Genomic DNA, 72,089 nt, shown 5'->3' with positions numbered 1-72,089 from the left:
TCGCTCCATTCTCAGAGTTACACTTCAGCAAACTGTAATTTGAGAGTCTAGAAACTGTTTTAATAAAGTTAATATTTTAACTCTTTGAAGTGGCTTAGTTCAAGCAGTTCATTGCTTCTGAGCGGGTAGTGATTAAAGCTAAATTTCTATCCTCACATCTAGATAATAGGATTTTTATTTATTCAGAAAAAGAAATGCTTTGGAGATAACATATGCTGGCTAGCTACTGAACAATAAAGGAAAGTGAGGACCTGTGGGGAAAATAAAGTATTAGCTAAAACTTGTTTGAGATAGGGTAAAGGAGAAGAAAGGTCTGCCAAGAGTTGTATGCAATTTAAAGATATACAATGAAGTGAAATTCAACAGAATTCTGTGCATTTAAATCCCAGTAAAATTCACCACCTTTGGAGGAAGATTACAGATTCTACACAGGCAATTAATATGAATCATAACATCAAATTGCGATTTCTGTATGTGGAAATCACCCATGATGCAAAGAACCAGTGCCAGGACATCTGCACCATTTAAGCATTACATTGGGGCTGTGGGGGCGAGAGAACAGAGCATCTTTGCAGCAGTGCCAGCATATTGTCTGCATATGTGAAAGGGTCTCATGTCACCCTTGCATAGGTCAGCTAAGAGGACTGTACTATTTTGGAAGGAACCATGTAATCCATGTTTTACATGGTTCCAGTGTTGCCAATAGCCCCTGCAAGTGGCAAGGTGGGGTTGAAGCTACTAATCTTGCCAATAAGGAACCACACTTATTCCACTTTGGATATGAACTGCTACAGGAAAGAGCATTTTGTACAAAACATCTGTTTCCACTTTAAGTTTATAGTTCAAAGATTGCTTTCATTGCTTAATATAAATATTAAAATATCCTTTAAATGGCTTCAGATTACCCAAATAATCTAGAGACTGACAGCTCTCACTCAGGGTTGGTTGGTAGGGGAGCACCACCTAGTAGTTAGGACTTTGGCCAGTGACATGCAGTGGGGTTGTTAGTAGGGGAGCCCAGGCCCTCACTCCAGCAGGCTCTACCCAGGGTTCTTTGAGGGCTATCAGTGCTCCGACAGCCAGAGATGCTTAAGGCTGCCCTCCCTAGGCCATTTCCTACTCCTGACCTGCAATCATTCTAAGGTCACTGTGATGGGCTGGACCCCCTCAGATGTCACCTGGTGTGCTGGGATGCCACTGAGTGAGACTGTTCTGCCAGCCTGGGTCCCTTTTCAGCTGGTCTTTCTGGGGGAGGCTCCCCAGCATTTTCCAGACATGCACACAGGCAGGGCCACACCCAGCTACACAGAGACAGATCCACTCTGAGAAGGCTCAGATTAAGGGGCTTGCCACAGCACCCAGATGCCCTCCCTTGGAGTATAAACCCAAGATTATAGGGATTTTGCCTCATCCCTTAATGTGGAGGAGGGTCTGCACAACTTCTCACTCCCCACCCCCAGTTAGAAGTCACATAAACTGGGTAATATTGTAAACCAGAAATAAACTACACCTGTTATAGTTAATAAATTTAAGTAGTTAAGGGGGTAGTAGGCAGAACAAGGCAGATTACTAAGAAAATAAAACAGAGCACACAAACTAAGCTTAATACGTTAAAGAAACTGATTACATGCAAGTTCTCACCCTAAATGTTGTTCAAATAATCTTCTTTACAGACCAGACACGCTTCCAAGCTGGGTCCAGTTCTTTCCCCCCCCAGTTCAGTCTTAATTGTTTCCAGCATTCATCTTGGGTGATGATTTGCATAAGGCGGGAGTCCTTTGTTTCCTGGTTTGACCCCCACCCCCAGCTTCTCGGGTACAGAATTCGAAATGGGTTCCAATGTCCAGTGACATGGTCACATGCTTCTTTAGGGCCCCTGTAGCCATTCACAGGCTAACCCATATGTTCACAGGAAGACTAAGGTCTTTTGCAGTCCATTGTCTCTTGCTGATGGGCCATCAGCACTGTCAGGCTTGTCCATTGTTGTACCTGAAGTGTTAGCAGGGGGCATTGCCCAAATTAACATAGGTGAAATATAGTTACATAATCAATATTCCTAATTTCAGATCAGAAAAGATACATGCATACAAATAGGATAACCATATTCAGTAAAATTATAAAATTCCTAATGATATGCTTTATGCAAGGTAAGACTTGTAAGGTATTAGTTATATCATATTCCTACCACAAGCATACTTTCATAAAGCATATGGAGTATAAGGTCACACCTACCCCCAGAGATTACTGCCAGAGGGTTGGTCATTGACCAGTGCAAAGGCAGAATGCCTAAAATCCCTTTTTGGCTTTGGTTGTACAACCTCCCAGTGTTACCAAGCCCTATAATGTGCTCCATAGGTGCTTTTGCAAAGGTCTGGTTTTCTGTTCCCAGGATGCATGAAAGCATCTTGGGGTGTAACACTGTGGATATAATGCGGATATTAATATCTTTCAAAGTGTAGATGGCTTGGCATTTAGCCACCAATGCCATGAGGTGGTGTTCCTCAGTTTCCCCTTCCACACAGCAGTTTAGATTGATTATGCTTTCTCTGCTGTGCCAAGCTCTAAGCCCGTTTACAGGTACTAGCTGAGAAGCAGTCTTGTTATAGGACTGCCTCATTACCACTCCCAATCTGTACTAAAGATTCCTCCAAAAATCATGCCTGTTACCTATTTTTAAAGTATTTACCACCAGCAGGGCCGGCTCTAGGGTTTTTGCCGCCCCAAGCGGCGGGGGAAAGCCGCTTTCTTCTTCAGTGGCACTTTGAGGGACCCGCCGCCGAATTGCCGCTGAAGAGCCAGACATGCCGCCCCTTCCCCTTGCCCCCCATCCCCCTCTCCCCCAAGCACCTGCTTGCTGCACTAGTGCCTGGAGCCAGCCCTGACCACTAGTATCAAATTCTTTGCCTTAACCAACAGTGCGTAGTAAGAGACATAAAATTATCAGCATATTTATGACAGGGAGGCACTTCCAAGTATGATTATCATACCATGCCTTCTGACTAAAGAGAACAGTTTGTTCAGCATTTACTATATTTCTCATCCCTTCAGTAAAGATTCTTACTTTAGGCACTTCTTTAGGGTTTTTGGCAAGGAAAGGGTGTAAAGAGACCTTGCATGTTACTGGCCCATCCCCTGCAGAGGGGCAATTCCTCTCCAGGGTTAAGCCCAATAGAAGAATCCCCTCCCCCACCATTCATTTGAATTGTCCATCCCCACCACTCAGTGTCTGGTGCTTAGCTGTGGGAAGGGGTTTAACCTGCCCAGGAAGTGGCTGTCACTGCCCTCTCGTCACGTGGCTCATCATCATATTCACTGACACCACACTGCTTGGAAGAAACCCTCCCCAGCCTTAAAGAGACAGTTAGTTTTCACAAGTACAGCAGGAAAAACATTTTGCCATAGTGTGACCTGGATTGGGGTACTCTCAGTCACCCCTCTTTCCATTCCCCAGAGGTTAGCTGTATGGCTGCTGCCCTCAGGAAGGTCAGTTACACAGTCCCCTCTTAAAACCTGAGCCACAGGTGAGGTGCCTGGGAGTGCAGATGCAGATACAGCAAATTTCTTCTGGGCAAACCCTTCCCTGTAATAAGTGGGGAGACACTCCTGTACTCCCCCACATTCTTAACCTCTTTCTCTGGGCCCCCTCCCAGGGCACGCATGTGTCCCCTGTTCATCTTTAGGCTCCCAGCCATGACAGATCCTTCACTGGCAAGAACTGTACCCTTCTCCCTCTTTGAATTGGGCTGGCCTCCAGTTAGAGCCCATGGAATCCATTTCTAAGGCCTGGTCTACACTACGACTTTAATTCGGATTTATCAGCTTTAATTCGAATTAACCCTGCAACCGTCCACACAACGACGCTATTTATGTCGATGTAAAGGGCCCTTTAAATCGATTTCTGTACTCCACCCCGACGAGCAGAGTAGTGCCAAAATCGATATTAGCAATTCGAATTAGGGTTAGTGTGGCCGCAATTCGATGGTATTGGCCTCCGGGAGCTATCCCACAGTGCATCATTGTGACCGCTCTGGACAGCAATCTAAACTCGGATGCACTGGCCAGGTAGACAGGAAAAGCCCCACGAACATTTGAATTCCATTTCCTGTTTGCCCAGCGTGGAGAGCACAGGTGACCACAGATAGCTCATCAGCACAGGTAACCATGCAGGCTGATAATCGAAAAAGAGCACCAGCATGGACCGTGAGGGAGGTACTGGATCTGATCGCTGTATGGGGAGAGGATTCAGTGCTTGCAGAACTTCGTTCTAAAAGACGAAATGCAAAAACTTTTGAAAAAATCTCCAAGGGCATGATGGAGAGAGGCCACAATAGGGACTCTGAGCAGTGCCGCGTGAAAGTCAAGGAGCTCAGACAAGCCTATCAAAAAACAAAGGAGGCAAACGGTCGCTCCGGGTCAGAGCCGCGGACATGCCGCTTCTACGCCGAGCTGCATGCAATTCTAGGGGGGGCTGCCACCACTACCCCACCTGTGTTCGTGGATTCTGGGTCGGGGATAGTCTCATCAGCGACGCCTGAGGATTCTGCCGATGGGGGAGAGGAGGAGGATGAGGATGAGGATGAGGATGAGCTTGCAGAGAGCACACAGCACTCCGTTCTCCCCAACAGCCAGGATCTTTTTATCACCCTGACTGAAGTACCCTCCCAAGCCTCCCAAGCCCATGGAAGGGACCTCAGGTGAGTTTACCTTTTAAAATATAAAACTTGTTTTAAAAGCAAATGGTTTTTAATGATTACTTTGCCTGACTTTGCATTCGCGGTCAGTTCAGCTACTGGAAAAGTCTGTAGCTACTGGAAAAGTCTGTTAATGTGTATGGGGATGGAGCGGAAATCCTCCAGGGACATCTCCATGAAGCTCTCCTGGAGGTACTCCGAAAGCCTTGCCAGAAGGTTTCTGGGCAGTGCATCTTTATTCCCTCCTCCATGGTAGGACACTTGACCACGCCATGCTTGCAGCAAGTAATCTGGTATCATTGCCTGACAAAGCCTGGCAGCGTATGGTCCCGGTGTTTGCTGGCATTCAAGCAACATCCATTCTTTATCTTGTTGTGTAATCCTCAGGAGAGTGATATCACTCCTGGTAACCTGGTTGAAATACGGGAACTTAATTAAGGGGACAGAGGTGGCCGTTCCTACTGGGATGTTTGCCTGTGGCGGAAAATAAATCCTTCCCTGCAGTTAGCCAAGCGCAGATGGGAAATTGGCCCTGAGTTTTTCACGTTTGGCTAGCAGGGATCTTCCCTGTTACCAGCCACGCGGTGGGGGGAGGGGTACCGTGATCATCCCAGAGAATTCATGGCGGGAGGGGGGCGGCGGCGGGGGGGGGGGTTAGTTTGGTGCCTGCAGGGATCTTCCCTGATACCAGCCACGTGGTGGGGGGGAGGGGTACAGCGATCATCCCAGAGAATTCATGGCGAGGGGGGGGGTGGTTAGTTTGTTTTCTGGTGCTGCTGAATGTTAACAGAAAAACCGCAGCACTCTACTTGCCTGAAGGGGCCCAGACAACCCCCCCCACTGCGCCCCCCCCCAACTGGCTGAGATTGGCCAGGCTTCTTCAGCACTCTACAAGCTATGCTTGGTATGTGGGAAAGGAGGGCGCAGAAGCTTACCATGGCCGCATGCAAGCCGAATTCTGTTGCCCAGACCTGTGATCTCTAGCAGCAAAGCCACAGGCACTCAGCATTAAGAGGCAAAATGCGACCTTGCACAGAAATCACATGTGCTATGTAATGTGAACAGTGTTGGTCACCGTGAAAGAGTATAAGCATTGTTCTGCAAAATGTAGCTTTTAAAACAATTCTCTCTTTTTTCCCCTCCCTACAGCAGCTGCAAATTCCTCAAGCCTCCCTCCTCCATCCTGAAGGTTATCACAGATAAGGCGTCGTAAGAAGAGAACGCGAGAGGAGATGTTTTCTGAAATTATGGAATCCAGCCGCAGTGACAGAGCTCATGTGAATGAGTGGAAGGAAACAGTTTCAAAGTATAGGAAAGAAGTCAGTGAACGTGAGGAGAGGAGGGACCAACGTGAGGAGAGGAGGGACCAACGTGAGGAGAGGAGGGACCAACGTGAGGAGAGGAGAGACGCTCGAGATGAGAGGTGGCGGCAGGAAGACCAGGGGATGAAGGATGCAACGCTGGGGCTGCTCCGGCGTCTGGTGGAGGTTCAGGAACGGCTGCTGGAAAACAGACTGCCGCTTCAGCCCCTGTTCCACCCTCCCCCCTCCCCATGTTCCGTATCCTCCTCACCCAGACGTGTAAGAACGCGGGGGGGGGGGGGGGGAGGCTCCGTACACCTTCCCATTCCACCCCAGTAGACAGCCCAAGCAAAAGGCTGTCATTTTTTTAACCTTTTCTTTGTGGCTTTTTCCTTCCCAGCAATCCTCCTCCCAAATACCACCCGGGTTCCCTCCCTCTTTTTCTAATCTATTAATAAAGAATAAATGATTTTTAAATGATAGTGACTTTATTTGGTTTGAAAGAAAGCTGGGGGAAGGGGCAGGGTTGGTTCCTTACAGAAAATCAGTCAGTAAAGGGGGAGGGTTTTCATGAAGGAGAAACAAACAGATATTTCACACGGTAGCCTGGCCAGCCATGAAACTGGTTTTCAAAGCTTCTCTGATGCACAGCGCTTCATAGTGTGATCTTCTAATCGCCCTGGTGTCTGGCTGCGCGTAATCAGCAGCCAGGCGATTTGCCTCAGCCTCCCACCCCGCCATAAAGGTCTCCCCCTTACTTTCACAGAGATTGTGGAGCACACAGCAAGCAGAAATAACAATGGGGAGATTTCTTTGGCTGAGGTCAGAGTGAGTCAATAATGAACGCCAGCGACCTTTTAAACGGCCAAATGCACATTCTACCACCATTCTGCACTTGCTTAGCCTGTAGTTAAACAGCTCCTGACTCCTGTCCAGGCTGCCTGTGTATGGCTTCATGAGCCATGGCATTAAGGGGTAGGCTGGGTCCCCAAGAATAAATATGGGCATTTCAACATCCCCAACGGTTATTTTCTGGTCCGGAAAGTAAGTCCCTTGCTGCAGCCCTTTAAACAGAGTAGTGTTCCTGAAGACACGAGCGTCATGAACCCTTCCCGCCCAGCCCGCGTTGATGTTGGTGAAACGTCCCTTGTGATCCACAAGTGCTTGCAGCACCATTGAAAAGTACCCCTTGCGGTTTATGTACTCGGTGGCTTGGTGCTCCGGTGCCAAGATAGGGATATGGGTTCCGTCTATTGCCCCACCACAGTTAGGGTATCCCATTGCAGCAAAACCATCCACTATAGCCTGCACATTTCCCAGAGTCACAAACTTTCGTAGCAGCACCTGAGTGATTGCTTTGGCTACTTGCATCACAGCAGCCCCCACAGTAGATTTGCCCACTCCAAATTGATTCCCGACTGACCGGTAGCTGTCTGGCGTTGCAAGCTTCCACAGGGCTATCGCCACGCGCTTCTCAACTGTGAGGGCTGCTCTCATCTTGGTATTCTGGCGTTTCAGGGCAGGGGACAGCAAGTCACAAAGTTCCATGAAAGTGCCCTTACGCATGCGAAAGTTCCGCAGCCACTGGGAATCGTCCCAGACCTGCAACACTATGCGGTCCCACCAGTCTGTGCTTGTTTCCCTTGCCCAGAATCGGCGTTCCATGGATAGAATCTGCCCCATTAACAACATGATCTCCAAAGCACCGGGGCCTGTGGTTTCACTGAATTCTGTATCCGTGTCTGTGTCCATGTCCTCATCATGCTTGTCGCTGCGCTGCCGCCGCCGCTGCCTCCTCGCCTCGTTTCTCTGGTCCTGGCTGAGCATAAACTCCACGAGAACGCGCGAGGTGTTTACAATATTCATGACTGCTGTCTTGAGCTCAGCGGGCTCCATGCTTGCCGTGGTATGGAGTCTGCAGTGTTCACCCACCCAGGAAAAAAGGCGCGAAAATGGTTGTCTGCCGTCCGTTGCTTTCATGCAGGGAGGGAGGGAGGAGGTGAGGCTGTACCCAGAACCACCTGCGACGATGTTTTTTGTCCCATCAGGCACTGGGGTCTTAACCCACAATCCCAATGGGCGCGGGAGACTGCGGGAACTATGGGATAGCTATGGAATTGCTACCCACAGTGCAACGGTGCAGAAATCGACGCTAGCCCCGGTACTTGGACGCACACCACCGAAGTAATGTGCTTAGTGTGGCCGCATCCATTTCGACTTTATACAACCTGTTTTTCAAATCCGAATTATCTAAATTCGGATTAATCCCGTAGTGTAGACATACCCTAAGGCTTCCTCCAGGCCATATGTCCTTATGCATCCCACAGCAGGATTTGTCCCTTGCTTAACTGCAACTTCCTGGCAACCAGCAATCTGGTCTATCCCCAAATGAGCTACTCCCCTGGCTTTTAATTACTCCTCCAATTGATGCATTTGCTACAGGTGTGGTGGGGTGGGGCTGGCTGAGCCCAGAGAAGTTCCTTAACCCTTTCTTGCTCGGTGTGGGGTTTGTACACCCCATCACAGAGACTTATTTTATGTGGAAAAGAAATTGATAGCATTACTTTTGGTACAGAAGGTACTAGAGGCTGGAAAAAAACCACACAAATTATATAAAAGAGTGCTAATTATAAATTGACTTTGCTGAAATTGGGAAGGAACCATACCTGTAACTTGGTGAAGTATGATTGTTTTAAAAATATTTATTTATTTGTGTATTTATTTATTAACATTCAAAAGATGTTTGAGCATTGGCAGTGGGTTTTTTTTAATGAAAGAGAATAAATAGGAATAACACTACAAGTGTAAGGAGAATTTAAAACTGTGCACGAAGATGTATCAGAGGAGGAATTAATTGTAACATAATTATTTTAATTTCTTTCTAAGTTTACTACACCCATTCACTTAATCAACATTATTTGGGAGAGTTGTGCAGCTGTGTTTACTTTTTCATTACAATTGGATCACACTCCCAGTTTCACCATCAGTGAAAGCCTATTTTGTTTTTTATTAGGCACTGAGTTACTCTGTTACATTAACTTGATGTGCTTCTTGCTCTCAGAAGATGGCATCACCTTCTCCAGGCATGTGTGCTGTGCTGTGGTTTCAAAAAGGACACTGTAATCATCCTGGCAATATTTCCCTTCCAATCAATGTCTCTCATTTTATCATTTTCAAGTGCTGAGAGGCCTATTTTTCATAATTTTACCAGCTATTTATGTTCAATTTTTGTATTACATGCCCTGCAGTGTGGAATAATGCTTCACAGCTTTCACATGCAGATATAACCACACTCAATATACAACCATTGATGCCAGTGAATTTTTGGAGAGGATTAAAAGAAAATCTGGAGTAGGTGGTAAGCAACTCTAAGCTTTAGAGTACTGGAATGGAGACAGGATTGTTGTAATAACATTACAGAGAGGGAATCACAAGCTGGATGCATTTGCCTGGCAGGTAAAATGACCAGCAAATAACTTAACAATGAATAAGGCTCCACATTTATACAAATTACAGCAGCTAAACATGGGAAAGAGACTAGATGCTCTCGTATGTTTCTCCCTAAGTGAGACTGATCCCTACAATATATTTTCTAGTACTTTGTCCAGTCTGAAATATTGTTAAAAATACCAAAGAAAGGAGCTTCCATGAGATACTTTTGGAATAGTCTTCCACAACTTTTCTCTTCTCCTACTCCACCCCTTCCATGAGGCCCCGCCCCTGCCCCGCCTCTTCCTGCCCCTATTCCAACCCCTTCCCCAAATTCCTGCCTCTGTCCCACCTCTTCTCTGCCTCCGCCCCTGAGCGCATGGCTCTCCGCTCATCCCCCCTCCCTCCTGGAAAGCGCTAAGCACCACCAAACAGCTGTTTGGCGGTGGGAAGTGCCTGGAGGTAGGCAGAGGAGCAGGGACATGGTGCGCTGTGGGGAAGGGGGGGGCGGCGGGTGAGGGGAGCTTGGCGGCCGCAGAAAATAACTCCGGAGGGAGGGGGGGCGCGGGGAGCTTGGCGGGCTGCAGGAAATAACCCCACGGGCCGCGTGTTTGAGACCCCTGGTTTAAAGAGAGAATTAGGATAGAATATAGATTAATTTTATACCATTCTTGCTTAATATGTCCCAAATAACTTTACAAAGCAATGAGTTACAGCAGATGCAGATAGTATAGAAACCATGCAGTGTAGGCACATGTAACAGATATTTTCTCATGCAGTCTTGGGAATAGAACTGTCATTACTGAGAGGGAATGTTGGAAAGGACACCATGGCTATATTTTAATAATAAAATATGCCATGAGAAGGATCTTAAATTTAAACCTGGCTAGCCCCAAAATATGCAGAAAGGAATCTTAATTTAACTAGCCAAAGGATGCCCTTCTAAAAGTGGATCATTCTAATGCTACAGTGCAGTGATAGCAGTGGATTCATGTTTAAGTCATGGGTGAGGTACCTGATTCTTTGCTACCTTGTCTTGTCATTGTATCCTGTGCAATGAGGTGGTCAAATACTACTCTGGGAATTCTGATCTGTTGCATTCAATACACATTCCGATCTCACTTTGCTTTTGTGCTAGTGACCACACAAAGTGCACAGTAGTGGAGAATCAGGCCTATGATTATATAAGCCATAGCCAATCATGCACAGAATGCACCTTATACTCCTGGGGGAATTCTTCACCAAAAAATTAAAATTTCTGTGCACAATATTTTCAAATTCTACAAAATTCTGCATATTTTATGTTTTGAAATAACACAATATAATCAGACCAGTTTCAATTATGTTTGGTAATTTCTTTCAAAATACCTGTCAGCAAGTATGTCTGTAACAATACAGACAACAAAAAAGATTCAGGAAATGTTTTTTGACAAATAGATTCCTTACTAGGCATATTAATACAGAACTAAGGCTTGGTCTACACTACCCCCCCTAATTCGAACTAAGGTACGCAACTTCAGCTACGTGAATAACGTAGCTGAAGTTCGAAGTACCTTATTTCGAATTAGTTCAAACTTACCTTGGTCCACACTCGGCAGGCAGGCTCCCCCATCGACTCCGCGGTACTCCTCTCGGCGAGCTGGAGTACCGCAGTCGACGGCAAGCACTTCCGGGTTCGACTTATCGCGTCCAGACTAGACGCGATAAGTCGAACCCAGAAGTTCGATTTCCAGCCGTCGAACTTGCCGGTAAGTGTAGCCAAGGCCTCAGAGTAATAATTCATTTAAACTGCAATACAGAACTGTATTTTCCATGCCCCTCAGAAGCAGTGCAAAGGCTTTGGGGAGTCAGGGGTAAAGGAGGAGCTGCAGAAAAGGGAAGTAATTGCTGGGAAGAAGCCTGGATGTGAACTTGGAGGGTTGTTGGATATGGATGGGAAAAGTATGGAACATGGTTGGGAGGGGGGGGTAAGGAGGGGTTTTTAGGGAGCTTCCCTCATGCAGACCCTGGCTGATCCCTAGCCTCTCCCATTCAGTCAGGCACATCTGTCCCAGTACCCGTGTGTCCTTCCACCCTCTGTCTATGTGTCCCTCCACCCCCACTCAGACACCCACTCCCCTCACCTCCATGTGTCCCTGCATCCCCTCCCCTGTTCCCATGTATCTCTGTGCCCCCACTCAGCCACCTCCCTGTCCCTATGTAGCCTTGCACCCCCTACCCCATCCCCATGTGGCAATGCACTTCCCTCCCTCTGTGGCCCTGAGCCTCCATTCCCGCTGCCCCAGTCTGTCCTCCCCCACTAGCCTTTATGAGACCCCATCTGACCCCACAGCAGCCCCACGCTTTCTGTCCCCCAATAGCCTCTGTCTCCTGACCTGGCCCAACAGGCGCTGTGAAGAAGGCAGGCTCTTTCACTCCTAGCTGGCCGGGAGCTGCTGCTTTGTTCTGTCACCACAGTACCCTCTGCTGGACAAAAGGCAGAACTGCAACAACTTCCCAGCAGAAGCTTTTTTCTGCCCAAAAATTTAAAAATGTGCATGGATCATTAATTATGCATGTGCGCAGTGGCACAGAATTCCCCCAGGAGTAACCTTACTAAGAGTTTTAATCAAAGTGGAGAGATGCAGAAAAATGTAGATCCCTTTGATTTAAAAAATATGCTATTTGATTTGGTCACTTGTGACATTCTGGATTTTTTGTTTGTTTGTTTGTTTGTTTGTTTGTTTGTTTGTTTGTTTAATAGTGCTATACAATTCAATGTAGCCCATATTCAATGGATTAAAAATTGGTTAACTTACAGTTCTAAAAAAAATTGCAAATAGCCTCAGACTTTAAGGCCAGAATGCATCATCGTGATAATCTAATCTGACCTCCTGATTTTTTGTGCCAGATCACTAATGAATATGTAAAATAAGATTGGTCCCAAGACCATTCTCTGAGGAACTCCACTAGTAACTCCTCTCCAGCCTGACAGTTTACCTTTCAGTATGACCCACTGTAGTCTCCCCTTTAACCAGATCCTTAACCACCTTACAATTCTCATATTAATTCCCATCTTCTCCAATTTAATTAATTTTCCATGTGGGACTGTATCAAATGCTTTACTGAAATCCAGGTTGGTTAGATCTACTGCATTTCCTTTGTCTAGAAAATCAGTTCTCTTCTCAAAGAAAAATCAGGTTGGTCTGGCACGATCTACCTTTTGTAAAACCATATTGTATTTTATCACAACTACCATTTACCTCTATGTATTTAGCTACCTTTTTCTTTCAAAATTTGTTCCAAGGCCTTGCATAAAACAGAGGTAAAATTAACAGGCCTGTAGTTTTCCATATCACTTTTTCCCCTTTATTAAAAATTGATATTATATTAGCAATACTCCAGTCACAGGGTATTACCTCTGAGTTTATGCATTCATTAGAAATCCTTGCTGCTGGACTTGCAATTCCATGTGTTTGTTCCTTTAATATTCTAGGATCTGGGCCCATCAGTTTGGTCACCTTAAATTGTCTGAATTTGACTTCCACCTCAGATGTAGTAATTTCTGTTTCCATATCCTCATTCCCATTAGCTACCTTGCCACTACACCTAAGCTTCTCATTACCCTTATTAAAAAGTCAGGCAAAGAATTTGTTTAGGTGATGAGCATGTCTAGATGATCTCTAATCTCCACCCATCCTCAGTGCTTAACTGCTGCTTCTTTCCTTGTTTCTTTTTATTTATATGGCTAAAAAATCTTTTAGTATTGTTTTAATTTCCTTTGCAAGGTCTACCTTAGCTTGGCTTTTGGCAGTTCTCATTTTTTCCCTACTCTTTCTGACCTTGACAAGGTAGCTTTCCTTGATGATCCATCCCATCTTCCATTCTTTGTAGGCTTTCTGTTTTCTCTTAACAACCTATTTGAGAAGGTTGTTCATCCAGTTTGGTCTGAAATCCTTCCCTATGATTTTTTCCCCTTGCTTGGTATGCAGGCTTCAGATTGCTTCTGCAGCTTTTACTTCACACCAGTCTACTTCCCAAATTAATTCCCTTAATTTTTTTAAGTTTGCTCTTTTGAAATCAAGGACCCTAATTGCAGACCTATTTTTGTTTATCCTTCCACTTAGTTTAAACTGAATTAGCTCATGCTCACTCAAACCAAGGTTGTCCTCTACAACCAGCTCTTCTATGAGTCCTTGCTACTCATCAATACTAAATCCAAAATGGCATCACCACTTGTTGGTTTGGTGACTATTTGGTGAAACAACTGTCAGTGTTGCACATCCAGGAAAATCTGGGCCTTACCATTATTAGTAGCACTTGTCCTTCAATCTATATCTGGGAAATTAAAGTCTCCCATAATCAGACAATTCCTAGCAGTATTTATTTCCAAAATATTAAAGAGGTTTCTATCCAGATTGGATCCTGGGGATCTGTAACATAGCCCAAGCACTATCCCAGTGGAGCTTCTGTTAGCTTTCTTCCCCAAATTGAATTTGACCCAAGCAGATTCCATTTTATCCATTCCATCACTTCTAATTTCTTTGCACTCTATCTCATCATTAATATACAAATGCTACTCCACCACCCTCATCTTTATTTCTGCCTTTCCTGAACAGCACATACCTTTCAATAACTGTATGCCAGTCACAACTACTATTCCACCATGTTTCTGTTATCTCCATAATATCTGGTTTCACTTCTGCATCTAGTTTCTCCATTTGTTATTCAGACATCTTAGTAGCTTCAGCGTGGCTTTACCCAGATTCCTAGTCCAATTAGGTACAGTCATTCTGCTGCCAGTATTGGCTACCTGAGTGTTAGGGGCTATATCAGTGTTTTTCCTCTTGATGTCTATTCCCCTTTTCTCTGTTTTCCTCTCTCCGTTGCTGTATCCTCTTATTTTATATTCCTCCTGCTCAGTATTAGAATCAGGTGTGGAGATTATATGAGCATCCCCTAGGGTGACCAGATGGGGGACAGTCCTGATTTTGGGGTCTTTTTCTTATATAGGCTCCTATTACCCTCCACCCCGTCCTGATTTTTCACACTTGCTGTCTGGTCACCCTAGCATCTCCCAACCATCTTGCCCGAATTCCTAGTTTAAAGCTCTAGTAGTCAGTTGTCCCAACCCCCATACCAGAAGTCTGTTTCCTTCCCGACTCAGGTGAAGAAGTCCATTCTATGAAAACAGTCCTCTGTCTGTGAATGCCTCACAGTGGTTGAACATCCCCAAACCCTCCTTATAGCACAATTGCCAGAGCCATTTGTTGATCATCATAATCTTGCCTCACTTTTGCTCTCCTACTCTAGGAACAGGTAAAATCCCACTGAAGATCACCAGAGCCTCCATTTCTTTAAGCATCTTCCCCAGCCTGGCATAGTCTCCTTTGATGTGTTCCAGTGAGAATTTAACAATATAATTTGTTCTCACATGAAGGACAATCGGTGGATTCTTTCCTGCTCGCATTAGGATCCTCTACATCCTCAGGACAACAACTCATATCTTAGTTCCTGGAAGACAGCACATCCTTCTGTCCTATGGATCAGATTTGGTTTCAGGCCAGTCTATCATTCTTAGTATGGTGGATTCTCTATCACTCAAAATCTTTAAATCTGTACTGGATGACTTTATAAAAGATATGCTACAAAAATAATAGGCTTCATGCAGAAATTATTGGGTGAGATTATTCAGTATGTGTTATACTGCAGTGCAGACTAGATGAGCATAATGTGGCCTTAATCCATGAATCTATTACAGCTATTGTCTTATTGTGTAAATGCAGGGAACTGCAAGATGTGGGAATATTATAGGTAAGAAGCAAATTAAGGCTTTGAGAGGGGGAGCAGCATTATATGAGGAAGGAAATAAAGGTACCTACTATCTGAAAATTTGCTGCTGGAGACTCTAAATCTCTAAATTGCCTATACTAGAGAAGTGCACCAGCTTAACTAAAATTATTTTTAAATTGATCTAGTTAAACTGGTGCAAAACCCCTAATTAAAAAAAAAGATTTAACTCTAGCTGTTGTAACTTTTTAACTTATAAGTGTCAGTGAAATTTTGACAGGTCTAGAATGTAATTTCTGGCCAAAACCAGAAAGAGAGAGAGATCCCAGAATAGACTGCTGGTGAGGTTGCTCGCCTGGGAAGTGCATCTCCTACATCCCTGGTAGAATCTGAAGCAGGCAGAGCAGGGAACATGAACATGAATCTCCCACATCCCAGGTGAGCATCCTCACCACCAGGCGATTGGCTATATCAGGGTAGGGCTCTCATTTCCCACCCATTTCTAGCACTTACCAGCTGAACCTGCTAGACCTGAGAAACGGTGTACATTCCCTCCTCCAGTGCAACCCTCCCTGCACCAGAGTGGCACCAAGACAGTGCCTTCCTAACCTTTCCCAGAAACATTCTGAATCAGTCACAGTACAAACAGCCAAATTAGGCACACAGGCACTTGGGCTCTTGCGTCCCCTCCAGCACATCTGTGCTACCAAGGTAGCTATAATTTGGTCCTAAAAGTTTATCATTTGATCCCTTCACCGTGGAGATTTTTCGTCCCCAATGCTCTGGATTTATGAAGAGGGTGATCTGTCATCTGCAGGTAATTAAGTCACCCACTTATTGTGAGGAAGGGGCAGATGGCATATTGCCTATCAGTTGCTGCTTCACTGATTTTACACTGAAGATTTTGCTTTTAATTCTGAGGATGTTGGCCAGGCTGGACTACGTCCGTAAATAAAGAAAGATCCTCTAGGGGATGTTGTGCCACAAGAGGGGGTGATACCCTCTCTCTGGGAAAATGGGGGAAGTAATTGAGTCCAACATTCTATCCCTGCTCTGCCAAAAATCTTCTGTTCCCCTAGTCTATGTGTGTGAGTCTTGACCAACTTCCCCCAGTTCTTGCTCCTCTCTTCAGGTAACATGGGGCAAATGGCTCATTGCAGAAACAGATAGAAGCTGAGGTGAACACTTCCTTGAACAAAACCCACAGTGAGTCCTCAACTCGGGGATTGGGGTTGCGGGTAATGGTTATGGATCGTTATCTGATTTAGGACTTAGAAACTGACACAGAGGTGGAGGCTGCTGTCCTTATTTTACAAAAAGGACAAGGGTACCAGCTGGTGAAGTCAACTTGAGGGTGAATCCCTGGGCCAGTTTCTCTTGGTGATATTCTCCCAACTCTGCCAGTTCAGGCTCTGATGTTGTGTGTATCCATCCAAACAGTATCTTCACTGCAGCTGCAGTTCTATGGGGCAGTCATAGTCCCGATGTGTGAGGAGAGGTTCTTCTTCTCAAAGACATCAGCACAGTTGCAATAATTGCGGGGGAGGGGAGTTCCATAGTTTTCCTCCAATGGGTGTTCAGTGCAGGTGACTACACTTACTTGAGCCTTCTTGGGTCTGGGTACAACATTCACTGGCCCCCGGCCATCCTGTTGGCAGAATTCTGACAGGAAAGTGATCTTCTGATCTCACCATGAATGAGGGGAGGTCATGAAGGGCCAGCCAGGAGATGCCAAGAATTAGGGGGAAATGCAGGGAATGGATCACACCAAATTGTATTATTTCCATGTTCCTGAATAACATCCTTTAGAAGAACAGCCTGCTCTACAACTGGATCTGAAGACAGCAGGGAACCATCAATAGTTTCAATCATGTCTGGCATGGCCTCGCATAGCAGGGGGATCTGTAAGGCTCAAGCTGTAGCTGCATCTGTGAAATTGTCCACTGCTCCTGAATTAATGAGGGCCTGCTAGGGGGAGGGATAGCTTAGTGGTTTGAGCATTGGCCTACTCAAACCCAGGGGACCACTTAGGGATCTGGGGCAAAATCAGTACTTGGTCCTGCTAGTGAAGACAGGGGGCTGGACTTGATGACCTTTCAGGGTCCCTTCCAGTTCTATGAGATAGGTATATCTCCATGTATTATATTAATCCATCAAGGGTTTCTCTGGGATGCACAGATAGGCACCTGAGAATGAGAAGCCCTCAGATGGGACTCAGGGTGTGTCTCAGTGAAGACTAGCATTTGAGGAAGTTCTCTTCTCTCAAGGACCAGGCAGTTCCCCCCACCATGCCTGGACTGGCTTCTTTCCTCAAGCTTCTCGATGTTTGTACTGAACAGGCTGAAATGGCAAGGCCAAGTTTACCACAGTAGAAGCACAGGTGGTACTGATGACACCATTCCTTTTCTTCAGGGATGAGTCCTTGACAATCCAGATCTGTTTGCATGGGTTATGAGGATGATACACAATCTGAGGTCACAGTACACAGGTGGGGGGAGGGGCCGCAGGAAACCTCTTTTCTCCTCCTTTTGTTCTCACACCTGATTATCTTTGTGGATGGTAAGGTCCACAAGGGTGGTTAGGCCCATAGGTATCCCTCTGTGGACCAGTTCTTCTTTGATTTCTTCCTGAAAGCCCCACAAGAACTAGTAAAAATGCACTTCTTCGTTCCACTTGGTATCCACTATGAGGCAATGGAAGTGCGCTGCATAGGATATGACTGTGCATTGCTCCTGCCAGACTTCCCTCAGGGCAGCTTTGGCCATTTGAGCTTGGTGTGAGACATCGGTTAGAGAAATGCCTCCCAGTTTGACAATGGTCTTCCAGCAGTGGGAAGGCACAGTCTAATGCATATCCTGTCAGCAGACAGATTACTAAGGCCCCTTGGCTGGGTCAGAGACATAGCTTTCGGGATGCATCAGAAACAGAGGGCAGCTTTAATTCATGAAACCCCGGAATCATCAGCAGTTCCCATTGGACTGTTTGGAAAAGAGGATCACAGGCCCCTGTTCAGGCGTTCCATTCTACGTTCGCAGCACAATGTTCTCAGCACTAAGCTGTCTCACTTGCTCCTGAAGCCACTGGTTTTCCCTGATCAGCTGCACAACTTGGGCCTGCAATGCTTGATTATGCACCTGGCGGCAGGAGGCCCATATAGGTGAGTCCAAAGCTTCTGGTGGCCACAAGTATGCTTCTGGGTCCACCTTCCTGCTCGGTCCTGCAGGTGTATTGTTGTCCAAACAAGCTGTCATGGCTGGGTCATAGTGGGGAGCAGACTTAGAAGTTGGAGCCACAGCCCAACGGCATGAGATAGGAGTTAAGAGTCGGCTGGGTTGGGATACTGGGAGGTCAGAAGCAGGAGCTCCTGACCTCCAGAACCCCAAGTCAGATGCCAGGAGTCAAGGCAAATCAGAATAGCAAAAGATCGATCCAGGGAAGCAGGAAGAGCACAGTCCAGAGAGTCCAGTTGTTCAGATGGCTTTCTATTCCTGATGCTGGCTTAAGTAGGTCTAGCAGGCCAATTGGCCACTCAGACTCTGCCAATCCAACCTCAGGGGCAGAGCCTCACACTGGGGCTCTGCGATGTGTGTCTCAGACAAACTATTACTAGTAGGATGCCAGGTAGAGGATTGGAGAGTGGCTTCTCCCATGCACCTTGCAGGCCTGGGTTGGAGATCCATGGGTCATGATAAAGAGTGACCCGAAGGTGATGAAAATGTCCTGGCATCAAGTTACTAGTCTCGTGCTGCACCTTTTTAGGAGGGCTCTAGCTGCAGCAAAGGCAGCAGTGACATTAGCTTGATTTTGTTCTAGAGCTACTATAGAGTAGCACTGCCCGTACAAAAGCACTGACTACATGATGTCATCATCAACATAGTGGTATAGATGAGAAATAGGGGAACATAACTGAGTATTATTAAGTCCTGACTCAACTACAGAGTGATATAGACCATTGTAAAGAGGGTGAATGGAGTACTGAGAGGGGGTAGTGGCTGAGAAGGAGGTCCAGGACAGGAGACCTTCTGGAGGAGAGATATGGTCAGGTATAGTAGAACTTGCAGGACTTGATGAATATCCTAGCTTATGATGGTGATGTTTGGAATTCCTACAGGACCATTGGTTGCCACTGTTGTGCTCGCCACTCCTCCTGAGGCAGTGTTACAAGAATCAACCCCAAAGCACAGCAGCAGTTGAGACAGTTACCTAAGAGAGAACAGTGCTTCCTCAGAATTCACAATTCTCCCCTTGCTCCCTACCTCGACCCCAAATTACCATCCCTGGAAACATTCATATTAACAAACTAAGTATACTTTCTCTGTTCCTAGATCTAGGTAGTTATATTAAAATGTTAGACCATGCATGATAATGTGCAGACAAATACCTATGAACACTTATTCCCTTCACACTGTGGTGAAGATGAGGGGAAACTAATTTAGTGATTTCATTAATAGCAGTTCAATATGTAACTTGTAGTGTGCTAGTCATGTCCCTTAAAAAAAAATGGAGAGCAATTGGAGTCATGAAAAAAGAAGGGGAAACTGTCAAGATGTTTGACACTGAGTTATGATAAGGGCTAAGGAAATGGGGCAACAATTTTTACCAGGGCCCGAATCTCTGTTCCCCCCACCACCTCCACACTCTGCTCAAACATATGTATTGTTTGTGTAAATAAAGTGAAATGGGAGGGGACAGAGCTCCAGTGAACATGGTGTACCAGGCCCTAAATTTCTCTTGATAGGCCTGGTTATGAGCTACATTTGTATGGAACTTTGTTCCCATCTTCTTTTAAAAGTCTCTGTTGTATTATTAATATCACTGTTAATGCTATTTAACTATTGGTAAAGGAACCTTTTCATTTAAAAAAAAAGATACAAAAAAACAGAATCCTTTTGTAGATTACAAGGTAATCAGTGCTGCTCCATGTGCTGCTTCCTTCCTTCCTTCCCCTGCCCCCCCCCAAAAAGGTCCTATAAAGTGAAGCTGCCAATGGGAAGGCTAGGAAAAAGATGCACTGTCCCAAATGTGCTTTGGCAGCACTGTGAGGTCTTCAGACATTGGGAGATGGCTAATAAGGCTATATTGAAACTGCTAGATCTGGGACCTTGTGGCCAGCTGTAGCCTCTTAGTAATGGTGCCTCTTCTGGAGACATATCTTTTTCTCTTCTCCATGCATGCTAACAGCTGCTGTTACTGCTTCTACGGGACTTCATTATGTACAGACTCACTCAGCCTCAGTTGACCAAAAAAGTTTTGTGAAGATGATAGAGTAAATCTGAAGCTAGGAATTGTAGAATATTGATAAGGGAAGTAAAGGGACACAATGAGAAATCTGTTGCCAGCAGAGTTAAGGACAATAAGAAGGAAATATTTTAAGTATATTAGGAACATAAAGAATTCTAACAATGGTAAAATTATCAATAATAATGCACAAAAGGCAGTTCAATAAATATTTCTGTTCTGTATTTAGGAAAAAAAAACAGATCATGTGGTCATATCAGATGGTGATGATGATAACACTCTTTTCATGCCATTAGTATCTGAGGAAACTATTAAACAGCATCTACTAGATTTGAAGTTTAGCAGGTCCAGATAACTTCCCTCTTAAACTTTTAAAATAATTAACTTAGGAGCTCACTGGAACATTAATGTTGATTTTTCAATTAGTCTTAGAACACTGGGAAAGTTCTAAAAAAGTGGACGAAAGCTAATGTTGTGTCAATATTTTAAAAGGGTAAATCGGATGACCCTGGTTTTATAGACCTGTCAGTCTGACATCTATCCAAGCAAGTTAATGGACCAGCTGATACAGGACTTGATTAATAAAGAATTAAAGGAGAGTAATATAATTCAAGCCAGTCGAGATGGGTTTATGGATAGATCCTATCTCACTTCATATATATTTTAATGAGATTACATGGCACACATTAAATGGATTAAAAACTGGCTTACTCATTGGTCTGAAAATGTAATAGTAAATGAGGCATCATCATCGAGCAGGGATTAGTTCTTTGCCCAACACTATTTGACATTTTTTATCAATGACCTGGAAGAAAAGACAGAATCATCACTGATAAAGTTTGCATGTGACACCAAAACTGGGGGGGTAAATAATGAAGAGAACAGACCACAGATACACAGTGATCTGAATCACCTGATAAGCTGGGCTCAGTTGAACAATATGCATTTTTAATATAGCTAAATGTATACATTTAGGGACAAAGAATGTAACCATACTTATGGGATGGGGCGCTTTAGAGTCTGTTGTGTAATTGAAGACTTACAGTGACTCTGAAAAAGATTGGGGAGTTGTAGTGGATAATCAGCGTAACGTGAGTTCCAGTGTGACACTGTTGCCAGAACTGGACACCAGTTGTGGCTAAAGCAGTCCTTGGCTGCATAAACAAAAGAATCTCAAGTAGGAATAGAGAGGTTATCTTACCTCTGTATTTGGCACTGGTGCTGCTGCTGCTGGAATACTGTGTCCAGTTCTGGTGCCCACAGTTCAAGAAGGATGTTGATAAATTGGAGAGTGCTCAGAGAAGAGCCAGAAGAATGATTAAAGGATTAGAAAAGCCGCCTTATAGTGATAGACCTAAAGAGCTCAAGCTATTTAGTTTAATGGGGGTGACTTGATTACAGTCTTTAAGGATCTATATGGAAAATAAATATGCAATAATGGGCATCTCAATCTACCAGACAAAGATATAACATGATCCAGTGCCTGGAAGTTGAAACTAGACAAACTCAGATTGAAAATAAAATGTAAATGTTTAATAGGTTGATGAACCATAGGAACAATTTACCAGGGGTCATGATGGATTCTTCATCTCCAGGATTATTTTAAATCAAGATTGGATTTTTTTTCAAAAACTTATGTTCTATAATTATTTTGGGGAAGTTCTATGGCCTGTGTTATACAGGAGGTCAAGACTAGATGATCACAATGGTCCCTTCTGGCCTTGAAATCTATTATTTTTTTCTAGGATGCTTGCAACTGGAAACTAAATGTGAGGCTTAATTATAATGTCAGATGGATTGGAATCCAATATTTCCCAGGATGTGTAGTCACTGGGAGGAATTAAATAAGGAAGTCATCTAAACTTACATTAATGAGTTAGGCTTCAAACACTTAGCAGACTTTAGGGGCCTGATCCTGCAATAGTGACATATGTGATTGAAGTCATTCACAAGAGTAGTCCTATTCAATAGATAAGTCACATGCATTGGTGTTCACAGGATCAAGCCTTACAGCTCTATTAATAACGTAGACACACTAGAAAGGATTTTCAGAGGGCGGTTGCTTGTAAAAGATCATATTCCACAGCATAATGAATAAATATGAAATAATTTCAAACAGTGGAATATGGAATAGTTTCCCTGGGTTGATAAATCAGAGAGTAAACAAGATAATAGCCTTGAGGAGCACAAGTCTCTCTGATCTTTCTCAGCCTGTGCTGTTTGTGTTCTTGTAAAACAGTCAATGGGAGACAGATGGAGTCTTAAAAATAAATAACAAGTCTGCTCCTAGGTATAGTGGTAAATTTGCAGATTGTATAATAAATATTGATATTTTAAAATGGAATAATGAACAAATACTACACATTCTTGTTAGTTCATCAAAAACAGCTCAACTACCTCTCTCCCAGAGAAACAGAATGAGTATGATTTCTGCAGGCCTTCCTGAATACATGCCATGGAGAGCATCAATACTAGCAAACTTAAACTATGTGTACAGTCTCAATCAATCCATCATGCAAATGCATAGGAGAAGCTGTCTGAACATTTCCAGGAGAGGTCAAAGAGGAACAACTTCTACACTCAGTTTGGACAAAGATCTCACTTACAAGGAAAAATTCTCACAATGCCATTTATCCACAGTAGAGCTATTGGTCTGAAAAGGAGTGTACCCCCAGTGTTCCATTTTACTTGTGATTATTTTGTGTAATTCTATTTGAACATTTATACCCTGACTTAAAAACAAACAAACATGTAATGGGAAAATGGGAATAGCATTTTTAAATACTTCATGCAGTTTCTTCTGTTCTTTGCTCACATAATAGCTGGGTTCTAAGAATTAAGATTGTTTGTGCAACCCTAGTTTGGCTCTTTTTGAGTATATACATTATTTTACAGTCTTTAAATTACATACCATTTTTTCCACAGGACCCCTTCCTCATTAAGTGCACAGGATGGACCTGGTCTGGGGATGAATTAGGGTTGTTTAGCAAAGGAGGATATGGTATAGAGGAATCCAGGCTCGTTTGTTGCAAAAGCTGGAAGGAGTGTAAAAAATGAGACAGATGATTGCAGAAAGAGAAAGGATAGTCTCATGGTTAAGACAGTTGAATAAGTCCTGAAGAACTGTCCTCACATCTGCCACAGAATTCCTGTGTGGTACTAGGCAAGTCATTTAATATCAAACTTTTCACAGATGGTCACTAACTGGATGTTCCTCATTTTATGGCTGCCACTTGATCCTTGAGGTCTACTTTGCAGATGTGTTGAACATTCACAACTTCAGTTGAAGCCAATGGGAGCTGTGCTTTGACTATATCAAGTGCTATATAATGCTAAGCACTCTGAAAAATCTGGTCTTAGACCTCTGGAATTGGGAACCCAAAACTAGTGGATATATTTTCACCTTAATTTCTCTGTGCCTCATTTCCTCTCTTGTGCAATGGGAATAATACCAACTCCTCACCTCACATGGTCATTTAATGTTTGTAAAGCACTCAAATACTATAATGATGAGTACTAAGGAAAGCCCATGAGGAAATTAATTATTCTGTCTTCAGAACAGAGTTTGAATAGTGGGCAGTAAATAAGGCCGGGACCACACATTGACCAATGAGAAGAAAACAAAATATTGAATAACTTGCCACTAATTGAGCACTGTCCATCCTATGTGCTGAATGAGGTAGAGGTCCTGTGGGAAAAATAGTATGTGATCAGGCAATTAAAGACTGTATCATAATGGATATGCACACAGGGGAGGGGATAAATCAGAGTTGCATGGTCAGCCTTATTTCTGACACTTCCTAACTTCTGAGTGTTTGATTTTGCAAGTTTATTAATAAGGCTGGCTGGCTGGAAAACAAGATTTTTGTTTTGTGAAAAACTTAGATGTTTCAACACTTCTTTTCACTCCCTATTGAAACAAAAACTAGACCTTCCAGCATTTTTCATGGGTCTGGGAGGCAGGGAGAATCAAGGAATTGAACAAGTGTCTCCCATCTCTCAGGTGAATGGCATAACCATTAAGCTATTATCTCTGTTTTTTTTTTCTCTTTCTCTTTGTCAGAATGGTTTTGACAAGAAATTCCATCCTGTACTTGATAAATAGTATTAACAATTTTCCAGCAAAAAAAACAAACAAACAAAACACCACTTTGAAAAGCCCTTGACCAGTTCTACTTAAAGTTCTTTTAACTTAGTTTTCTGTATGTAATTTCCTAGGTTCTTTTTTTAAAAGGCAACTGAAAAAAAACAAATTTCATCATCTGGCATCATACTGATGCCCACATGGTTCATCAGTAGGATGGGAATCTTTAGAACCACTGCACAGGCCTCCACCACTTTAGCTACTGGAGCATTTGATAGAGGATGACAAATTGGTACTGCTATGTGGACCAGCACTAGAGGTGGGATAAAACACATTTTTGTCAGGCTAGACTGTGCCTTGGTGTAATACACTTGCACAGGGGATTAAGGGCCAGTAGGGCAGTAGGGCCTGCCCCAATCTTGTCGGTTAGCAGCTCTAGGTACTGGGGAAGAGACTAATCTACACTCTAGATGCTCCCCACTACAATCAAGGGGGAGGGAAGAGTAGAGTCATGCAGAGTCATGGCTCTGCCCCCTTAGGAACAAGCCAACAGTGGCAGCTTGACAAATACAGGGGAATATGTTGTGTCTTTTTTAGCTCCGTACCAACTTATTCGCCACAGTACAACAAGGGTGCACCAGAGAAATCGAGCTCCAGCACGTCACCCAGGTCTTCCTTGAAACCAGTGTGTATATGTTCCATCCCATACCCAGCGCTGTTCCTAAAGGTAAAACCTAGCTCGTAAATGTGGTCTTTCCACTCCTCAGCTTTCTCTTGCTTGTGTCCTTCATAGTGTCTGTCTTTCCAGTGTATTTTATGTGTAGGTTTAGTCTTAATAATGCATAAGCAAGCGTCACAAGACCTTGTGCATTTTGCTAGACTTCACTACTACAGGAACATGCTCTCAGCATCATTCACTTAAATCCTCGCCTAACATTCTGTTTACAATAGAATGCTTGTGATATTGCCTGTCAGTTCTTATTACCTTTTGATCAACAGCTTCTCAGGAATGGCACTGCCAGAAGCAGTTGACTTTGACAATGGAAATGTGTGTAATGGAGTTCACTTATGTGTAAGTTAGTCATTTCGCAGCAGGCATAATAAATTATGTTAACTTTTATAGACAATTACAGCTGGGTGACCTCTAGGGCTCTATGGTTTAAATTAGATTGAAACAAATATAAACAACTTTTAGGGCCAGTGGTAACTTTTGAAATGTGGTGTCATGCAAATCTCAAAAGAGATCAGATATGAAATCCTGAAACAGCAAATAGCCTAACAATCTGAAAATATAGCACGTGCTCTTCATCTGTGCATCCACAGAGACTAACTCATATTTGCCTCTCAAACCAAAAAATATAAATTCTTACTCTGTTTTGAATACATTTGACCTAACAAGGGCTGAATGTTGTTTGGTGAATCAGGCCAGGAGACACTTTCATCATGTGAATCTTCCACTTCTCTCTGAAGAATGCTGCCCATTCCCAAGAAGGTCTTTTTATCCTTTTGTTCCTCCTTACATAAGTAATTTTTATTTAGAGCTTTCTGTAAGAGTAAAAAATATGGCTAATCGTCAACAGACTAGTGCGTAGAACAAAGCCACCTGGGCAGGATTTTAGGGACCGTCTACAGAGGGAAATTCATTATGTCTAAGCACTATGTTATATGGTAATTTGATCTTGCTTGTTTAAATGACACATAATGTTACAAATATGCTCCAGAACCATGTTAGACCCACGGAGTTTACACAGGCCCTTAACCTACTATATCAAATAGGCCAAGTGTGTAAAGGTACCCATGGGCGAGGTTGCCTGTGTGCTTTCATTCTAAAAGGCCTTTTTCTAGATGCTTATACTTCTGTTAAACTTTTACCTTCTGAAATATTCTGAAATTTTGGCCTAGAAGCCATTTTTTTTTTCAATTTTTGCTCAAAAAGATTTTGAACACAGAAACAATGTAGAAACACATATTTTACCAGCCAGTATTTAAAAAACAAAAAGAGAAACAAAAAATACTATTCTTAGGGACTCTAGTTCTTCAGCTGAAGGTGGTAAAAGCTTTAAATCTAGTACTGAAATAGCCCCTAGGCTATAAGTGGTCAGTGAGAATCCATTTTGATTTTCCTGGGTTATAAGGGTTAAAAATACTTTATACAATAACAAGTCTTTCTGACAAATGATGTCTCAAACTCCCCATGAGCACTGTACATGCATCTGTCTACAAACAGACTGAAAATGATCATTCTCAATCTTCTTTTTTTTTTCTATTCATATATGTGTTAGAATAAGTTTAGGTTTAGACCCTGCTCCTCCATTGTGATCTACTAGCACAGATCCCTGTATCAGTGAATGGCTTATGGAAAATGTGGGACTACGTGGAAACAGAGATGCATGATAGTGGAATCTCAAATCAGCATTGGGGCACTGATGTATAGCTGTATGTGGCATATGCTCTGTGAAGGGTCTATGATATTTTTAGCGATAATACGTAAAGATGTAGGTGCTGTGCAATAGCCCTTGCCTGAGTACAGTGTAAACATTTATTTTGGCAAGGACTACAGAGAAGCACTTGCTCCATTGAGTGCACATACTGTGCATTAGAGTGTTCTACAGCTGTCTTCAGAACTGCAGTGCAGTCACTTCCTCCAAACCAGTTTGTTTAATTCCCCTGAATAAAATCAGGAAACAACCTAATATTTGCAAGAGAAAATAGTGTGTGTGGGAGGGTGGGGTTACAACTGAGGGGACGGGGAACCCCGTTTGACTGAAACCTTATAAATCATAAATTGGAAATACTTGACTTTAGAGAGTGTAAATGCACCAAGGACAATATGAATGTTTATGCTTCTTAATCTTAGTTTGTTTATCTTGCTGTTCATGCTCAGGTAAAACCACAATGTGCTTCACAGTCTGTGTTTGACACAATCTGGGGCAAGCCAATCATCATTGGGAGCCAAAGAGTGTTCAGCACCGCACTTTATTTTACAATGTAACGCGTGCAAAAGGAACACCTCCATGATGCACCCTCATGATTTTTATATTTTTGCCAAACATTCTCAGCTTGCTTAAGAGAAGATTTAATGTGAAGTCAAATTTTATCATAATGAGCACCACTGCTGCACCCATGTGATTTCCTGATCCGCTGGTTAAAGGAATAATTCAGTAATGGCTGGTTACTGTATTCATTTGTAATAAGGCCAGACCCTAGCATTCTTTATCATTTTTAGATTCCTAATGAATTAGGCTCTGGTTCATTAATATTCTGGGTGGTTTTCCCAGGGGAAGTTAATGAGGGTTGTGTGTGTGTGTGTTGTTTTAATATGGCTTATGGTTTGGAAAGCAGAACATTTCCAGACGCTTGCCAGCAGTGCTACATTTAATGCTAGATTACATTATTTGAAAACTCATTCACCTCTAATAATCTTATATTTTCCACCCAACAAAGTCTTGCATATTCCAGCTAAAATAAAATGTCACAGGAATGAAATTAGGTGATAGCCCTCCACCCCCAATAGGGTAAATATGTTTGTTCATAATTTCCTATATTCCATTTCTCCACTTAAATTATGTATATATATAAAATGCTATATAATCTGCACGATATATAAACTGCTTTTTAGACCTCATAATAGACTAACTGTAAAAATGCCATTTTAAGCTGTGTTTAAAGCCATTTTATTAATTTATTGGAAAAAGTAGCTTTTCATTTACATCCATCCCTGTTCTTTGCTTCAACTTCCATCATGCAGCATCTAGACCATGAGGAACAAATCACTGCCGATTGTTTTTCTCCATCTCATAATGGTTTAGGAATGAATTTAGATTTTATTTTGGCACCCCACAACCAGTGCTACATCTTAGTTCTTTTTAATGGTCTCAGGCATTAACTCCTCATTAGCCACACCAACTACAAGAGCCAAGATCAGCTAAGCTGGCAATTCCACATCCATGACCATCTACGGCATGTTTATAAAACCCAAGAAACATCATGACCTGAAGCTCGATAGCCCTGACATCCATTAGATCTATGACTTGGAATGGCAAATAAAAGAACAGATATGGAACAGAGAGAAGCAAAGATGAGTCCTTTACAGGTTAGTGTAGGTTGTATGAATAAGTGCTGCTGGTTACAGTTTAGCAGTTCAAATTTCCCTGTAGTCTTTTTAATCTAATCATCTTAACTCAAACACAACACACAACTGTGGGTGATCTCAAAACATATCAACTAAAGTCTAGTTCTCAAAGCAAGGTTCCAACATGCACTGGGTACTTCTTAACTTCCCTTTATTTAAGTGATTTTTTGTAAGTCTTTCCCAAAGTTTAGCATAGTCCATAGGCTTTACATCCAAAGTTAATAATCCATAGGTTTTCTTGTCTCTTTCCTCCAGGTAGGTCTGGTTACTGGGTTCTCTGTCATGACAGTTTCCTGCATCCCTCCTGTGAAGTAAGCTTCCTATAAGACTTATTCATCCCTTTGCTCCAGAAAGTCCTCTTAAACTGCTCCATTTGCTTAGACCAGCCAGAACCCCCATGTTGAAAAGGGGTTAGAATCATAGAATCATAGAATCATAGAATATCAGAGTTGGAAGGGACCTCAAGAGATCATCTAGTCCAACCCCCTGCTCAAAGCAGGACCAATTCCCAGCTAAATCATCCCAGCCAGGGCTTTGTCAAGCCGGGCCTTAAAAACCTCCAAGGAAGGAGACTCCACCACCTCCCTAGGTAACGCATTCCAGTGTTTCACCACCCTCCTAGTGAAATAGTTTTTCCTGATATCCAACCTGGACCTCCCCCACTGCAACTTGAGACCATTGCTCCTTGTTCTGTCATCTGCCACCACTGAGAACAGCCGAGCTCCATCCTCTTTGGAACCCCCCTTCAGGTAGTTGAAGGCTGCTATCAAATCCCCCCTCATTCTTCTCTTCTGGAGACTAAACAATCCCAGTTCCCTCAGCCTCTCCTCATAAGTCATGTGCTCCAGACCCCTAATCATTTTTGTTGCCCTCCGCTGGACTCTTTCCAATTTTTCCACATCCTTCTTGTAGTGTGGGGCCCAAAACTGGACACAGTATTCCAGATGAGGCCTCACCAATGTCGAATAAAGGGGAACGATCACGTTCCTCGATCTGCTGGCAGTTAAGTAAACTGCTCCCTAACTTTCTGGTATGTTGATATGATCTCCAACTTCTTATTTTTTCCCCTTTGAGAACCAGAGTCACACCTTTCAATAATCTGACCAGCGGTAGCAATGTGCTCTTAAATCAGTTCATTACTGAGCTAGTCAAACCAATGAGATTTTCTCCTTTTTTTTTTCAGCCTAAACTTCTTTTCTGTTGTAGGCAGTATTGTCCTATAGGTAAATTGCCCTACTGGTGAATTGTTGGCATTTGAATGTGTATTCTGCTGTTAACCCATACTGAACAGGATAGACAATAGAACTCCTTTCAATTTTAAACTAAGAAATAATAATACATATGCTTTGCGGTTGACAATTTTAACAAAATACATAGATGCTTTAAAGTTTGGGATTTCTACTATAACTATAAAAAGCAACAGAGGGTCCTGTGGCACCTTTGAGACTAACAGAAGTATTGGGAGCATAAGCTTTCGTGGGTAAGAACCTCACTTCTTCAGATGCAAGTAATGGAAATCTCTAGAGGCAGGTATATATCAGTGTGGAGATAACGAGGTTAGTTCAATCAGGGAGGGTGAGGTGCTCTGCTAGCAGTTGAGGTGTGAACACCAAGGGAGGAGAAACTGTTTCTGTAGTTGGATAGCCATTCATAGTCTTTGTTTAATCCTGATCTGATGGTGTCAAATTTGCAAATGAACTGGAGCTCAGCAGTTTCTCTTTGGAGTCTGGTCCTGAAGTTTTTTTGCTGTAAGATGGCAACCTTTACATCTGCTATTGTGTGGCCAGGGAGGTTGAAGTGTTCTCCTACAGGTTTTTGTATATTGCCATTCCTGATATCTGACTTGTGTCCATTTATCCTCTTGCGTAGTGACTGTCCAGTTTGGCCAATGTACATAGCAGAGGGGCATAGCTGGCATATGATGGCATATATAACATTGGTGGACGTGCAGGTGAATGAGCCGGTGATGTTGTAGCTGATCTGGTTAGGTCCAGTGATGGTGTTGCTGGTGTAGATATGTGGGCAGAGTAGGCATCGAGGTTTGTTGCATGGGCATTGGCACTCTCACTGAAGGACTGTCTGGATATGTGGACTCCCTACTCAGACCTTACGCCACCAGCACTCCCAGCTATCTCCGTGACACCACAGATTTCCTGAGGAAACTACAATGCATTGGTGACCTCCCAGAAAACACCATCCTAGCCACCATGGATGTAGAGTCTCTCTACATAAACATCCCACATACAGATGGAATACAAGCTGTCAGGAACAGTATCCCTGATGATGACACAGCACAACTTATTGCTGAGCTCTGTGACTTTATCCTCACGCACAATTATTTCAAATTTGGTGACAATATATACCTCCAGACCAGTGGCACCGCTATGGGCACCTGCATGGCCCCACAATATGCCAACATTTTTATGGCTGACCTGGAACAACGCTTCCTCAGCTCCTGTCCACTCATGCCCCTTCTCTACCTACGCTATATTGATGACATCTTCATCATCTGGACCCATGGGAAGGAGGCCCTGGAAGAATTCCACCATGCTTTCAACAGCTTCCACCCCACCATCAACCTCAGCCTGGACCAATCTACACAGGAGGTCCACTTCCTGGACACCACCGTACAAATAAGCGATGGCCACATTAACACCACCCTATACCGAAAACCAACCGACCGCTACGCCTACCTTCATGCCTCCAGCTTCCACCCCGGTCACACCACACGATCCATCGTCTACAGCCAAGCACTGAGGTACAATCGCATCTGCTCCAACCCCTCAGACAGAGACCAACACCTACAAGATCTTCACCAAGCATTCTCAAAACTACGATACCCACACAAGGAAATAAAGAAACAAATCAACAGAGCCAGACGTGTACCCAGAAGCCTCCTGCTACAAGACAGGCCCAGAAGAGAAACCAACAGAACTCCACTGGCCATCACCTACAGTCCTCAGCTTAAACCTCTCCAACGCATCATCAGTGATCTACAACCCATCCTGGACAATGATCCCTCACTTTCACAGACCTTGGGAGGCAGGCCAGTCCTCGCCCACAGACAACCTGCCAACCTTAAGCATATTCTCACCAGCAACCACGCACCGCACCATAACAACTCTAACTCAGGAACCAACCCATGCAACAAACCTCGATGCCTACTCTGCCCACATATCTACACCAGCAACACCATCACTGGACCTAACCAGATCAGCTACAACATCACCGGCTCATTCACCTGCACGTCCACCAATGTTATATATGCCATCATATGCCAGCTATGCCCCTCTGCTATGTACATTGGCCAAACTGGACAGTCACTACGCAAGAGGATAAATGGACACAAGTCAGATATCAGGAATGGCAATATACAAAAACCTGTAGGAGAACACTTCAACCTCCCTGGCCACACAATAGCAGATGTAAAGGTTGCCATCTTACAGCAAAAAAACTTCAGGACCAGACTCCAAAGAGAAACTGCTGAGCTCCAGTTCATTTGCAAATTTGACACCATCAGATCAGGATTAAACAAAGACTGTGAATGGCTATCCAACTACAGAAACAGTTTCTCCTCCCTTGGTGTTCACACCTCAACTGCTAGCAGAGCACCTCACCCTCCCTGATTGAACTAACCTCGTTATCTCCACACTGATATATACCTGCCTCTAGAGATTTCCATTACTTGCATCTGAAGAAGTGAGGTTCTTACCCACGAAAGCTTATGCTCCCAATACTTCTGTTAGTCTCAAAGGTGCCACAGGACCCTCTGTTGCTTTTTACAGATTCAGACTAACACGGCTACCCCTCTGATACTATAACTATGACTGTGAACGAGCAATTTTCTTTTTTAACAAAGTATTCACTGTAACTACCATTTTGTAGAAGGATGATCCCATGGTTAGGGCACTTGCCTAGTATTTGAAAGACCTGCCTTCAAGTCCCTGCTCTGTCACAGACTTTCTATATGACCTTGGGTAAGTCACTTAGTCTCACTGTACTTCAGTTTCTTATCTGTAAAATGGGATAAAAGCACTTCCAAACCTCACAGGATATTGTGAGGATTATGAAGAATCTGATATTTCAGTAATGGGGGCCATAAGTACCTAACCATTGTTTGTCAAATATTACTCAGGTGCTAATACAGCTACATGGCTTTTGGTTCAAGGAGAAGACTTACATTACCTAGCTATATTATAAAATGTAAACGTTCTTCAGATTTTTAGTATTCAGATATTAGTGTAGTGAGTATTCGGTGCAAAATAAAAGTCCGTGGGGCCTGCTTTTCCATGGACTTGCACTTTTGTGGATTTATTTCCTTCTCTCTCTTGTGGTTCACCCCAGCATCTTTCTATCATAACCTGCTTCAGCAGAAATGGCCTATGTGTTTGATGCTGAAGGATATGGGTACTTATACAAGCTGATCATTGTGGTGTCTGTCAGGTTGTGGACAAAGCTTCATTAGAAAATACAAATATTCTTAAAACTTTCTCCTTCTAGGGTGCTCTGTTTCCTGGTAGTGGCCCATCACCTCTTTATTTTTAGTCTACAAAAATTCAGTTTCAACAATTCAAACCACAAATACAATTGTACATTTCATTCTGTAAAGTAATTGTTCAGTCCTGCAGTCCTTATTCAGGTAATAGACTCAACAACTTCAGTCTGATTAAGGACTGTGGAATTGATCCCTGTATCTTGTCTCAAAAAGAGGATTGTAGGTATTTTTAATCACTAACTATTGTGTTAGAAATGTGATCCACAAAGAAATCTCTTTTGTTTCACTGTTACATGGTGCCTATTGAATATCAGTTTTGTCTACTCTAAATTTCAAATAAAGGGTTATATTTGTGAAGTTAGGCATTGGCAATGCCACGCACATTGGCACACAATGTATGCAAACAAATGCCAGATATGTGTATGCAAATCAGATATTTGCACATGGTCACTCAAGAACCAAGCTGGATTTGTATACATGCAAATACCTGATTTCTGTGTCTCCAAATATCTAATTTCTGAACACATCTTGGTGTTTACAGCTTTGAAAATCTGGCCCTAAGTTTATATTGTTCTCACAACATGCCTTCTGATACTTTTACATTGTCTCATTTATTGTTTGGGCCCTACAAATCAACCTAGACTGTACATTCCATTTTCTTTGAACTATACAAATAGTACACAACACTATAATACCAGGAAAGGCAGGTTTAAAGAGTACATTATAAAGAACTGAACTACAGACAAATATAGTGTCATGAACACAAGAGAAATAGTCATTTTAACCTCCCTTCAGTAGTTGCTGTAATAGAATATAATGAACCAAATGCTCTCTTCCTCTAACTCCTTTTCTGAGAATTTTACAGCATGAAACATTTTTTGTAAAAGAGATAAGTGCTGAATGTTTTGTGTTCTACATGATATTTCAGAGCTTTGAAACAGAAACTTTCTCTGAACATTGCCTTTTAACTTTTTGCAAAGATGTTGGTTTAATTAAAAATATATCATTATTCTAGTAACTTTACTAGAATTTTTATTGAGAAATTTTTACAAGGAAACCATTTTTCAATGTATAAACTACCAAAGCTGTGTGCAGTGTTTTGGCTATAAACACTGCTTTAGGATTTGCTCCAGTTAGTTCTTGCTTGACTGACCTTGATGGCTGGACAATTACTTCAAATGGTGTAAAACCGCTTGGAAAAAAATGCCCATTTGTGACAGACATTTAGACAGAAACACTAACTGAAAGAGTCATGTATGGACTGCCAACATACTGCCAAGTGTCACCATTAGTTAAAGCACACTGACAATGAACTAGACTCAGTCTGTGGGCCAGATCCTGGGGTCAGGATGATCGTCAGTGCAGGGCAGGGTTGTATGTTCAAATGTGACATACCAGTACTGCCTCTCTGCAAGGCTCCCCCTGAGAAGTGTTAGAGCAACCCAATTCCTGGCTGTTTTCAGTGGGTAGCATAGACTAGAGGAATCCTCAAGGTGATCTAACTCTTTGTAAAAATACCAGCTGTGCAAAGAGACAATACTGGATCAGGAACATATAAAGGTGATTTTTAAGTCATCTTTCTCCGTATGTTCGTGCACACCTCTCGGACCTGCCCTCTCAGCCAGATCTGGCAAGTTTTTTCCAGAGCACAACTTAGAACATTAGTAAGCAGCCTATGCGTATGCACATTCACTATGAGCAACTATGTCCAAGTTTGGTGACCACTGTATAAAAAGGTTGTAGAGAAACCGGAAAGAATCCAGATGTGAGTGACAAGGATGATCAAAAGGATGGAATGAAAGCCATATGAGCAAAGGATGAAGGAACTGGGTATGTTTAGTTTGGAAAAGAGGAGATTAAGGGGGGGACATGACAGCGGTCTTCAAATACTTGAAAGGCTGCCATAAAAAAGATGGAGAAAAATTGTTTTTTCTTGCCACAGAGGGCAGGACAAGAATCAACGTTTTCAAACTACAGCATGGCAGATTTAGATTAAATCTCAGGACAAGCTTTCTAGGCCATGTCTACACTACAAAGTTAAGTCGACTTTATGTAAGTTGTCATCAAGCCTTCAATTTAAGCAAGTTGATCTTGTGTGTTCACACTACGCTCATTGTATCAGTGGAATGCATCCTCACTAGCAGGGCTTGCATTGACACACGGAGCATTGCACTATGGATAGGAGGATGTAGAACTGGGCAATGTAGAACTATAGCATCCAGCTGCTTTTCTTGAACCTCAGCCAGATGCCACAAAATGTCTGATTGTTCTGTCATAATCCATAGCATCTTTTCCTGTGTGGCACGCTCGTGTTCCCTGCGTGCTCTCCTGTCCTCCCTGTCCACGTGCAGTTTGTCGGACAGTGTAATCCTCCATGCTCTGAGCTCCATCTTGTCACTCTCAGGGGTGTGCATTAACTCATGGAACATGTCCTCCCGCGTCTTCTTTTTCCACCTTCTAATCTGGGAAAGTCTCTGTCCCAGTGTGGAGGATGTAGCAACGGACAAGGTTTCAGCTGCAGGGAATACAAAGCACAAGAGCAGCATTAACAGTGTATACATTGTTGCTGGTGCAAGGTTAATATTTTTTTAATTAAAAAAACCACCCCTCAATACACTTCACTGCAAGCCACAATGTAATCACAACCACTGGCTACTATTGCAAGAGTCGGTTTGCTGCTCCAGCCATGGTGAGTAAGGCCACGAGGCATGGGCAAGAGGTCTTGTGCCTGCTGCTTTTGTGAAGACATCCTTGGGATCACAGGTTGGAACTTGAGAAAAACCCCCTTTCCCTAGTAAACTGGACAGTGCTTGAGGACAGGTACAAGTGTAAAGCCCCCCAAATAGTTTGTTTTTTACAAAAGCAGCACCGGGTCAGGGGGGAAGGGAGACAAACAGGAAGCCGTCACCTCCCCCTTTTTTTTCAATGCAGCCGCCTCTTCTTCCCCCCTCTCACTTTACTCCGCATGCTGCATCCTCGCTCCTCCCGCTCCCTCCACTGCCTCCAGCCTGTGGCAATCAGCTGGCTTGCGGCATTCAGGAGGCAGGAGGGAGGGGGAAGGAGCGAGTAAACGGTGTGCAGGCACCCCCTCCCTCCCCTGCCTCTTGAACACCGCAAGCCAGCTGATTGCCGTGAGCAGGAGGCAGAGGAGGGAGGGGGGAGGCGCACTGTGTCCACGCTTCTCCCCTCTCCCTCCTGCCTGCAGCAATCAGCTGGTTTGCAGTGTTCAGGGGGCAGGAGGGAGGAGCAAGGACTCTGTGCACAGCCTCCCCTCCTCCCCGCCTCCTGCCAGCGGCAATCAGCTGGTTTGCAGCCAGGGCCGACTCCAGGCACCAGCTTACCAAGCAGGTGCTTGGGGCGGCCACTTCGGAGAGGGGCGGTACGTCCAGCTGTTCGGTGGCAATTCGGTGGACGGTCCCTCATTCCTGTTCGGAGCGAAGGACCTCCCGCCGAATTGCCGCCGCAGATCGCAATCGCGATCGTGGCTTTTCTTTTTTTGTTTGTTTGTTTCTGTTTGGCTGCTTGGGGCGGCCAAAACCCTGGAGCCGGCCCTGTTTGCAACATGCAGGAGGCAGAAGGGCGGGGGAGCCTGTATCCCGAGTCCTCGCTCCTTTCCCCTCCCTCCTACCTCCTGAAGCCATAAGCCAGCTGATTGCCGCGGGCAGGAGGCGGGGGAAGAAGAGGGAAGGCACTGATCCGCGGGATCTGACGGTGGGCGGGAGGTGCTGTGGGGGGAGCGTAGGGGAGACAAAGCAGGCAGCCAAACGACATTATAGTGAAGCATTACATAACTTTAAATGGAGCATATTCTGTAACTGAGCAGGGACGTAAGACTGAAACAACGTTAAGCGAGAGGACATTAAATGGGGAGTTACTGTACAGAAATGGACTTTACAGGCCATGTTGGTCGACGGAAGGGACTCAGTAGTGTAGACACGTACATTATCAGATTGACTTAACACAGCTTATGTCAACCTAAGTTTGTAGTGTAGACCAAGCCTAACTGTAAGAACAGTAGGACAATGGAACCAACTTCCTAGGGAAGTCATGGAATCTCCTTTGCTGCAGGTTTTCAAAAAGTGTCTGAACAGCCATTTGTCTTGGATGGTTTAGACACAACAAGTTCTGCATCTTGGCAGGGGGTTAAACTAGATGACACTTGTGGTCCCTTCTAGCCCTATGGTTCTTCCCAACTTAGCTAAATGGACACGCACTAGCTCTGCCCAAACTAGGCTGCTAAAAATAGCAATGTGGCCAGGAGATAGCACAGGTGGCAGCTCTGGGCTAGCTGCCTCAGTACAAACCCACCCAGTGTATGTACTCTGGTGGCTATCCAGAGCCACCACATATACTCTCCTGGTTACGCTAATCTTTTTAGTGACATTAACGATATTTACAACCATCTGAAGGGAGAATGTGGTTCGCTAGATGTGAAATGTTGGCCACATTAACCAAACCATCTTTCTGTAGGAACTTCTCAACTAGCTATTAATAAACAGGCCAAAATCCCAGTGTTTCCTCCATCCTTACTCAGAGCCAGATCATGCCTCGCCCCTTGGCAGGTGAAGAAGATTTACGGTTCAAAGAGCTGTTTCCAATTGATGGAAAAGGCCTAGAGATCTAAATAAAATTAGGGATGTGTATCTAACCATGCATTTAACCATGTCAGCTATTTGCTAATTGGCTCATTTGGCTCACAAGTATATGCAGCTGCTTCTTCATATCTCCCCAAGGTATTTAGTGCAAAGGGTCAAGGGATGTACCTCGTTCTCCCTTCAATATGATAAATGTATCCGCAACAGATGTTTCTTGTACCCCCTTCCCCAAAATAATATATGTATTCTGTGTAACCTATTATCTATAGGTCAGTGTAATGACGTAGAAGAATCAAGGCTAAGTTGTTTGTTACTGGTTATAAAAAGAGGCCTGTTTGGCCCTGAAAGGTGTGTCTCTCCTCTGGCATGAGCCGATGGGAGCACCCTCTCAGCTGACTGACAAATAAAGGACCTGGTACCCGTCTTCTTGTCTCTCCGTGCCTCCTTGGTGTAATTAGGTAAGCTCCGGGGGGAAACGGGCCCTATTTGGCCAACAAATTGGCGACTCCGCCGGGACTTCTCTCCCTGTGGAGGGCACTGACCGACGACCGAAGGCGATTCCGAGGAGTGGCCACCTCGAGCTGTTGGTTTGCTCGGGCCTCGGGTCGTCACAATCGGTCGGGGCGGCTGTGTCCTCTCTAAAGAGAACTCCTAACGACACGGAGATAAGACGGTACCAGAAGAGGGGAAGGTCCAACAGCCGGACGCGGCCACTCCGGGCGGTAAGTGCGTTTACCTCTTGGGTTTGAGGGATAACGCCCCCGCAGTGTAGGTTGGACCCTTTAGGTAACCCCTGTGTGGGAAGGTATTGTAGGTGAATGAACCTTTTGTGGTCATGGTAACTAAACCAGACAGCGGCTAATGAATAATTTCACTAATTTCACTAGTCCGTGGGCTGTACTGGACAATTATTGGGACTTAGAAAAGTCCCAGGGCCTGCTTTTATTCTTGGCAGGGATATTGTTCTTTTTCATATTAATGATGTGTTGGAAGCCGAAATTGTGATAACCAGGTCTAGGACTTAAACCGACTCTAGCCGCCCCGAGACTCCTGCGAGGGGAAACCCCGTGACCAGGATATCTTGAACGCAAGGGGGGTCGGTCGAACCCGTGACCAGGTTTAACTGAATACAAGCATAATGGGGTCCGGGCAAAGCAAATATGCTGGGACACCCTTGGAATGTATGTTAAATAATTGGAAGGCGTTTAGACGCCAGGCTGATTATGGAATGGTATTATGTAAAGATGATCTGATAAAATTCTGTACTGTGGAATGGACGACATTTGGGGTGGAATGGCCCATTGGGGGAACACTTAAATTGAAAACTGTGCAAGCCATGCATGGCATTGTAACTGGGGATGGACATTGGGACCAGTTTCCCTATATAGATATTTGGCAGGATCTTGCAGCCAATCCCCCCCCTTGGCTGCAAAAATGTAAAGCCCAGGCCATCGGGGCCTTAATGGCCCGTGCCCCTGTTAGGCACCCGGGTCGTCCCCCTGTTAAGAAACTCTGTCCACCGGTTGTGATCCCTTCTGCCCCTGACCCTATGCCCCCTCCTCCAGTGTATCCTGGCCTTCCGGTCCTGCCAGAACAGTCTCCTTCCCCTGAAAGTGAAACCCCGATGAAAAGATCAGGAGAAAGCATTAGAGAGGATCTCAGTGATCAGGACTCCTCTGCTCCAGAGCCCTCTACGAGCTCCACAGACTCCGCGGTGTCTGACCGCACAAGGAGCAAAACTGGCCCCGGGACGGCTGAGGGAGAATGGAAATTAACAGAGAAGTACAACCCTGGGGACACACGGTTTACCTTTATTAAGAGCCCTGTAACAGCAACGGTATCCCCGGTGCGCCAACTGCCCCTAAGGGAAACTGTAGCCCCCGGAGGTACACTCACTATGGTATATGTCCCCTTTACTACGAGTGATTTATATAACTGGAAGCACCAGAACCCCCCGTTTTCGGAGGACCCCGCTCCACTAACAGCAGTCTTTGAAACTTTGGTCTCGGCCCATAATCCTACCTGGGGCGATATGAGAGTTGCTCTAAATACCCTACTAACTGCGGAGGAAAGGCGCTTGGTCCTCTCAAAAGCCCGTGAGGGACTAGCAGGAGGGGGGGCAAGCGCAGCTGATTTAGCCAACCAGCTCCCTGAGACCGCGCCCAATTGGGCCCATAATACTGAGGAGGGTCGAGACCTCCATCGCAGATATGCTGTAGCTATAGTACAGGGGATGAAACGCTGTATTAGAAAGACTCCAAATTGGGCCAAGCTGTATAATATTCTACAGGAAAGGAATGAGAATCCAGCTGCCTTTTATGAGCGCCTGTGTGATACCTGTAAAAGATACACAGACCTCGATCCGGAGGATGCCAATGGGAAGCGGGTGTTAATTCCCCTCTTTATTGGGCAGTCCTATGAGGATATTAGGAAAAAGTTGCAAAAATTGGACGGGGCATCGGGTAAAAATATAGAGGAGCTCTTAGAGATTGCATTGAAGGTTTATGATCGCAGAGACAATGAGGAACAGAAAAAGGGGGCCCGCATGTTAGCGATGGCCCTGAGGGAGGGAAATGAGAAAAAGGGGGGCAAGGGGCAAACAGGACCACAGGGGAAGGGAAAGGACCGCCGTTTGGGACGAAATCAATGTGCTATCTGTAGAGAGGAGGGACACTGGAAGAACGAATGCCCCCAGCGACACACCATGGGGGAGGGATATAGAAACAAGGTCCCACCCGCGCCCATTTTCTACAACGGCGCAGGAGAGTCATTTGTATAGGGAGGCCAGGGGACCCAGCGGCCCCTTCTGGCGGCACAGCCTGCCAGCCTGGATCCCACGGTAACTATTAAGGTAGGGGGCCGCCCAATTGAAGCCCTTATTGATACAGGGGCTACCCTTAGTTTGCTTCCCCTCGCAGAGGCTCCTCAAGCAAGGGCTCAAGGGTGTGCTATAGTTCAAGGGATAGAGGGACAAAACATAAAATTGGAAAAAACCCTTCCTCTCCTAGTGAAAGTAGGGGACCATCATATTTCCCACCAATTCATTTGTAGCCCTTCCTGTCCCATTGCGCTGCTAGGACGAGATGTGCTTACTAAATTACAGGCAGAAATCTCGTTCAATAATAATGGGACTATGGAAGTTAGGCTTCCTAAACAACAAACTTCTAATTATCAAATGGCCCTTCTGAGTGCTGAAAATCCTCCCCCGGCGCAGCCGGAGAGTGAGAGGGACCAGCTGCCAGGGGTTAACTCTAAGGTCTGGGCTGAGGAGGGAGGCTTTGCTCGGGCTCGAAACGCTCTACCAGTGCATATTTCCCTTAAGGAAGGAAGCCGCCCAGTCCGAATTCGACAATACCCCCTTAAATTAACCACTCAGATCGGGTTGAAGCCTCTGATTCAAAAGTTTTTACAGTACGGCTGGCTAAGGGAAGGCACTTCCCCGTACAATACTCCGATAATGGGAGTGCCTAAGCCTAATGGGCAGTACCGATTGGTCCAGGACCTAAGACAGGTTAATAAGTTAATAGAGGCCCCTTATCCAGTTGTTCCAAACCCTCATACTATCTTGGGCCAAGTCCCCAAGGACCACAGCTGGTTCTCGGTAATAGATTTAAAAGATGCTTTCTTCTCTATACCCCTTGATCAGGAGTCTCAGAAATTGTTTGCCTTTGAATGGGAGGACCCAGATACCCATTACAAGGCTCAGTATCTCTGGACTGTTGTCCCTCAGGGACTTACCTGTGCGCCCGAGATCTTTGGCAGCCAGCTAAAAAGAGATCTTGCCCCGTTCCTGGCTAGACACCCCTCGTGTAACATAGTTCAGTATTGTGATGATCTGCTCTTAAGTACTGAGATGGAGACAGTTTGCAGAGAGCAGACTATAGAACTCCTTAATTTTCTTGGAGCTCAGGGGTACAAGGTTTCCAGGGAAAAAGCCCAATTGGTTAAACAGCAGGTCACTTTTCTCGGGTATCATCTTTGTCAGGGACGTCGTAGCTTGGGTAAAGATAGGATCCAAGTTATACTCGAGAGCCCTCGACCCCAAAACCCCAGAGAATTGAGGGCTTTCCTGGGACTAACCGGTTTTTGCCGGCTTTGGATCCCTGACTACGGAGGGAAGGCCAGACCACTATACGAGTCCCTTACTAAAGAGGGTCTGCTTCACTGGACATGGACCAAGGAAAAAGAAAAAGCATTTCAAGAGCTTAAAAAGGCTTTAGTTCAGCCTCCCGCTTTAGCTCTCCCAGATTCCCGGAAGCCGTTCACCCTATACGTTCATGAGAGGGGAGGGGTGGCATCTGGAGTCCTGTGCCAAAGGTCGGGACCGACCTGGCGACCCATAGGTTATTACTCAAAGGTATTGGACCCGGTTGCCAAAGGCTGGCCGGCTTGTCTACGAGCCGTGGCTGCGACCGCTCTCCTTGTACAGGAGGCTGAAAAATTAACCCTGGGTGGGGACACTGAGGTTGTGGTGCCCCATGGGATACCCCAGATACTGGGAACAGGAGCCGGGGAAAAGCATCTAAATCCCAGTCGGCATACTAGATATGAGGTAGGGCTTTTGTTGGCCCCTAACCTGACTTTCAAGACAGTTAGTTCCCTCAACCCAGCTACTTTGCTGCCTGACCCCCAGGTTCCCTGTAGGGCCAGCCCCACCCATGATTGTATTGAAGTCTTGCAACAAGAGACTAAACCTCGCCCTGATCTCTCAGACTTGCCCTGGCCCAATCCCGATATCGAAGGATATGTTGATGGATCTAGTTATGTAGAAGATGGGAAGCGATTTACAGGAGCAGCCGTCGTAGTTAAGAGTGGAGAGGTGTACAAGTTTAAGCTTAGCCCCAATTTATCTGCCCAGGCGGCGGAGCTGGTGGCTCTTATTGAGGCTCTCCGGTTGGGAACTGGGAAAACTATTAATCTATATACTGACAGTCGTTACGCGTATATGGTGGTGCATGCCCACGGAACCCTGTGGAAAGAAAGGGGCTTCATTACGGCCTCAGGCCAAAGAATAGCCCATGGGACCCTTATTAAGTCATTACTTGAGGCCCTGATGCTCCCCCTCCGGGTCGCCGTGATACACGTGCGTGCACATGGGAGGGCCCCTGAAACCGAACAGCGTAAATACAATCGATTGGCTGATCAGGCCGCGAAAGAAGCCGCACAAGGAGGAGTCACGTGGCTTCTCTGGGCCCAAAATACAGGAGTCAAAACCCCTGCTCCCCACTATACAACAGAGGAAGTGTCTCACGCGCAAGCCACAGGGGCCCAACAAATTCCCTCTGGGTGGTGGAAGTTGCCAGGGGGGGAAATTTTTGTACCTAGACCAGTACTCCAGGAGATTCTCCGATCCTTACATAAGGAGGGACATTTGGGATCAGGAGCTATGGTCGATTTAGCTACCCGGTCCCTCAGGGGATTGGGAATGCATATGGAGGCCCAAAGAATTGTTAATAACTGTTCTATTTGCCAACAAACAAACCAAAAGGGGTGCGGCCCTCCCGCCCCAATGGGAGGCCGGCCCTGGGCTGCATATCCTTTTCAAAGGTGGCAGGTGGACTTTGCTGAAGTCCCCCCTTGTAGGGGCTATAAGTATTTGCTTGTTTTTGTTGACCAACTTACTGGGTGGGTAGAGTGTTACCCTACACGGCATTGTCAGGCACGGGCAGTCACCAAAGCCCTGTTACATGAAATACTTCCCCGCTTCCATCTCCCTGAAGTAATTGAGTCAGACCGGGGAAGCCATTTTATCTCTCAGGTGGTTCAGCAGGTGTCACGGGCCCTTGGTATCCAATGGAAATTGCATACACCTTGGAGACCGCAGAGCTCGGGCCAGGTAGAAAGAATGAATAGAACTCTCAAAGATACTCTCACTAAACTGTGTATGGAGTCCGGTTTAAAATGGCCTGACGCTCTGCCACTCGCCCTTACCCGTATTCGGAGGGCCCCGCGTAAGGGTCTGAAACTTTCACCCTTTGAACTGGTCTTTGGGTTCCCTCCCCGAGTACTCATCCCGGGGTACCGGGAGGATGTGAACTGGGAAGTAGGGAATGACACCTTGTGGAAACAGGTTTCTGCGCTACAATCTGTTTTGTTACAGTTACATCGATACGCGGCGTCTTTCCAGACCCTTCCCTTGGATCAACCCGTGCATTCCTTCCAGATTGGTGATCAAGTCCTTATCAAAAAGTGGAAGCGTGATCCCCTCACGCCACGGTGGGACGGTCCGCACACTGTATCGCTCATCAGCCAGGCCGCTGTTAAGGTCCTCGGGAGCGACAAGTGGACACATCATACACGAGTAAAGCGGTTTCTGAATCCAAACCCGGAGAGCGACACAACTGAAGAGGACAACAGCCCTCTGTCCACCCCGGCTCCGGAAGCCCGGGATGGCACAGGCGAAGACTCCATCTGGGAGTACCAAGGACTAGAGGGACTAAAGGGACTGTTTAGAAGAAAGGGACAATGAGGTTATCCCTTGTAATTCTGTTATGTATATTCAGTGATTCATATAGCTGGGAAAATAAGTTTTTGCAATTAGGGGAAATAATAGCCGATTCCTTTAACCTTACCAATTGTTGGGTATGTGGCGGTCCAGGAGAATTAAATGAGTGGCCCTGGGTAGCCCAACCAGTACAGCCCAAATGGTGGCTAAGCAACCTAAGCATAGTGCATAATGGAATGGGAAGGTGGACTGAGGATAGTGACCCTTGGCGGCTCTATTCTACTGGAATGGGTGTCTTTTGCCTTAATCGAACAAAGCGCGAAGGAAAGTATGTGGGAGAAAGTACGTGCAACTGGACTTTATCTCTCGGATTTGATTGCTGGGATCCCTACTGTCGCCCGTATGACTGTTTTAAGTATCAGGGACGCTGGAACCATACCCATGTAAAGCTGACTAATCATAGCTGGGTAAGATGTTCCTACTGGAATCATACGGGTGATGGTTGTAAGGCAGTAGGATTGGATGGGTACTTTGATGCCCTCTTTTTAAGTTGCCAGCGAGATAACACCACTAGTAAGGACCACGTGGTACGATGGTATCAGTGGGCATGGCAGCACCCTAATGGAACCCGAGTGACCCATTTTAAACAATTTTGGTCCAGTACCAGTAGCCCAAGATTTGGTTGCAACTGTGTTTGGAAGGCGAGGGCTGGGGCATGGAAATGTGAGTACTGTAATCCGGACGTAGATAATTTTCTCGGGGGGCCCATAGAATCAGGTAACGCTTTGTATTATGAGGAGCCAGGCCCCGCAGACAACCCCGAGACCTGGGATGGCCCCTTTGCTAATGGAATCTGGGCCTTGAAAGGTCATTATTGGATCTGTGGATCCTACGCTTATCGTAGGCTGCCTCCAAACTGGTCAGGAATATGTTATGTAGGATATATTAGGCCTCTATTCTTTTTACTACCTCAAAACCAAGGAAATAGGTTGGGAGTTAAGGTTTATGATGATTTAATTAGAGAAAAACGGTTTGTGGACTCCACTTTGACTGCCGGGAGTTCCCAGACTTGGGGAGCTCAGGAATGGCCCCCTGAAAGAATCATCAAACATTATGGACCGGCCACCTGGAACCCTAGTGAGCTAGTAACAGGGGCCAGGGAACCAATCTATAATCTCAACCGAATCATTAGGCTGCAGGCTATCTTGGAAGTATTAACTAACCAAACAGCCGCAGCACTGGACCTTTTGGCCGATCAATCAACTCAAATGAGACATGCAATTCTTCAACATCACATAGTTCTTGACTACTTGCTAGCAGAGGAAGGAGGACTCTGTGCAAAACTAAATGAATCTAACTGCTGCTTACAAATAGACGATAATGGTCAGGCAGTAAAACAGTTAACAAAGGAAATGAGAAAGATAGCCCATGTCCCAGTACAGACCTGGGGTGGGTGGGACACAGATTGGTTTACCTCCTGGCTGCCACAATTGGGATGGCTACGAAAAGGTTTTCTCCTTTTTGTATTCTTTGTAACTACCCTATTAACTCTCGCTTGCTTTACCCCTTGCTTGGTTGCGGTAGTCCGGAGATTGGCTAGTCAGGTTACATATCAACAAATGATGATATTGTACAAACCAGTAGAAATTGAAGAACAAGGGCTATAAGACTCTTAAAATGCTTTTAAGGGGGGAGATCTGATGGAAAAGGCCTAGAGATCTAAATAAAATTAGGGATGTGTATCTAACCATGCATTTAACCATGTCAGCTATTTGCTAATTGGCTCATTTGGCTCACAAGTATATGCAGCTGCTTCTTCATATCTCCCCAAGGTATTTAGTGCAAAGGGTCAAGGGATGTACCTCGTTCTCCCTTCAATATGATAAATGTATCCGCAACAGATGTTTCTTGTACCCCCTTCCCCAAAATAATATATGTATTCTGTGTAACCTATTATCTATAGGTCAGTGTAATGACGTAGAAGAATCAAGGCTAAGTTGTTTGTTACTGGTTATAAAAAGAGGCCTGTTTGGCCCTGAAAGGTGTGTCTCTCCTCTGGCATGAGCCGATGGGAGCACCCTCTCAGCTGACTGACAAATAAAGGACCTGGTACCCGTCTTCTTGTCTCTCCGTGCCTCCTTGGTGTAATTAGGTAAGCTCCGGGGGGAAACGGGCCCTATTTGGCCAACACAATCATGCTCATACATACGGTCCAGGCACAATTGCAATCCCCTGAGCACAATGACTGCTCCTGGCTAAAAACACCAGACACCCAAAGAGGGCGTAAAGATGTGAGGAGGATACAAAGGCCCTCTAATGTGCCTTTTCTCCAGTTCCAGCTTCTGAATCCATCTGGGAAATCATTCATCGTTTGTAGCACTAGCAGCCCTTTTTTATGTTCATGGAATGCATGCGGAACCATCAAGTCTGCTTCTTCTACTTGTATGGTAAGAGGCTGTGTCAGAGGCTGGTACCCCATGCTAGTCCAGCAACCAAAGGGTTAATACAGGCATTGCCAGCCACTGCTGATTGGCAGGCTGGGAGGATAAAAGGGCTGGGAAGCAGAGGGACAGGCAGCTAACAGATGACTGATCAAACAGGAGGACAAAAGCGCTCCTTTAGCAGCCTGCTAGAGAGCCGTCCAGGAACAACGCCCCAGAAAAGGGTGAACAGGCCAACAATGGGCTGAGGGAAGGTAGGAAGGAGCTCAGGGCACTGTCAGAGTCAGCAAACCCTGACTTTCCTTGTCTAGCTTGAGGGCCCTGAGCTGGAACCCAGTGGAGTGTGTGGGCCTGGGTTCCCCTACCAACCTGCCTGATGGAACTGAAAATAGAGAGGGACACCGGCGGTGGGACTGACACCTCACTGGGCTGAGTGAGCTGGAGCCATGCCCCTCCCGTTTGGCCGGCGGGGTGGGGGGCACCTTTGCACTGATGTGCCACCTCACACACTCCCTGTGTTCTTTCTCCACCCTATTCCCATCCTCGGGTAGTCATAATTTGAGGGAAATAGTATATTCCTTTTGCATCTGCATGACTCAAAAATAGCTAATTTTAAAAAACAAAGTTTGCTACATACTTAATCCATGACATGATCCCTGATTGGCCCACAGATTCTGATACTGCCTGCAGTTTGATCCATGTATCCCATCCCCATTCACGAGGCTGGTTACAACTCCCTACAAGACTGTCCCCAGATATTTATGGTTTCAAAGCTTCAGCTATTTTAACTTTGTGAACTAGAAGTCAAACTTTCTCTGTGTGTGACAATGACTGGCACAATGGAGTGAGGTAAGGATGAGATTATGGCTTTTGAATCTGACTCCTGGAGTTCTGATGGAACTTTTCATTTTCTTTCTATCTTTGTTGTTTCGCACCTTTAACATGTCAGAAGCATCCTCAATCCTTGTGAAAGATGGAGATGGAAGAGAGTGAAATTCAAGGGGAGAAAATTCCAGCCACTATTCTGTGCAACTGTTTTATGTGTTAAATTTTGGATCGTGTCCTATGGAAAGAAGTGGTGCTTTGATATAGGATTTTTTTTGTGATTTCTTACTTCAGAGGCCAATTTGTCACTTGTGGTTTATCTGTTCATTCATCTTTGCCTTTTCTTTTTCTTCCTAATGGAAATATAAAACCACCAACTGGAAAAGCCACTAAGGATTTTCTTGGAAAGATCAGTTATATTTTAATATGCTTGCTTTGCTTATTAATTTGAAAGTCTGCAATTGTATAAACTGTTTGACCTGAGCACCTGTAATCATAGTTCAGTTCTTTAAAAAGAAAGAAGGAAAGAAAACACATGTCTCACATTCTTCTGGTTGCTAGAAAAACATTAGACATGAAAAAAATCTCTTTACAATGACAGGATACATGGCAGATTAATGATTGTTATTTGAATCTACATTTTAGTTCATTTTGCTTCAAGACATAAGTTAATAGGATATTGATGGTATTCAAACTGAAAAGAACGTGCTCTGTAAACAAAGACTGTGTAAACTTTGATAGGTCATCTTGCCAACTGATCTTATACCTTCAGAATGTGAGGAGAGTTCCAAGGGAGATTTCATAGAAAGGGGACTTTATTTTCCACTTATAAAATTACATGCTGTCACATTCTGGGGTGCATTCCAGGCTGGTGAGGAGTTGTGTCATTGCCTGCTCTATAACCCTGGGTGTATTAAATGCTCTGCTGCTGTGGATCACAGCCTGGACACTGATAGCCAGCAGACAAGCACGCAGTATCCTGAGTGTCTGTATGCTATGCAGCCTGGTTCAGCACTCTAACCCCGTTAGACTGCCTACAACATAAGAGGCTACAGTGGGGCTGTTATCACCCAGTTACCTTATGCAGTGGTGACCCCAATACACTCCCAGTCCCAAATTTCCCCCAAGCCATCTTCCCTGCAGTGTCTAGACCCTTCCTGGAATATTGAGAGAAATAATGAGGCTTGTTTTCACCTTTAAAGAAACCAAAGCACAGCTTAAACAACGAGGAGTCCTTGTGGCACCTTAGAGACTAACACATTTATTTGGCCATAAGCTTTCATGGGCTAAAACTCACTTCATCATGAAAGCTTATGCCCAAATAAAGGTGCCACAAGGATTCCTTGTTGTTTTTACTGATACAGACTAATGTGCTTACCACTCTGAAACAAAGCACAGCTTATCACTTTAACTGGTGTTAGCAATCACTTTGATTCAAACACAGCACTGGCTTGGTTTAGATGAAAAGTAAAACAAGTTTATTACCAAAAGGGGAGAGGATTTTAAGTTCAAGTATAAAGGATAGTGTAAGAAATGGTTACTAGTAAATAAAAGTGAAAAACAATTTTAGAGGCTAAGGCTTACCATAATAAGCTGCAGCCTTTGTTCAAGATAGCTTCTTTACCAGTCTACCTCCCAGCAAGAAGGCTGACGTACTGCTCTAGTCTGAACCTCCCACAAAATCCAAAGTGCTTGGTTCTGTCATTGTCTTAGGTGAAACATAACTTGGAGTTCTCTGCCCCTCTCTTTATAGTCCAGGGAACCTTTGAAACCGATTCCTTTGAAGGTTATCCCCAAAGTAAAAGGTGTGAGGAAGGCGACGTTGTCTCCTAGTTTCATGCTGGTTTCTTCACTTGCTGTTGTACACTAGAATGCAAATTGATCTCTTTCCTGAAATCCTGATATGATGCTCAATAATTATCTCCCTGTTGGCTTGATGGTCCTACTTACCTTCTATGTAAATTGCATTCCCATTGTCTCTTAATGTATCATGAAAGTACCTTCAGGGTGGAAGAACCACATTCCTTTGTCTAGGGTGGAGTAACTTCAGCCCTGCCCGGCAGGCACATTTTGATAACATAATTCTCAATATGTTTGTGATTTTGAATCTGTTTTCCATACATACACCACACAATAATATTACTATGATATTAAATTTGTATTGATATCTTATCTGACACTTTTTAGACAAAGGTTATGATATTAGTGAGTTGGGGTACATGCAACCGGTCAGGCCAGCTGAAACTCACTACTAGATACCAATAAGCTCCTTGCCATCTTGCACTGAGATGCCATAAGGGTCACACATGTGTTTATGATTTTTTTTCCTTCCATTAAATCATTATATGAATTTGCACTTTCTTCTGTTCAACAAACTATGGACTTGATCTTTCAAAGACTTATGCATGTCAGTGGGACTACTTGTATGCTTAGGTCTTCGCAGGATTTGCTGAGTGGATTTGCCCACTTTATTAAAATAAAAATTGTCATTCAGCCAAACAGAATCCTAACATATATTCTAATTAACTGGTTATTTACATTTGTCCTTTTTTTGGCAAGGAATATAACAAAATCACAATACATAAGACAAGGCTGTTATTTTTGTTACTACAAGCCAAGTTCTGTAGGTTAGGACACTGTGTATTTGCAGAACATATTATTTTCCCTGTTGCAATTAGTACAAAATAATAGATCTGTGAAACTATTTGTGCTGTGAACCATTGGTAACTAAGTTTGATCAGTTAAAACCTGAGAGGTAAGACTCCCCATTTCCCTTCAACAGGACCATTTGTAATGTGAGTTGCTACTGAATATGAGCAAGGGTATCAAAATCTGAGGCAAAGTGACCATCTATTTCTTATAAACAAGAGCTTCTATTTCAAATCAAATATAATCCACCAGTGAAAATAACATATCTGTTTCAAGGCAGATAGGAGCAAAAGAATGAAATTTGTCATAAGTAAATGTAAAATGCTGTGAATATTAGGAACAATTTCCTAGTGATGTCTAATGTAGACTCTGGAATCACCATTTTAGGAAACAGATATAACCACATCATGTAATTTGTAATTTATGCTGCCTCAACTCTCCTGTATTCTTTTTTTCTTTTGTATTTGTCACCCTCTCTTAATATTATATAAGAAAATAATTTGTTCTGTCAACAATTTTTTTGATTTTTTTTGGTTCCAACTATCTAAAGTGATAGTATTCGTGAGCTTTCTTTTCTGCCCTCTGAAATTTCTTTAGAGATCTTTGTTCAGATTAAACCATATGGAAAAGAACCTTAATATAATATCACCCTCAGTAAGGTCCCAGTTCAGTAAGTCATCCCTAGTCAACAAAACACTTGAGCACATTTCTTGGAAGTCAAGCATACGCTTAACTACTTTGCTGAATCAGGGCCTAAATGGACTAGGGAATCAGGTATAAAAATTAGGGATTATACGCATGAGATCCATACACAGAAGGGATGTTCCCCATGGAAGTTGGTATCAGATACCCCTATGACAATGTTTCCCCGCTTTCCCTACATCTGGGAAGCCACATGAGGGAAGAGAGGAGGAATGGGTGGGTTGGGATGGAGCTATAGGAAGTGCACCATCCCTCTCACTCCCCTCTTCCCCCGCAAGTATTCAGGTAACAAATTATGGAACAAATGTTTTGTGGCGCACGCTTTAAATACTTTATGATCAAAAGATCGGGGTCTGGCATCTCTATTTGGGCAGAGTTAAGATAGTTTGGCTATTTTCCTGACTGACTTTCTAACCTTCGAGCCTTTTTTAGCTTTAAAATTCTTGCAGAGTTATGTGCACTCACACACTGATATGTGACTGCAACTTTAACTTCACCTTAACAATGATTTTAGGTGGAAGAATGGTCACATGTATTGACAGAAGCCAAAAGTTATGAGACTCCATCCTTAAGAAAAGAGTGTGAGTTAAGATTTAGTACATTAATATGCCCACATGTCCTAGATGTTGATACACTGAGTGTAGGATAGGAACCAATGTTAGCTAAATTCAGCTGTGTGGGATTTTTTTATAACACAGGCTGAAAACCTTGTAAGCTATCAGGCAGCCAAGCAGCTGCAGTTTTCACTTTCAGAGAGCTGCTTGAATGTGTTTGGAGCATCTTTACATTTAATCTTAAACCTTCTGAAAAAAAGAGTGAACTGGGAACTGTTCATTACACTGGATGCTACATGTCACAGCTGGTGTTGACAGTAGAGGGGACTCAATAATATATACACTGAACATGAACTTTAAAATAGCTGCAGGATGGGTACTTACCAACAAGCAAAAAAATATAAAGATCAGTCATCTAGCCCAGGGGACAGAAAGCATTAAAGCTTTACCAATTTGTCATTCTGTAGTCTTTCAACTTATTTCATGCAACTGAACTGAAATATATTGCAAAGCTATCTTGTTGAAATCATGCTCAAAATATTTTACAAAAATAAAATCTTATTAGTGAAAAATACTGCATGTCTATGCAGCAACTTGTGCTAGCAGTGAATTGGACCCAATAAGTTAAACAGAAAAAATAGTTTGGATTTTTTTTCCAGCAGACATCTGCTAAGACTATAGCAGAGCCTAAGATACCCTGGTATTACAAGACATCCTATACTGGGCAGGGATCTCTATATTTTCCACCTACCTGCACTGCCAAGGGGCTTGGGAAAGGTGAAGGGTGTTGCTCTTATCCTATTGATTTATTTTCTGTCTGTGTTTGTGGGACTCTGATAAGTTTAAAATTAAATACATTTTGGCCTGCCTACGTGATTTTCATTGCTACTTATTTAGTACCACCTGTTGGCTGTTACAGACCATCTGTTTAGTTGCCAGCCAAATGTAAAAAAAATAAAATAAAATACCTATTGCCTTCACTATTCCAGCTATATATATATTTTTATATAAGTATTGACTACAGATGCTCAAAAACCATTTTTAAATTATTGAAATATTGAGAAAATTTCTAAAACTGTTTCATTCAGCTAGTTTTCAAAATGACTGACTTTTATTCTTGAAATTTTCCATGGAATTTTGTATCATTTTTCCCCACTTTTGAAAATTGGCTTTTTTTTTAAGCAAAATGTGTGTTCCAATGTTCAACGCTTTCTTTTACGGTAAATCCTATCTAAGTGCTCAACCAATGGGAATTTGCTTGGGGATAGGGCAAATAGTAACACAAAATAGAAATAATAAATGAAACATTTAATCAAAACTTTAAGAAATCCAAATATTCTCACAGTTTTTTAAAAAGACTTTATCGAAAAATTTAACTAGCTCTAGGGACATCCTCAGTGCAAAGTGACATGATACTTGTTATTCTTACAAAACAAAGGAAAATTGTCTGTAAGAAACAGGTGTGACACAGTCTTATGAACATGCAGGAGCTTTTTAAAAACTAGATATCCTTCTCTTGCTATCATCTCTCCAAAAAGGCAATAGTTTTGGAAGAAGTTTTCTGAAACATAAATAAAACCTGGGGTATATGGGAGAAATATTTAAAAGACCTGCACCATATGAGCCCCAATAGTCTTAGTGAAAACTGCCATATAAAAGAAAGGGGTGTTACTTGTGATGTTTCAATTATATTCTGTCTCAGACCAAAGTGCCCATGTCTGAACCACTGACTAGCTGGACAGATGATGATGAACACTCTTAGCCTGACATTGCCATCTAGATCATAATGTAGGAGCAAAACAAAGAACAAGACCCAAGTAACTGAGTTTTTAATTATTTCTTTGGAACGGAAGCCTTTTAACTATTACTGTCTTATTATTTGAATTGTTGTTGTGCCTAGAAGGCCTAATTACAGACCATTACCCCACTGTGCTTAGTGCTGTACAAACACAGACCAAAAAGACAGTCCCTGCCCCAAGGAGCTTACAGTCTAAGTATGAGACAGGAGACAACAGATGGATACAGACAGACAGGGAGTACAAAGAAACAATGAGAACATAACGTCTACATAGTCAAGACAGACAGAGTAGTGGAAGCACATAAGCAGAATCAGAGTGAAAATATGATCACAACAAATGACAAGTTAGTTCCATGATTTTATTTAATTAGGGGCTGGGAATTCCTTAAGAACCTGGCTGGGTCCCATTTTACCCCTTCCCTCAGATTCTTCCCTGGGGAACCCCAGGGCAACATTACCTTCCAGGCCTCTTCAGGCCTTGCTCTTTCTGTACAGGTTAGTGATAGGCACACACCAGCCCCCGAGTCCTCAAAGGATCCTTCTGGATTACTCAGCCTCTGTTGCACTTAACAGACTTTTTACTCCCTAAGGAATAGCACACACCCTCTTACAAGATTTAACTCAGGATCATTACTCTGCTTAACACACAGCACCTAGATATATTTATAGTGAAAACAAGAATACATTTATTATCAAAGAATTCAAATGATAGTAAGTGAGAATAGTGGAAACGAATGGTTACATATAAAATAATAACACACTTGCTAGAGCCTAAACTTAACTCATAAGACATTCCCTATCTCCTACAAGGTGGCTTATCGCAAATCCTTTTCCCAGTATTGTCAACCAGGATGGCTGAGATCCCTCTTTCATAAGATCATGTGCACTGGCAGCTTGTCTTCACAGATTTCAGGATGCCAGAGCATCTCTTTGCACCTCCAGATATACCAGTTCAGACCTTTGACCATCACGTGAAAACTGGGTTTTCCCTCTCCAGGGGTTTACTTCTTCCTGTTAATTTCCTTCTGAAGTCTCGGCAAACTCTTCATTAGCATTTGACTCTGTATGCTAATAGTCTTCTATTGTAAAACACACAATGGTCCACTAGGGAAGTAAGTGTTTCCAATCTCCTGTCTGGAGAAGTTTGTCTCCAGGCATGCTACCTTTGTGTGATCTGCCTTTATCTACAAAGCCCAGAGAACATAATTTTCAGCATATACACATAACTCCTCACACATTTGCCATACCTACATCTTGCAATGATTATGATGACCAGTGTGACTCTTTCATTAGATACCTTGAATGACATTCTTTTGGTGAACCCAAGGGATACCGTGTCCTCTGCCAGCTGGGTTTGCAAAAAAGAAAAGCTAATGATTACCAATACTGCTTTTTTTCAGTAGTGGCACTTTGCATTACAGCAAAAACAATTATTTGAGAAACCATAGACTGCATATAATTCATATTTTAATCGGAGTGTACAAAAAACTATTGTTCTTATCCAGATGTATTTCTCCTCTTTTCCAAATAATAAGTAAAAAAGTTTTTCTTTCATTGTAAATCTGAAACAAGAAGTAATGCTGTAGCTTGATTTAATTAAAGACACAGATGGCCAAATTAATCACTAGTGAAACCTTACTGGCTCAGGAATATATCCCAAACTGTTTTTATCTCAGACTAATTTGTTGTAATTTTGTCTTCATAGAAAAAATGCTGATTACACTATCAAACAGAATCAGATCACAGGCCCTTATCCTGCAAAGAGATGTGTTCAGACAGACCCCCACATGATGCCCATTGAATCTCTTTGCAGGATCATGGCTTACTTACTCCGTTGTAAATCCAAAGTAACAATCGAAGACAACATAATTACTTCGGATGAGCCCAAGTATAAATAGAATCAGAATCTGGCCCTAGACTATGTCTTATTCTGATGGTTGGTTCTAAGCAAATGTTTTGGCAAACTTCCCCAGTCAAATTCAGCACTTGCTGAGTTGTGCCCACTTATGCCAAGGATTAATTTGCCTCCCTGAGTTAGGGGGCTAGCAAATCGATTGGTTTGTCTCAGAATTCTTTGACTTGAAAGGCCACATTCTGCTCTAACTTATACTCCATGAAAAGCCAGCGAGACAGATTCTGCCCTCGGTTTCATAGGTGCAAATTCAAAGTAACACAATTGAATTAAAAAATGAATTTTTGCATCTGAAGAAGTGAGGTTCTTACCCACGAAAGCTTATGCTCCCAATACTTCTGTTAGTCTCAAAGGTGCCACAGGACCCTCTGTTGCTTTTTACATCTATATTTTGTATTCGGATATCTGACCTTTATTATTCATCATCTCTCCCCTTTAGTTCAACTGAACTGTAAAGTGAAACTGTGAATTTTGAAATGCTTCAGGGGATACATTTGCACACTAAAATATTAAACTCAACTTAATTAGATACATTAATGATCAGGCATTTGGTAAAAGCAATAGGGATTGTTTTGCTAATTTTTATCATACAAACACATTGCAAAGTTCTTGTAAACAATTCAGAAGAGAACTTATTAGGGGAAAATGTAAAACATTGAACTTGGGGTGGGATGAGGGGAATAAAAACAAAATGTTATTGCATGCTTCCTGGCAGTTTTATTAATTTCTGTTTTATGCCTTATAAATTTAATTAATGTAATCCCATTTGAAGTGTGGAGTTTTACAAGGAAGAAAAATATCTTAATATTTCGTATTAAGAGGGAAGAGGGTAAGAATTAAATTAAACTGCATTCTTAAAAGGTTAAGTAGTATGTGTTCACTGGCTTTGCAGGGAGCTAAATAATATGATTAATATTTAATTAGAGAACATTAAGGAATAACTGGCTTGCTGCAGACAGTGGCTCTTTCTGCATTAAATGAAACTGGTGGGGGGATTTTAGTGAAAATACTGGTAAAATGACTTGTTCTCAGCAAGACGCTGTATTGATTGGGATATTCTCTTGTTCCCACTGTTGCTCAGGGTCATGGGCTATATTTGCTGAATGATTTTATTGCTTCTCATCTTTCTGGACACACAATATGCTGATACAATGACATTTCACCGACTGGTCCCAAAGGATATCAACACTTGTTTGGATTCAGAGGGGTTCTGTTCTTGTTGTTTTTTCTTTTAGCGTGTGTTGTGGTACAGGGAGCATTATCCATTTGGCATAGGTAATAACGGATGTGCTTAAGCTAGCTTCTCCAAGAGAATGCCTCTTCTGAGGACCTGATAGAGCAAAGTGCAGATTGCCATTGATTTTGGTGAAAATGAGGACAATCAGTAACTCACAGTATTGCCAATTCCAAGCATTCAAAAATCATGAGATCTTAAAAAAACAAACAAACAAAAAAGCTTTTGGTCCTCTTACCTTCACATTTTTGTGCATTACAGATCACATTTTCAATCTGTTCTTTACAATCATGAAGGCTATAAACTTTTTTTTTAAGGAGAGCTAAGATTATCACATAATCACATGGCTCCAGGAGCTGGGGCTTTGAGAAAAGTACCAAAAATGACTAGTGATAAAATTGTAAAGAGTTGGCACCACTGGGACCCTTTGGAAAAAAATCCCTTTGGGTGTTCAATGGAAACCGGAGATGTTCAATGTTATTTCTGGTACAGGACATCCCATTACACCCAACTTCTGTCAAGTGTTATATGAAAAACACCCTGATTACTTATCCAGGCAGCTCTCGATAATCTTAGAGATGGAAGAATCTTACAGTGTTAAGTCTGATGTTTTCATGTTGAATTGTTCTCAACGGTATATTTCTAGAGTCATGTCCATTTGAGGTGACCTGATAAGAACAGGTTTCAAGCTACTGTATTTTCTTAAATCATTATTGTTAAGTGCAAGAAATCAGAAATTTTGTCTCAGAAATACAAAATTAATTAAATAGTGAATGTGTTTTTCAGCAGTAATGTGGTAATTTCTTCACAATGAATGGATTAAAAAAATGTTTTGACAAATTTAATACCATATGAAAATCAGCTGAAAGAGTTGAAAAACACAACTCTTCTCAGCCTTACAGTGTGAGTTTAAAAGTATGAATATGTGATGGTAACATTCATTCTCCCCCTCCCAGAATACTCCTTCCTTCCCCAAAAATCCTGAAATTTTAAAAACATTCCCAGAGGATTCCTAACTTGCAGTTTGACCATAGATATGGAATTTCACTCGGTACCATTAAATATAGAATTACTATGGTAGCCAATAAATAATGTAATGACAAGCTGGGGTTACATATCCAGTAACGGTATCCTTTGGTTAGAGGGTAACTCGATGGTGTGGAGGGCCAGTGTGAGGCCACTTTAGACAGCACGTGATGGGAGGCAAATGGAATAACAATGCACAAGACCCCAAAAACTAGGTTCTATGTGAGTGGAGTATGGAGGAGTACGGAGAGCCTGCATTGTGACTTCCCTATATAGGCCAGCACTAAGGGCCATGTTGTGGGTTGGTCAGGTACAGGCCAGGATGAAGGAAGCTGATGGTATCAGTATTTATGCTGATACAACTGCCCCAATGCCCCATATAAAGCTTCAATTCCTGGAATTGCAGGTATGTGGGGAAGGGGAAATGCTCCATTCACTGGTATTGGTTTGAGAGATGTCCAGTTCCTCCATACTCCACTCACATAGAACCTAGTTTTTGGGGTCTTGTGCAGGGGGAATGGAGTTCACCCCCTGACCCGTGTAATGCACTTCTATCCGTGCTCTGCACATACATGTTGTATCTGTTGAAAAAGACTAGCAATAGATTTAGTAAAGCTTAATTTTGAGTCCACATGCACAGCAATTGTAAACTGCTATAAAGCTAACAGGAAAGGCTTACCTTCCACATGAGAAGGAATTCTGGATTATATTAATTTAATCACCACAAATCATTGGAAGGGAACACATCTTGTTATCTGCACCTAATCAGATACTAATCAGTGGCTCATTAGCTTTAAAAATATCAACCTGGTTGTGCTGTCTTTGCTCTGTACAGTAGAATAATGAGTCATATTAGCGATAACAAAACATCCCACACATAAGAATTGCATTTGCCCATTACCCAGGCTATGTGCATAAAATCTTCCAAGAAAAAAAAAGTGGGAAAAGACACTTATTTAAAGAATGAGAGAGCAGTGCTGTAATTGACCTTCATTTTCAGGGCTCTCTACTGCTTCGTTTTGCAACTAAGCTCTACTTAGAATCCTGTCCTACATTCCTTATGTTTTCCACACTCTCATTGGCTTAGATAGGAGCGCTGGATGCACAAGGAATACAGAGTTGGAACCTGACTCTGTTATATTAGAATCCTAATGAGAAAGTTCTCACCCCACTACCTCCTCCCCACATATCAGTGTGTTTAAATCTAATGTTTGTTTAAATATTTGCACAAAGGGGCAAATAGTAGAGAACACAAAAGCAAGATAGAAAACAGATCCACAAACGTGCAACTATGAAAGCAACCACATGACAGATATATTTAATATGCTTTTAAAGGGAGGCATAATATTTCTGTATTAACTGAGTCCCCTCTTCCATTAATGTGGCTGAAATGGTCATAAGCCTTTGCTGGCTAGAGTTTCCTTTTGAACACTCCAAGATGGACTCAGTGCAATTTCAGATGCCCAGGGGTTTTCAGAAATGATGTTTAGTCATGCCCAAGACCCCTGAGTGTTCTAGGTATCTGCGTACAGCAAGCAGGCATGGTGCGTTGTATGGTTAAGGGGTGGGCACTTAATGACCATTTTTTAAAAGAGCTCAGAGGCCCCGAGGCACTCAGCTAGTTGTTGCTGATTTATTCATGGCAGAGGCACAACTATGCCAGCAGGCGCAAATTAGGCCATGCAGGCAACAGCCATTCACTAGCTGCTCTACACATCACACACCTGGAGAGGCCACACCAAATTTATTTTAAGATACAAACACATACAAGAGTGGCAGTGTGAGACAAACAGGCAGGATGAATTGGGAAGACCAAGAAATAATTAATGCTTGGTTGATACACAAAATGTAATTTATACCAATGTAGTTACTGCAATGTAACTAAAAGCAGCCGTGTTCACACCATTTCACTTGGCTGGTGCACGTTTCAAGCCATACAGTGCACTGCCAGTGGCGGTTTAGCCACTGGGAACAATGGAGCCCATGTCCGAGGGCCCTGGCCAATTGGAGGGCCCCAGAAAAATGGGTGCCCCCGAACCGTGACCCCATGGCCCCCATTTGCCCGACTGCTGCTGGGGAGCGGGGTCAGGGGCTTGCACCACTCGCCCGGCACTCCTGCCAGGGAAATGGGATTGTGGCGCGGGGGCCTGCCCCCTCCACCCACCCTGCACTTCTGCCAGGGAGCAGGGGAAGCCCACACGCCCCAATCCCTCTCCCCGGGGAATGCTGGGAGGACGGAGCAGGGCAAGCCCCTGCGCCCCAATGCCATTTCCCCAGCAGGAGCGCTGGGAGCGTAGGGGGACTGCAGGTGGAAGGGGTAGGGAGGGGCACCCACTTACTCTGGCCCAGGGTCCCACCAATCTATAATCCATCTCTGTGCACTGCATAGTGCAGTCATGTGTGGGTAGGTATCCCAGAGTCCCTTCCAGCTTCAGAGCATTCTCGTCAGGTTTGACAGTGGTTTGAAGGATATCTCCCAGTGTCCAAAGCAATTCTACAAGTAGTAGGTCAAACATCCATCTTCCCTCCAGCTGTATCCCCAAACCTATCCTAATGTCTTTGCCATTTCTAAAGTACCAGAATGAATGAGACCCAGAAGAATACTGAGCTCCTCTCTATTGTTGGGACAGGAAAGCACATCTTGTATTGGAGAGTCTGCAGCAAGAAAACCATGGAGGCTGCCAGAAGATAGTGCAATTAATGGAAGTTGCTAGTAGTGGAAGTTGTTAGTAGTGGCAGTTGCTAGATGAGGGACTAGCATTTAATTGTGTGCAGATATTTCTATACTATCTAATGCTCAATCAGATTCAATTGGTGGAGCATTGTTTCTCGGCCCATCCAATTAACATCAAGGGATGGGACCAGAGTGTTGTGGACTTTCAGGCTAACATAGTGGTTTCCAGAAGGACAGTTAGAGCATTGAGCAGATGATGGGTGTCATGAGCCTTTCACCCACCATTTCACAGAAGGCTAGCATCACTTTGCAATTCCTCCTTTAAATGCTGTCTTGCTTCATCAGCGTACCTAGTTTGGTAGCTGAGTACGACATCACTTTTCTCAAAAATTGTAAATGATATCTATTTTGGGATATATTTGCCTGACTTCTGGGCTTATTCACCAAGGTCTCTTGCTTTTAGAGGATTTCTCAGGCTGTTACCACTGCCTCAAATATCACAGGACTCTTAGTGATGTAACTGCCATGGTTGTTATAGATGCCATTAGGGTGACTACCTGTTTTGTAATTCAAAAGCTATTCCTTATCAGGGTCTAATATCACAGTTTGTTTTCAGTATGTTGCCAACTGAGAATCCTTGGTTTTACAGATACTAAGAAACTTTAGTCAGATAAAAGCAATAATCTTGCAAAGTATACTACACATTGGCAGACATCTGTGACATTTGTGCTATGAATCTGTGGTGTTTAGATACTGCTTGTATTATTAGAACTGGGAGCACTGACTGTTGGGAGTCTGAAAGGACAGGAAACAGGAAGGAGGGGGGAGGAGTTGAGGAGGCTGAGTGAGAGTTAAAGAGGGTGCAGCAGCAGCTTGGTAGAGAGGTTTCCACTGTAAAAATAAAGTCCTGTTAAAGCTGTATCAGGATCACTACGGGGAGCTTGTATATCTGTCTCTAGATACTTAGCAGGCAGCCATTCTTGTTGTGGTTGTAATATCCCGTAAAATTTTTGCCTTGTTTTTCATTACATTGTCCTTTGCTGGTATTGACCTTAGTGTCTCTGTCATAGTGGCCACAACCACAAACAGTGAAGAGAACAGAAAAGGAACAGACAATTCTTGAGCATTGCTGTTTGAACTCATTTTAAAAGTAGAAATATAATTATTTCCTGTCTCTAAAAAATGGATAGTAAAGAAAGTCTAGATTTGATTCAGAGTAGCAGCCATGTTAGTCTGTATCCGCAAAAAGAACAGGAGTACTTGTGGAAACCTTAGAGACTAACAAATTTGTTAGAGCATAAGCTTTCGTGGACTACAGCCCACTTCTTTGGATGCATATAGAGTGGAATAAATATTGAGGAGATATATATACACACATACAGAGAACATGAACAGGTGGGAGTTGTCTTACCAACTCTGAGAAGCCAATTAAGTAAGAGAAAAAAAACTTTTGAAGTGATAATCGAGATAGCCCAGTACAGACAGTATGATAAGAAGTGTGAGAATACTTACAAGGGGAGATAGATTCAATGTTTGTAATGGCTCAGCCATTCCCAGTCCTTATTCAATCCTGAGTTGATTATAGTATATGCAAATTAGACACAATTCTCAATTACTTAATTGGTCTCTCAGAGTTGGTAAGACAACTCCCACCTGTTCATGCTCTCTGTATGTGTGTGTATATATATCTCCTGAATATTTATTCCACTCTATATGCATCCGAAGAAGTGGGCTGTAGTCCACGAAAGTTTATGCTCTAATAAATTTGTTAGTCTCTAAGGTGCCACAAGTACTCCTGTTCTTTTTTCTAGATTTGATGTGAGAGAGAAGAGACGAATCAGTGAAGAGGAAAATCTCAGGCTCTTTACTTTCCTGTCACAGGCAGGTACAGGTCACACATGAGCAATAAATCCCACATTCTCTGCCTGAGAGCATCAAAACCTCTACAGAACCTCCAGTTCCTCATGACCTGATATTGTTTGCTTAACTGCATGTCATATGGCATGGTGTGCTCTCTAGCAAGCCACCCTGTAAATCTGAATTTGTACGGAACTCTACAGAAGAGAGTCAAAGGTTCATGGAAACCTAGATATTGAGTTCTTGCTAGGGTTAAAATGTGCATCACCAGAAGAGAAGAGTATTTGTACTTTGTACTTACTACCGCATTAATACTTAGTCAGGCTTAAGGCTGTAGAAATAGCAGGATTCGTCGTTGCACTTTTCTTGTGTGAAGCCCTATTGTTTGCTGTGTAATTACCATAAACTGACAGTGATGTATATGTTAGTCAGGAGGATAATGCACAGTCATGCTCAGCATTCTGTGTTTAGAGTTCAGATGTGTAAGAAGAGGTGGGTCTCTTATTCTCCATCAGGTTTTTGTCTCTGCAGTTTCCTCACCCTACCCACACAGTACATAGACGATCAGGGTTTTTCTCTCTCTCTCATATCAGGCACACAGTTAGTAGCCTGACTCCATAAACATTCTGTATCTGAAGGAAACCTGAGAGATGTGAAGTTGTAAGAATCAGGTCCGATGACATCAATTCTAAGAAGGATATTTTGGAAGCAGTTGGCAGTCCATAAAATGTGAGAGTTAAAATATAAATAAAACCTCCAGCTGCTATCTTTGTGTTCATAAAAATATGGGGCTGTGTCCTGTGGCATGGCTGACTTGCACAGAGCTCTGGCAAGGATGGGATGTGTGAAAAGGCGGTTTAGAGCCCACCCTATCAACTCCCCTAATCCTGTGCTAAATCTATGCATGGCAGACTTCTCTACACTGAATTAGATCACTCTGAGGACTGCTCTAAATTATGCCTGTTGCAATTGGTCATAAATGGCCAAAAATGCAGGTATCAGCATGATATAAGGGTATACCAGGCACAAACAATATCCTCTAATCATACCTCCTTTTCACCAGTATAAAAATTAATGGAGATAGCCCATCTCCTAGAACTGGAAGGGACCTTGAAAGGTCATTGAGTCCAGCCCCCTGCCTTCACTAGCAGGACCAAGTACTGATTTTGCGCCAGATCCCTAAGTGGCCCCCTCAAGGATTGAACTCACAACCCTGGGTTTAGCAGGCCAATGCTCAAACCACTGAGCTATCCCTTCCCTTCTCTTCCCTTAAAGTCTCTAAACAAGAGCTATGCTACCTGTTTATCAGCCTTGCCTGTGGATAATCCTCACTGGGCCAGTTACATGAGCTGTAGATCCAGTTTACCTGGAGGTGCAGTGTAAACAGGTCTCATACATTAGAGAATGTGCCATGTGAGGACACTTCCTGTAAACCACATGAGAAATACCAAAACAACAACAAATATAAAGCTAGATGTATAAAGGACTATTAACTTCAAGATGATAATTGAAAACAAAGCTAACATGTAAATATATTATACTATAGAGTTTTAAACAGAAGGAAATCATAGCAATAATTAAGACTTTTAGGCAAAAATGTTTCAGTGGAGTAAATAAAAACGGAAATTAATGCTGTAAGAGGAAGAATGCAGAGCCATCTGCCTGCTTGTTGCTGTGAAATAGAATTTTGAACAATTAAATGCAAGACAACGAGTAAAAACTTTCACTGAGCCTGTAAGCATCTTAAAAATGTATTGTTTGAGTTCCAGTAGGATATGGTTTTCATTTTCACTTTCTGTCTTAAACCGTTTCTTGTTTTAGTGTTGTTCGCATTTAAATTTGTGCATATTTAAACTGGCAGGCCATATTCTGACTCAAATTGTGAACCTGCATAAGGAAGAAAACAGAGAATCTGTACTCCACAGACTGAAATCAGCTCTGTAGGATGCAAAGACTTGTGCACCAATTCTGTTTCCAACAGAGATATGAACAGATCAGACAGCATGATTTACATGAGTCATAGCAAAGAAGCTGAGGAAAGGGGAATGGTAAAGGTATTTGTTACCTCTTCAAAATGCAGCTGTATGTACCTCTGGAAACAGGGCTTGTGTCCAGAATCTGTTTAACTTATTCCACTTCAGACCAGGAAAATGCAATGGCTGCTCTTCAGTTTCATGCAGAAGGAAAAGATCTGGAGTTACCTACTTTTAAGCACATGTAAACACTGATGCTGCTTTAGCTGCATGTGCTTACACCCAAATTTGACTCTAAATTTAACCCAACTACTGCTCTCAGTTCCACCAGTATAAATCTGGAGAAATGCCATTACCTTCTAGAACAGGAATTTCAGCCTTTCAGTGGTATAGGATAAAGGGCTTCTGCCACTCATTCTTATGCTTACCAGTACCTTACTTCCTGTGCCACTGAAATCAATGATACATAACTGTTCGACGTGTAGAGCCCCTAAATTGGTAGGTGCTTTACAAACTTTGATTAAGCCTGAAAGGATACTATAGATAATTGAATCTGCAGGGGGGACTTTGTAGGCAAAAAAAACCAAGAAGGAATTTGTTTAGAGAGAGGGAAAATTGCCTTAGGAGTTTTCATATCCACAAGGACCTTGGTTTTATATGTCATTTGAAAGATAGCCCCTCCAGCAGTGAGGCATCCCTGAATACCAGGATGAGACCACTAGTTCAGCATTGACTCAGAGAGCCAAGTGCTTCTTTGGATGTCTCCCGTCAAAGTTCTAACTTGACCTGACCCAGATCACACAGGGGCAGGATTTAGCCATTTGATTACACAAAGGTATTAGGCAAAGGTTTCACAGGATCTTTACAGACAATGGTTTGCTTTCAGCATCAATATATCCACAGTCTTTGGACTAACATTCCTCTCCCCAAATAATAAAGACATTCCTTTATTATCAACTCCTATTTTCACAGCCTTTCAAATTACACAAAAGTGCTACAGTACAGTTCATTAGATTAATTTTCTTCTAGCATACCAGGTGTTTCTGAGAAAATAGGATGAATGTACTTCTAATCATCCCTTCATAATCATTTTCCTAGTGAAAATCTGTTCTCCTGTTTCTTAAGGAATATTAAAATGTTTAAAAATCAGTTAAATTACATGTGGTAGTTGGGATAGTCTAGGTGCTGGAATAATATCAGATGAAACTGATACTGCTGGCTGCAGCTCTCAGCATTTTATTACACTCCTAGTCCCACTCCATGACTCCGTATATGAGAGGGTCCCAAACAGAAAGTTCCAGGTACCTAGATATACTACATTCATCATCATGGTATCTGAGCATCTGGTAGTTAGCACTGCTACCAGACACACTGTATGCAGAGTGTAGCTCAGTAGTTCTCAAACTATAGTAGAGCCCTTCCTGGTGCTCCACAGAATGAAAAATATTATGTCCAGGATAGAGGTCCATGAGGAGATCTTTCTCTCACAAACACACAGCATGGTCTGCAGAATGAAAGAGCTGAAGAGCCACTGGCATAGAGCATATGAGCCTATACCACAATGTTTTGTATGTACAATATTTATACAAGATTTTATGCAAGAGGGACCACATTATGAGACAAAAGGTGATTTTTTTAAAAATCACACTGACAATATCAAACGCTGTTATGCTAGGGCTAGAAAAGAGAGGCTCATAAGCATACAGTATTGTGTCTGTCTAGTTGAAAATGGGTTTGATCTATATCCAAACTGTTACAGAACATATAGTTCTGAGGGTATCCTTCAGCTTGACACAAAATAATGAATGTTCTATAACTTAATATGAGGACGAAACATCATTTTACACAGATATCACAATGGACAGTTGAATACAGCTGTATAGAGACTGGTTCAAGAACTCAAAGCTATTGCAATTTAGTACACAAGTGTATTCCCCTAGGTTGTAATGTACCATATACTTTTACTCCACATCCATTTTTTTTGTTTGTTTTTTAAAGGGAAAAAGAGAGAAGTGAAGACAAGGTAAGGAGAAAAATAACTTCAATAAGTGTCACCTATATACAACCTTTTCCCACCTCTTCCGTTATCCAAACAATACTATTACATTAATGGGAAAATCAGTAAGGAGTGATTAATCTTATTTCCAGTTTTTATTATGGTCCTATGCTTGTTCTGGAGTTTTTGTGTTTTGCCTTCAGAGTTCATTAATTGCCTTTTTTTTCTTGACACCAAAACTCTATGCTTTTAGTTTCCACCGAAATCCTTATAATGGAATTTACTGAAATCTACTTACTAGAATCTTAGTTTTATGGACCAAGACTGGCATCTTCTGGTGAAGAACATTCAATTCATTACAGGAATAAAATATCCTCAACCACGCACTAGTTATATGTTCAGCTAACAGGATGCTTTCCAGAGATGATATTACAATTTTTCAAATTTGTTTTTTTCCATTAATTCTAGACTAATAATGTCACAGTATTTCACGATCTAGCTAACAGTTAAGAGTAGGGAGGGGGCCTTAAATTAAAAGATTCTGTGTTTTCAGAGTTGGATTAGTAAAGTAACATAGCAACCTACATGTACTGTCTATACCTACTTGTGGTTAGATGAAAGAAACTCCAGTTGTCTGTAGAGATCCTGAACAATAACTAGGGCAATCAATTTATTATTTAGTAACAATCAGATTGAACAAATGAGCATGCACATTATGGATGCTTGTTTCTAAATTTTCTTGCAAGCTAGTTAATGTATTTCACTGGCAAGGAGAAAAGAAAGATTTCAGGTTCTGGTATAACAGAAGTAAGATTTAAGATTGAATAATAAAAAAAATCAAAGTTTTATTTCTGGTATTCTTATTACTGTGCCACTGAAATAGTATATGTACTCTGAAGAATATGCTTAAGTGTAGTCATTGATAAGCCATCACCATATTTGCCGAAGCTAGATTCTCTGTTATATTCGCACTCAGGAATTAATATGGTGAGACAATGACATTTTATATACAATTATGGGTTTGTTTGCTTTTTTGGGTGTTGGGGAGGGGGCAGAGGAAGGGTGATTTGAATTTGTGCTAATTTTGAAGATGCTCAGATTCTATCTCCCAGCCTTTAGATACAGCAGATCCTGCGACTTGGAAGTAGAGCTGATAAACACTGATATTTTCCTGTCCTCTGCAGAATAATCCATTAAATGGTCACTAGAGCGAATAGTAACTCTCCAATGGAATTATCAAGATGGAATTTTTTTTTATAAGTTACAAATGTCACAGGGAAGGAGAGAGCAAAGTTTTTTTGTTTCTGGGTCAGTCTTAGTCTGATCTTTTGTGTTCAGCAACCATTGGAAATATAAGCAAAGCACAGATTAATTCTCCTGGAGAGTTGTTCTTGCTGTTTTTTAGTCTAACAGAAGCCGTTTTCTAACATTGCTGGCAGAGATTGATTTGTGTCCTCTAATCCAGCCCTTCTACTGGATATTATAGGCCATGGGCTATTTGAATTAAAAATGGAAAGCTTATGGGGAATACTTAAGGAATGCCCGTACTTCCTCCTCCAAGCAGATTTTATGTGGCTGTCTGTCATATTCCTAGTATAGAAAAAAAGAGTACATAGGGTGTGTCAGTCAATAGTCCTACTCCCCTCCCTCCCGCCCCCCCCCCCCCACATACCTCCCCCCAGCTTTTGGCAGCTAGCCTGCTACTAGCACTGGAAACTGACACTTTCTGCTTACCCACAGCGGGGGCAGAAGCTAACATCTGCACAGCCTCCTGCTAGTATACCTCTAAACTGACCTGGATGAACCACGCCTGACTACAGGTGAGAGATTAGGTGGCTTTCCAGAACCACTTCATCTTTCATCTCACTGTTAAGACTGCCAGTGAGGAAACCAGTTAGTGCTAATTCTGCTACTGTTTTTAGGTGTTTCAAAGGGATACTTGTCCAATAGGAAGTGGTAGTTTGAGCCCACCAATGCTATTCACATATGTCTGAGAACCGGCATTAAGTAGTAATCACACATGGTGACTATTCATCCAATTCAAATCTGAATGACTCTGTACCCCATCTGCCAATCGCTTGAGCCATTTGGCTCCTATCTATTTGCCTTGCTGAGTCATGTCCTTCTCTCACACTTGGCAGCTTGCCCTTCTGTTGTGCCTGGCCTGCCTACTAGTGGTTAGTACTAGCCAGGTCAGAACAGAGTGCCATCTATATGATTAAAACTGGAAATCAGTGTCTAGCTTTTCAATCTCATTTGGAGATCATCTGGCAGAATGCCAGTCACATCAAAGGTAAGGTAACTCATTCCCTTGTGGATGAATATCCAGAAAGCTGTCAGCGAGTTGCTGTTGATGAGATGCTGTCACTGGGTAACTGACTCTTCTACAGTAGTTCAATTCATTTTAGGATTTACGGTGAATAATGATAATGTGAAAGGTCTGATTGTTACAAGGAAGAAGAAAGTGATATTTCTAATTTGTAGATATCTTCATTTACTTTATTGTAAATCTTCTATTCTTGTTCTGTATGCTGCAACAAATCAGTCCCTGGGGTGTGTGTACAAAAGTATATTTCAATGCCAAGAAATCTAGTAGAATCGTTATGCTTCTAGAGGTGATTAGCTGGGAGATACAATTTTGTTCACTGTCTTCCGTATCTTTGTCCACATCTATTATTGTTCTCATGAAAACTTACAAACAACATTTACATTATGGATTAGCTCTCAAAAATAATAGGATATTTTCATGACCATGGCTTAATTTGTGCTGGGGCTTGCCAGGGCTGAGCCCTGGCACCTCTAGGCTTGGCAGTTTATAGCCCCGGCACCTTTGGGCTTCCTGCATCAGTTATGAAAGTAAAACATTTGTTTGAGCCCCAGCAACTAATTGCTTGAGCCCCTGCATCTCTTTTGTTCCAAACTAAGCACTGGTCATGACAACAGTCATTATTTGTGTTTCCTTTTTAATGATTGTCATGCTAAACAGGAATTCAGTGTTTTATTTTAAAAATGACTTTTGCAAATCTTCTTGTTTTTTATCAAAGAGCCTGGGGCTGAAAATTAAAGGTCTCCAGATATGTTTTTATGTTGTTGAAAGGTGAAATAATGAGGTGCTATCAGCCTCATACTCTAATTGCCTGAAGCAAGAAAACCAGGGTTGTCTCTATTATGCCAAGCAACAGTAAAGTGTCAGACAAGTTGCTGACTATTTTTCATAACAAACATCTGGCTTCCTAAATAACAAAGGTTTTACCGTTCGTTACAGCGGAAAAATAGGATGTTTCCAAAAGAGAGCTCTACTTTGAATGTCTAACAGTGCCAATTAGTGTGAGTGCCCCTGCCATCCAGGCTGCTGTGCAGCCTCACAATTTATTTCTGAAGGTGGTAAACTGTTTCCAGATGTTTTCTTTCCTGCTTCCATAGCTACCTGGGACAAGCATTCACATCAGCAGCACTGAGCCCAGGTAGCTGCTGTAAATATTTCTGTGACAGCAGGTGTATTGAAAAAGACAAGAGGAAATGCAATAAAAATGTGTCCTTTGTAGTTAAGAAATGTAGGGAGGTGGTTGTTGGGAATTTCAGTGCTTGTGTAGGGTATTGGATTGACAGCTCTGGAGACTAAGGTTCTCTATCCATAGAACAAATATTGTGCAGGCAGCAACAATGCGAGCTTGTCTGTGCTGCCCTAGAGACTGCTTCCAGGGGCTGAGGGGTGTACAAAGAAGCCAGTGAGGCAGCATGATCTAGTAGATAAGGTCACTGGACTGGGAGAAACGGAGGCAGATCCTCAGCTGGTGTAAATTATCACCGCTCCATTAACTTTAGTAGAGCTATGACAATTTACACCAAGTGAAGATCTGGCCCACGAGACCTAGTGCTATTCCTGGCTTTGCTATTTGACCACTGTGTGAACTTGGAAACTCAGTTTCCCCATCTGTAAAATCAGGATAGCAAGACTACTTACCTTGCTTTGTAAAGCACTTTCATATCTGTGAATAAAAAGTACTAGTGGTGTTATAAGGAGGAAACATTTGCGAACGGTTGCCCCAGATATCTGCCGTTCTATATATCAGGGAAAATTCTAGCAAGCTATGGTGTAGCAGGTGTTGGCAAATTCTGACCTTAATGCCAACCACTCATTCAGTCTTCAACCCTTTCAGCCCTTGGCCTGTATGTTGTGTGATCGTCATGTGGAAATTTGGCCAGTGGGAGCTGGCCTGATCTAATGTCCCATAGGCCACCCAACAGAAATGTTTAAATATTAAGACATACCCAACATGTTTTTCCTTGGCAAAGTGCATCTTTATGATGCATGGTATTCATATGTGCTGTATATGGCATCACTGTGTCCATTGGGAAAAAAAATAGGAGGTAACTCCATTTAATTAAATCTGCACTTTCAATAAATGGAGAGAAGACACTTCATAAGCACAAATCAGGACACCAACATTCTAATGTATTTATAGATTATAAAGTTTATTTCCACTAACCCTATGCAAGAATTCAATCTAAATATGTACTGCAGAGCAAAGGGCCCCACACTACAAGAAGGATGTGGAAAAATTGGAAAGAGTCCAGCGGAGGGCAACAAAAATGATTAGAGGTCTGGAGCATGTGACTTATGAGGAGAGGCTGAGAGAACTGGGATTGTTTAGTCTCCAGAAGAGAAGAATGAGGGGGGATTTGATAGCAGCCTTCAACTACCTGAAGGGGGGTTCCAAAGAGGATGGAGCTCGGCTGTTCTCAGTGGTGGCAGATGACAGAACAAGGAGCAATGGTCTCAAGTTGCGGTGGGGGAAGTCCAGGTTGGATATCAGGAAAAACTATTTCACTAGGAGGGTGGTGAAACACTGGAATGCGTTACCTAGGGAGGTGGTGGAGTCTCCTTCCTTGGAGGTTTTTAAGGCCCGGCTTGACAAAGCCCTGGCTGGGATGATTTAGCTGGGAATTGGTCCTGCTTTGAGCAGGGGGTTGGACTAGATGACCTCCTGAGGTCCCTTCCAACTCTGATATTCTATGATTGTATGATTCTATGATTCTATACTCCATATGCAGAGAAGCAGTTCTTTTTAGTTTTTAAATGTTTATGCTACGGTAGGATGAAGACTTTTTTACTTTGTCTTGTCATGAGAACAACTTTCAAAATGATTAGATTCTAATCATTAGAAGTTCACTTCGATCCAAACCATAAACTCATAGAAACTGATTCTGATGTAATTTTTTCGGACATGTGTAACTTTGGTAATTTTAACAGGACAGCTGTGTAATTTAAATCAGAATGTAAACATGGGTCATGTACTTATTAGGATATTTAATCCACCTCTACGAGACTGTTTTCTGGGGGTGGGCGTGTTAGAATTTTTTTCCAATTTCATTTAAATTTGCCCAGATATATAGTTTTTATCACTTCCCTTGTAAGATTATTTCCCAAGATACAGAGTAGCAGCCGTGTTAGTCTGTATCTGCAAAAAGAAGAACAGGAGTACTTGTGGACATCCGAAGAAGTAGTCCACGAAAGCTTATGCTCTAATAAATTTGTTAGTCTCTAAGGTGCCACAAGTACTCCTGTTCTTCTTTTTCCCAGGATAATAGATCTTCCTACCAGAAATCCTTCCTGTTTGTTCTGCCTAACTTTTCCATTTCACAATGTCATTGCTTTACTTCTTTTTATGCCCTCTTTTATTATGCCAAATTCCCCTGTATCCTGACTGACTATACCCTTCAGATATTTGTAGACTATCATGTTCCCCATTAGTGGTTTGTTCAAGCAATATGTATTTAACTCTTGATCTTTTCTTGTCAACCAGTCCCTCTTATTACATCACCATTTTTGTTGTTTTTCATTGAACTCCCTTCAATTGGTCACTATTTTACCATTAATGAGGTACCCAGAGCCACACACAACATGCCTAGAACCCCGACCAGGGGTATTCTATTTGCTACCCAAGATCCATAAACCTGGATATCCTGGACGCCCCATCATCTCAGGCATTGGCACCCTAACATCAGGCTTGTCTGGTTATGTAGACTCTCTCCTCAGACCCTACGCTACCAGCACTCCCAGCTATCTTCGAGACACCACTGACTTCCTGAGGAAACTACAATCCATCGGTGATCTTCCAGAAAACACCATCCTGGCCACTATGGACGTAGAAGCCCTCTACACCAATATTCCACACAAAGATGGTCTACAAGCTATCAGGAACAGTATCCCTGATAATGTCACAGCTAACCTGGTGGCTGAACTTTGTGATTTTGTCCTCACCCAC

General features: G+C 43.1%; 1 protein-coding gene across 1 annotated transcript; it reads left to right on the top strand.

The window, feature by feature from the left end:
• The first annotated feature begins 37,790 nt into the window (after positions 1 to 37,790).
• Positions 37,791 to 46,363, top strand: LOC135981794 (endogenous retrovirus group 3 member 1 Env polyprotein-like). The gene is made up of 2 exons (XM_065586045.1): positions 37,791 to 38,456; positions 43,835 to 46,363. Exon 2 carries the CDS (start codon positions 44,200 to 44,202, stop codon positions 45,844 to 45,846), a length of 1,647 nt encoding a protein of 548 aa, XP_065442117.1. The 5' UTR covers positions 37,791 to 38,456; positions 43,835 to 44,199; the 3' UTR covers positions 45,847 to 46,363.
• Positions 46,364 to 72,089: the final 25,726 nt, after the last annotated feature.

Source organism: Chrysemys picta, chromosome 2 (assembly GCF_011386835.1).
Source record: "Chrysemys picta bellii isolate R12L10 chromosome 2, ASM1138683v2, whole genome shotgun sequence".
Lineage (NCBI taxonomy): Eukaryota > Metazoa > Chordata > Testudines > Emydidae > Chrysemys > Chrysemys picta.
The sequence above is the reverse complement of the archived record's forward strand: the minus strand, read 5'-3'. Positions and strand labels throughout refer to the sequence as shown.

What these genes read in the sequence shown, in the direction of transcription:
- LOC135981794 (XM_065586045.1), top strand. Translation starts at nt 44,200, where the DNA reads ATGAGGTTATCCCTTGTAATTCTGTTATGTATATTCAGTGATTCATAT.